At 38.5% G+C, this 60,948-nt stretch overlaps 2 protein-coding genes across 3 annotated transcripts; one reads left to right on the plus strand and one right to left on the minus strand.

Moving 5' to 3' along the window:
- Window positions 1-23,828: 23,828 nt before the first annotated feature.
- Window positions 23,829-35,847, plus strand: TRAT1 (T cell receptor associated transmembrane adaptor 1). Of its 2 annotated transcripts, XM_086771865.1 has the most exons (7): window positions 23,829-23,960; window positions 26,858-26,962; window positions 28,826-28,936; window positions 30,574-30,610; window positions 32,254-32,315; window positions 33,547-33,605; window positions 34,822-35,847. In XM_086771865.1, exons 3-7 carry the CDS (start codon window positions 28,834-28,836, stop codon window positions 35,086-35,088), a joined length of 528 nt encoding a protein of 175 aa, XP_086627991.1. In that variant the 5' UTR covers window positions 23,829-23,960; window positions 26,858-26,962; window positions 28,826-28,833; the 3' UTR covers window positions 35,089-35,847. The 2 variants fall into 2 exon arrangements, with proteins under 2 accessions (XP_086627991.1, XP_086628000.1); XM_086771874.1 differs by lacking the exon at window positions 26,858-26,962.
- A 5,143-nt stretch (window positions 35,848-40,990) lies between these two features.
- On the minus strand, window positions 40,991-58,639 carry HJURP (Holliday junction recognition protein). The gene is made up of 13 exons (XM_086750858.1): window positions 58,520-58,639; window positions 57,353-57,419; window positions 55,998-56,062; window positions 54,787-54,814; window positions 53,953-54,008; window positions 52,432-52,471; window positions 48,848-48,909; window positions 47,787-47,885; window positions 46,940-47,021; window positions 44,471-46,062; window positions 43,855-43,918; window positions 43,066-43,147; window positions 40,991-41,030 (listed from the first exon to the last, which is right to left on the minus strand). Exons 1-13 carry the CDS (start codon window positions 58,637-58,639, stop codon window positions 40,991-40,993), a joined length of 2,397 nt encoding a protein of 798 aa, XP_086606984.1.
- Between the last annotated feature and the right edge of the window lie 2,309 nt (window positions 58,640-60,948).

Consider the following 60,948-nt stretch of genomic DNA (forward strand, 5'->3'; position numbering starts at 1 on the left):
TATGTTGAGCTAATTAGCACTTTCTAATGCAACACTATTTCACATTTGCATTCTAAGTGCTGGAGAGGGATCATCAGTTTAGAGGAACAGGTTTGGACATTAGTATATTCAAACTTTAGGAAATGTTTAAACATGAGGGGAAAAACCAGTACCATTTATAGGCTAGGTAGCTGTGCTGCTGAAGAAGACAAAAGTTAACTAAAAGATACTTCAGCTTTTCCCTGCTCCTTGCAGGGGGGTTGGACTAGATGACCTTTAAAGGTCCCTTCCAACCCAAAACATTCTATGATTCTATGACTAACACTTTCCCAAAAGAATGTAACCTGAAAACAGCTTAATAGATATTGTCTACTACTTCCATGAGCCCAAAACCTTTATTTAGTAGGGGGACAGAACACACAAAGGACTTATCTATTATCAGTTCATTTTTAGCTCCACCTACTGTGTGTCTGACACTTTGCAACCACAGATAAACATGGTCCCTCCTCCAGAATGCTTCCTGCCCTCAGAGAAAGGACACGACTGGGCAGAAAAAGCAATAAATTGTAACAGTGACAAGACTTTACATAAATATTGTAGTAGTTGGGCATGTAAACAGCTGAGTCACTCTGGGAGCCTGACACTGAGAACTGGAAGGAAAAGAAATGCACATGCATATACACCTGCATATGTATGTATACATAAACATATATGAATATGAGTATATGCAAATGTTTATTAGTCCAGAATACTTTAACTGTAAAATAGCAACATGGATACACTGTGCAACATTTAGAATATACAAACATTTTGTCCTTTATTCCTATTTTCATGTTTTTGCAGTAATGACTGGCAAACAATGTAATACTGATGGTCACTTATGTACAGCATCTAGTTTTTAAAACAGCACTTCTCTTTCTGGCATCCCAGGAACTTTAACATCCTTGGCTAAACTTTCAGATATAATAACTTACTTAGAAGAAAATTGAACTCCAACTCTTTTAAGATGTACCTTTACCATTGCAAGTACAAAATAATGCATTCAATACCTTAATGTTTCCTTTCTGTTCTTTCCAGCTTCAGCGAAAATCTCCATCTGCTAGATCACATTCACAGCCATCAAGAGATTCCTTGATATATATGGACATGAATATTAGAAGACTAAGTGCAAGAGTAAAAATGAATGACCTTGAACTAAAAAAAAAAATTATGTTCTCCTCCTATTCTTCCTGTACCTTGCCAGGAAAGTTACAGATGCAGCACATCAAAAAACTTACTGATTTAGCACTGCACGCAAGTAGCATAAGCCTCACTTGTTTTTTCTCGAAAGCCCTAGAATTTAACTGTGTATAGCAACTTGCAGGCCAGGCTCAGAGCCAAGAGGATACTGTTTCCTGGAATTAAGGTGATCTTCAAGTCTTATGGATGTAAAGGGAATAGTTATTTTATTGCAAATGTTGACCTCCTTAGAAGTATTTTGTAGATTTCAGGATAGTTTGTGTTCTTTGGCCTTAACAAAAAAGAAAAAGTTGCCTTTCCTTTTAAGTGCTCTAATACTAATTATCTTAACAAGCCATCAACAGTTCTTTTTTTTTTTTCAACCAAAATAATTAAATCCCAAGCTGAACTCCTCAAGCAGTAAGGGCGTACATATTGTTTGCATGCTGCACTCACCACTCAGCTGATCCAACGGGCACTTCTCACAACAGCATATTTTTTTAGACCTACCATTCAGGTTAAGTACTAGCTAGATGTTTGCTTTCAGTATGCCTTCATTCATTAACACTTCTGATTAGATGTTATGTTCTTTTCCATTTGGCTTCAATCAATATGTAGTACCTCTATGAAGGTATTACTGTACTGCTCTTAGAGATAGCTAAGAAACCAAGAAAAGTACTCAGCGATTATGGACCAACCTCATAGCTCCTTGCAGGACAATCCATTAATATGCAGTAGTCACTGAACACTGCAAATCACTGCTTTTTCTTTCCCCTCCTGTTAAAATAATGTGTTGTTATTCACTAGCACCAGAAATAACTACCAGCTCCTACAGTTCCTGTTAGTTTCATATCAGCCAGTATTTGTAAAAGTAGTCAGGAATTCACATACTTACCTGAACTCGATGGAGCTACTTTGCATATTCCATGATACAAACTGCACTCCATGCTACCGTCTTCCGCACAAGTTTCCTCTTGGATGTCACAGAGCAATGCCTATTTCTCAGTCACTTGACCAGGAATCATAACAGCCTAGACACACTGCACAGTATCTAGCATGAAAACAGCTAATAGATCAAGAGACAGACAATTCTTACATGTCTGTTTAATTTCTATCCCTACAATAAAATGGGAGTTACGTCTCCCTCGTATGTGTAAGAATTTGAAGTTAACAGGTACAACAATCTTGTGTTGCTAGCATGAGCAACCTACAGAAAAGTAGCTCTGTATGGAACTGCACTTTACTGCACTCTGTCATGGTGGAACACTGGCACAGGTTGCCCAGAGACGTGGTTGACACCCCATCCCTGGAAACATTTAAGGCCAGATTGGAGGGGGCTTTGAGCAACCTGATCTGGTTGGAGGGGGGTTGGACTAGATGACCTTTAAAGGTTCCTTCAACCCAAACTATTCTATCATTCTATGATTTAGGATAGGAAGAACTTCAGAAAACTCAAGGTTACACAAGAATTTGAGCAAATAAAAGGAAAAGGTTTGTGTTGATTTTCAGTCCAAGGAAGCTTCCTGAAGACATTAATAACTTTTAGTCCAAGGTAATGAAAACTTTGAAATAGAGTTGATTTGCAACAAAGCTTAAAATGTAGACAAGACTATTAAACCAGAATCTTTTCATAAAACATTTTGAAGCCAGAAGATCATCAACATAAAACTCTTTCTTACAGTCAGCACAGTGCCATTCTCCAATTTGCAGTGGTTTTTCTTGAAGTGAGAAAAAGAAACCCCAAACCCAAAATCACATACATAGCTGGCTGGCTTGTAAGCTACTTTGTTTGTAAACTAGTTTTGTAAGCTAGTTCTCTGTTGAAGTAGCTTACAAAAGATATTCAAAACAAATACAGATACGCAAATACTGAGAAGTCATCCAGGTTTTCAATTCTTCTTTGGACAGCCTTGCACGAGGAGGAATAAAAGAAGACATAGGAAGAAACAGGTTGTGTTACCTACTTAAATTTCCAGGTACAAGGCAGGTATTTCTTGAAAAGCAGAAAGGGAGTATATTAGGTAAACCAGACTTTTCCTTCAGCCAGAGAATTTCCAAACTTTGTCACTGCTTTGGTAATGGTTTTGTACAATACCAAGAATTTACCTAGTACTGTCATTTTAACACTAGATTTTAGTATTTGTGCCATTTGTGTGCATCTCCCCTGCCCTCTAACTTCCTTTCCCATCTGTGTTTAGGCTTCAGACAAATGCTAGAAGTAAACCCAAGCATTCTCTAAATGCAAATCTGTTTCAAGATCACTTGATGGTAAAAGCAAGTTTCCTCTTTGTGCTCCCTCTTACAGTTGCACGATAACAAAGCAAGTGCTAGAGCCAAAAAGAGCAGAGCTAGAAATGTAGCTACAAGAATATGCAGAACTGTTTTAAGAATTGTTAAGCCCTAGGTTGCCAGCACTGACCAAATCATGAGAGCTCGTAATGGCTGAGTTCAATTGAAATAATACCTGCCCAAATATGTGGTATTTCAAAGGATCACATCCCACCTTTTCTAGGTTCAAACCAGCTCACTGAAGGGGACATTCATTTGCCCTGCTATGCCCTGCTCAAGCCATCCAGGTGAAGCGCATCCTGTCAGTAGTCCTGGAACCTGCTCTGTTCACCACAAGCCAGTTTACTTCTGCATTACAAATTGTAATTCAAAATGAAAGTGTGGGTGAAGGAGGAAGCAGAAGTCACATATTGTTTTCGCAATCCCCAGTAGTGAAGGACTTTTGAATTGAGTCCCTTTTTTTAGCCTAGAATTGCCATGGTAACCTTTCTCTGTATGGATGCTGCTGGTATCTCCTCCAGCAGTTAGTTTATGCACCCACCAAGCAACTCCCTGAATCTTTTGTGCAGCTCCTAGTTGATGAGTTCAAGTTTGCTTTACTTGGAGCTCTTACAGTTGTTTTCTTCCTGACCCTCAAAAGGGAACTGATTTCTCACCCTCTTTCCTGACCTGAATGACTCTTAGGAATTAAAGGGAGAAAGACTAAGGTGGAAGATACTGGCTCAGAGGTATTAATGTGGGGCCTGTCTCCATAGGAACCATGTTGCCGAGACCCTTAGGAGGAAATTAATTTTCCAGGCCATCACATCTCCAGCCACACACTGCTTTTGCTATCAAAAGGATGGCTCAGCTACTGCTACAAGGAGTCTGCACAGTATGGTTAGCTAGCCTTTAATTTCTGCAGGAAACATAAATATAGGCTTTAGTCTCACTTATTTCTAACAGAGCTGAAATAGGGGATAGGAGTAGAGGATTGAATTAAGATTTGAAGAGGCTGCGGTGAATTGTATCAGCTTGAACTGCAAAGGTTTATATGGGCTTATCAGCCAGTCAGGCAACCGAGATGAAGAAACTAAATTATTCACTATGCAGCAGCACTCTAACAAGGGTTGCATGTCATGAAAGGTCAATGACCTTTTCTCACACCTGTGTCATTTATCTTCTTAACTGTTATCTAAGATCTCTAAATTGCCTAGCTATGTTCCGCAGAATCTGGCCTCATAAATCCCTTTGCGATTTCTGAGACATTGTTCTTTCCCACTGAGTCCCAGAGCTGTCTTCTGGAAGCTGACCGCTAGGCACATTACTTAATGCCTCAATAAAAGCATCTTCCACTAGGATGCTCTTGGGCTTGTTGAGAATAGCACCATGCACAGGCAGACAGCTTTTTGAAGAGTGAGAAGGCAGCAGACACCAGTTCACTGAAGTCTTCAGCGAGTCACTTAACATCTCAATAGGTGCTAAGCAGCTACAGTACATGCCAGATGCTTGCTACAGGTAAGAGACAGAAATGTTCCAGCCTCTGGAGAGCTTGCCCAAACCTGCCTAACGCAAGATTTCCTTTTTCTCCCTCCACTCACCTTCCTTTTCCCCTGTAGACCCACTCCAAGTAATAAATACTTGTTTTGACAATAAACTCAGAAGAGCATTTGATTTTCTTTCTTCCGAAGTCCTTTTGCTAAAAACGGATTATGCAGTTGTTGCAGTAGCAGCCAGAGGGTACCATTGAAATGAGAGTTTCCATTGTCCTAAACACTGTTAAAGGCGCATTAGGCTGACTAGTTTAGGTACAATACACTTTGTCCTTTGAAGAAGTTCAAGGTTTCAAACAGCATTAACCCCAAAGGGGATGAGAAGTCAACCATTTAAAATGAGACTCTGAAAAGTAAGTAGTATTTCTTCACAATTGTTAAAGGAAGAAATATGTGGTGAAATGGTGCTGAAACAGGGGAGCTTTCAAGAAATACTTGCTCAAGCTTTTCCAAAATGAAACATCAAAGTGATTTTACATGAAAATTTTAGGTCTTACTTGAAGTGACCTTTTGGTGGAAAACTCTTAGAGTAAATGTTGTTACCAGCTCAATTGTGAGCTTTCTAGGCAAATTACTCAAATCGAAAAAGGTGCATCTTGCCTTTCATAGAGTTATTAGGTAAACATAAAATCGGCAAACATAAAATTTGGCATCACAAAAGAACAGTATTATCATGGGTATACACATCTATAAAGACCATTAATGCTAAACATGAGATGAAAATGGCTCTGCTCCGGCTCTGCCAGCCAGGGAATGAGCTGTCGCTGCCTCTGTGCTCCATTGAAGGTTGTGGAGCACCTGTGAGAGCGAGAACCATCTTCATGGCACCAATGACTCATCCCAGGCAGAGCACAGTTGTGTCACAGATCAAGGCTGTATCCTCACAGAGGTACAGAAAGAGCTGGTAGTTTCTGAATGCCTAGTTTACAGGCTAACTAAGTTCCCAGTGTTCACACAACATATGCACAGGTGCCGGGGACCGGCCTTCCTCATGCTGCTAGTCATCAGCTGCTGACTGCAGATGTAGAGATTTCATCTCTGCTTTGCCTGCCAGGGCCCCCACCGTTCCCCCTCCCACCTTGGTGCCTGCAGAGGCAGAGCAGAGATCTGACTAAAGAATCAGTCTTCCACAAGCTGCATGTGTGGCAGCAACGAAGAATTCTTTGAGACAGGGCTCATTTTATCTAGATGGCTTTTTTTGGTCTCAGATACAAATTAAAATATCCATAAAAGTATTAGAATTAGTACTAAACACACAAAAAACATCAAAACCAAGACGACACATGAAGTCTCACTATCCTACTTGTTCCCCAAACCTCCCAGGACTAGAATCTGAATACAAGAAAAATATTTCCTAGAGAAAACTCAAGTTTCAAAACAAAATTTCAAGTCTCGTGGACTCATTGGCATGGAGCAAAAGACAAACAGAACACTTTTGTATTTCTGAATAGCTTTACTTGTTAGTGTTATATAAGTTATAACTTTCCTTGTAGTTCAAGCCCAGACCTCCATATTCTACTAGAAGAAAAGTGTCATTAAGTAGTCTATTTCACACTGCTGTGCCTAAAGCATAATCTCTGCTGCAAGACCTGTCTGAGCTTCACACCTGAAGAAAGTGATAAAAAGTTCACACACAAAGCGAAAGGCCCCAAACAAATGTGGTTTTTTTTACCTACTCACATTTTTTTAGGAGAATGAAACAGTTTTAAAAATTAAACTATATCATTATTTCCTGCTAATCAGTATGCAACGATACAATAGCTGCATGGCAAACTCTTCTATCCAATCTAGACACTAGTTTCTAAAACTAAACATATTTTATTGTGAAACATTGACGTTTTCTACCTACGGAATCTCTCACCAATTCTCCACTTGACTGTCCTTAGTGGACAAAACAGTTACAACAACCAAATTATTTAGTATAGAAAAAAAGAAGCAATAAGGGTTTCTTTCAATTCACTTGCTAAGCACACAGGGAGTTGCAATGAAGTCTTACGATGAAATGAGAAAATGGCCTAAATATAGCACAGCGCAAACAAATGATGCCTTTGTCTGGCAGGCTTGGACAGATATCAGTCAGATAACTATGACAAACTTAGAAACTTGACACATTTGTATTTATACACTTCCCTACTCTGGAATGAAAAACAAAGGATATGATGATAGCAAAAAAAAAACAAGTCTAAAGAGAGAATTATGTAAGCATAAGGGCTGTTTCATAATAAGCTATGAAGTATGTTTTTTAACATCCTTCTCTTCATACTGAAATAAAAAGAGGCAGTGCTTTCATCAGCTTGATAGATTTTCATACTAGCCGAAGGTATTTAGGCCCTGCTCCCTCCCTGATGCATGACTGCTCTGCATGTTAAAGGAGAGGAGTCTCCATTTCCCCTATGCCCTGATCCCAAAGATCTCGCTGTCTTTCTGCAGCTGCCACCTCTGTACTCTGCTGTTTTGTACTACACATGGCTACCAGGCCAAAGAGGGTTTTGGAGAGGACAATGGAGATTATTTGCACTCAGAAAATTGCGATCAAAACATCTGGGCATTATACAAACATTTAGAACCTGGTGTGCCACAAACAAGAGTTCCCACTCCCTAGTATAACGTAGGAGAGCTCTGTTCAGTGGCTTGTGCGCACTTTTCCAGTCTTGCTTTAGGGACGACCGTTTCCAAACAGACATTAGCTGGTCTGCACTTGGTCAAAAAGTACCAATTGCTATCTGTGACAATGAAGGAAATAATTAGCTATGAAACATCTTAAGGTTCTATTCAGAGTGTCGTATTTAAATATGTAAGGCATCAGAAGTATCAGTTAGTATAAGCTTATGAAGCATATAAGTCGCACACGTTTCATTTTGCTCATGTTTGTTTATGAGTTGGAGCAAAGTAAGGCAGCAGTAGTTCCATTCAAGTCTTACATTCCCTTGACATCAGGGAGAATATGTTCAGAATAGTTGAATGATTTACAATAGCTTTACTTGTCCCTTTTCCTCCTAGGAAAGGAGATGCTTGAAATTACTATGGTTCTAGATCTGATTTTTTTTTTTCTCCAGTTCAGAGATAATAGATATAAGCTGGGAAACAAACAAACAAACAAACTCTAGTCCCTCTCTCTAAGCATCTGCACTAAACTGGACCCAGTTTATTGTTCTGTTTCTGTAAAACAAGGTTTGTAAGACGAAAATCAGCTGATTTAATAAGAGGGATAACATCCCAAGCTGGTAGCATTTCACTATCCAGAAGCTCACTTTTGGGTTTTTGCCCTAGCCAGAATAACCAGTCTAAGATTCTCTTTCCCTTGTTTATGTTCTGACTTTATTAAATCTGTTCATATCCATTAGAGGTGACAGAAACTTAGAGATAGAGAACACTGAGAATCTTTAAATTCATAGCTGTTAGCAGTTGCTGGATCTATAGTTTCGGAATTGACTAGTTGATAGCTGGCATGGACTGGCCCAAGAAATGACTCTCATCCTAGATTCCAGCACATAAGCTGTGTACTTGACAGATGTGCTGCTACAGTAGGAAAAGATGCTGCAAGCTTTGTAAAGTGGAGGCTGGGAGGGAAGAGAGAGCAAAGACAGAGTAAAAAATAGTTAGGTGGTCCCACAAACCTACCTATAACACAAAGCCTCATGAACTTGAGCTTCAATTAGAAGTTGAATAGCATCATGTATAAACTTATCTTTCCATTAGTGACCTCTGGAATATCTCAGCACTAAGTGGTGCTGCTGTACAACGAAAGAGGCAGCCTTGTGCCTCTGTAAAATACGAAGCAAAGCCATGCTCTTTCTTCACATGTCATCAGGCATTAACAGGGGAGAGAGATTACAACATATGATACCCAGGTATCCGTGGAGGTCTCATCATTCTTGTTAGAGCTCACTTAAGGCAAACTTAAATTAACTAATTTAGGGATTCTGAATGATTCAACTTCATGCCCATTCTGGTACTGAACACGAGGCCCTGATAATGGAGAACCAGTTAGCAATGAGGACACAAGACTGAAAATACAGATGGTCCTCCATAGCAAAGGGGGTCAGGTCAGGCTGACCAAGATCCAGAGAGGCAATGAGTACTCGAGAAACTCTTTCTTTGAGACGATGCCAAATTCCTACAGTGAACACAATGCGGTCTGCCGAGGAGCTGACAGCAAGAGGACCCTCATGACCCACTCCCACGCACAACAAACTGTCAGTATGAAGTCCCTGAAGTTTGTGGAGTGTTTCCAGCATCGAGCACATAAAGCTGTTGGGTGAGGTTGTCACAAATCACTCAGCTTTCAGCCAGGAGGCTGAGGGAAGCTGGCACTGGAAAAAGACCATGACAGTCTGTGGAAGCTTGATATGCTTTTCTAAGCTGATACTGAAAGAAACTGCAATGACAATAAGGATTAGGTAGGCAGCTGATACATTCAGCAGGCATATCTATGCCCATCTAGGGTGCTAACTAGGTCCCTCCTTTGCTGGGATTGTTGAGGGACAGAACAGACATGTACGGATAAAACACACCATCTTCTCTATCAGCACCATCAGCCAGGGGAGTCAGTAGTTGAAACATCTTGCTACTGACAACCAAAATCCAGATTAAAGTCTGCATTCAGAAAGCCTACAATATCTTGAGTCAGGAGAACAAAAAAAAAGAAAAAGGCTTTGGAAACAAATGTTTCATTTTCTTCTGCATCAGTAGATGGTGCTCTTTATATTCTATCACAGGTTACTTCTGAGAAAGAGCGCTTTCATGCCCGGAGGTGAAATCTCTAAGTGCCTTTTCCACATGCCCCTCTTCATCTCCTTAAATTGCCAGACCTTCTTCCCTCTAAAGTGGCTGGACAATAATCATATTAGCTCTCAATGGGTTCAACCAGGAACTTTAGATTAATCTGTCATGGTAAATAACCAAAGGAGTCAGAGAACATGTACGATTTCTATGCCTTTCTGGAAGGCTACCACTCAGTAAACACTAATGTGATCCTTCCTTTGTAAGTGCCGCTGAAGGGGTCTCACCATGCTTCTGTCTGTGGCTGTCCTGGCAGGAATGTGCTGAGCAGAAGAGTGACACCATGTCCGACAAAGCCCAAACACAGTGCTTGTGCATAGTGTTTAAAGCCCATGTATAAATTTGACATATCAAAGACAGATCAAAACCACCCGGCACACTTCTGTAACACCACTTACTCCTATTCGGCTACCAGAATCTGAAACACCCCAAACCATCACATTCAGATAAAATTTTCAAGTGCAGAATGAGAGAGGACACATCTAGGGAAACCCACACGAAGAGCAGCCCCTTTTGTGATGCCCAGAACAGGGGCAAACATGCTCCAGTCAGTAGCAAAACCGCCTGTCCTCACCTCCACAGGCAGGCACAAATGCCCTTGCCCTCTGGAAACGGAGCATCTGGGCATTTGTTCCAGTGTACTCACTGTAACTCAGGCAGGCGATGGAATATCACGCAGTCTTTAAATAGCCTCAGAGGCATGACAAAACAGAATCAATTTCTGGGATAACAGGAGGAAAATAGGTCCAAATACACACACACATAAATCAAGGAAGTTGGCACACTTACACAAAAGTGCTGTAAATGACGTGGTGCTATGCAGGACTCTCTGCCCTTTCCTAGTTGCTTTTTAAGTCTGTAGCCTTCCACAATTGGCATTCATTTTTTTTCATGGCTTCCTACTGAGTCTGGCACTAGAAGTTACTCTAAAGACAATGTGTTGTAAGAAGTGACCTGGATTTATTAAAATGGAATTAATCTAAACCGCAAAATGCATCCAGCCCATGACAATAATGCTAAGACTACAAACCACAAATAGCAGCACCAACACCACTGGGGTAGCAATACACTGCAGTGCTTGTCAATCAGCTTTCCCACCAGAGTGAAAACAAACAGAAAACAACACCCAGAATTCCCCTTAATTCCACAGCAAACCTGGTCAGGGCGTTGTTCTTTAGAGGCTTGAGCCTGAGTCTTTACATCTCTGGCAGTGAAGGTAACCCACAATGAACTGTGTGGAGAGAACTAATACTTCCTCAAGAATTAGCTCCTCCACAGCTGCTCCCTTTTAAACCCAGAAAAGCTCCTCTGTTTTTTTGTCAGTTGTTAGTCTTTTGCCTTTGTATACAGAACCTGCTATGTGCCCTCCGCAAAAGATGGAGTATTTCTCCAGAGCAGGTGAGGGTGAGAAGCCAGTAGCTGGAACATGAGTCTTTTTCTCAAGTAGCAAGATTCAACACTTCTGCAGGTTTTTGCACACAAATGGATAAGGTTTATATATCCATTACTCATTTCCAACCTCCTGACCCTACTCCGGCACAGTCCTATATACGGACTCAGTTTTGCTTTTGCAGCAGGCCTCCCAAAGACTTCAAGAAGGAGGCATTAGTGCCACCATAGCCTCTGGCTACTTTAAAGAAGCATGGGTTGTGTCATGGGAGACTTTGTTATCTGTCCTTTACTGAAATGGTTTGAGTTCTGCTCTGTGTCTTTCTCCCACATCTCTTTATTCCTTACCTCTTCCTCATCTTAAATCTTGCCTCTCTTCTCCCTGCAGTATTACCCGGCTGCCCTTTCCAGCAAGACTCATGCTCCCATTCAACCTTTGATGTAACAGGCTCATCGTTAAACTCAAGCATCCATAATGTGAGGAATTTCCTGAGAACAAAAGAATTCAGCTTCAAAATGTGCTGCTGAAAAGCATGCACAGAGACTTAGGAACTTGCTGCCTTGCTCTGCATTTTCACAATTTCTTTCCAAGCTAGAATATTCACCCTGAGAAGGAGTTGAATATGGCATGAAGATAAGTACGGCTTTGGCACTCAGTGCACTCTGCTTTGTTGTTTGTCATTCTAATGAAGCAACACAGACCCCAGTACTTTTCTCCCAACAGAAGCCAGGTATCTGATAGCCAAGAAAATCCCTTTCTATACCTTAAACATCTGTCTTAGAAATGCCACCTTGCTGTGGTAAACTGAATTATGCATTTTGACCTGACGTTTACTGTGCATATATATTGGTTTGTCTTCACTCCATGCTCTGCTCTCTCAAGATAAGCCACCCTTTGAACAGAGAAGGGAGGAGGAAATGGAAACAAAGGAGGATTAGACAATTCACTGGCACTCGGAACAGACTCTAGCTCCTGCTGAGGGCATGAGACTATTCTGTGCTTAAAGGCAGAAAGATGAGAACAGAACAGAGTTGGCCTGAAAGGAGGAGCTTGAAAAGCTCTCCAGATTAACACAGGTGTCTGCTGGAAAGATCTGAAGTTCTGGCTGCTCAGCTTATCATCATAAGAAAGTCTCCACACAGAACAGATGGATGTATTGACCATTTTAAAATCCTCTAATTAAATTGCGGTTTGGGTTAAGATAGCAGAAAAGTCCTTATGCTTGCCAGAAATCACAGACGTTGGATGTAAAGCAGCACAGTTATTGATCCCACTCCAGGATAACAAACATCTTCATCTCTGAGCTACAGCAAGGCAGCTGCCAATTAACCAGCAGCCTTAGTGTGCTGGTGAGGGGAGGGAGGGATATGGCTGATCTGTACATAATAACCCTGCAGTACAGTAATATAAGATCTCTCTGACTGCTGAAGAAACTAGTTCGCTCTAAGAAGTGCTAATTCCATAGGTGATATCTCATTACTTGGCCACCATTTTCTAATTTTTAAAGATTTGCATGCCCTCCCCTTTGCCCCCTAATAGGAGACATCAGTGACATGCTGCTAAGGGCTCATGCATGCAGACAAACTCTGTTCTTTCTCCTCTTAGTGCTCTCGGGTCTTTCTTATGGGGTAAGATAACCTTGCCCAATTGTCTCCCATCACGTGCTTCAATGTCATTAGAGCTTTACCTTGTGAATTAGTGCAGAACAGACACTCCAGCCCTGCGCTGCAGCTGGGGAGGCAGGTCATTTCAGGAAAGACAGCGCTCAAAATGTAGCCTGTCTATAGCAAACTACTAACTGTACACCCCAGGGCAGGGGTGCTTCACCCACGTCAGGACTGGGATGGTCAAAGCAGCAGGTGTCACATTAGGAAAGCAGAGACATAAAAGGATTGTACTGTAAGTACTTCTAGCCATATATGAGTGAAATTCCTTATAATAGTGCTCTGCTCCCCTCCTTTGCTTCTCCAGACTTAAATTTTAGCCATCTAAATCATCAATATGACATCTTTTAAAAAACTGGCATCAAAGTGGGTAGTACAACAGTATTTCATAGTTACTTTGTGAGGCTCTCTACAACCACAGGGAAATATTGCTGAACTGCTACGTAAGTCATGTTATAAAACACAAGCCTGCTAGTTAAGTTAGAAACTCCCTCATTCCAGGAATTTTAGAAGTACTAGTATAGTGCCCTTCCTGAAAACCTGGACACATTTAGCTTTAAATGCATTAAATCTGCAGATTTCTCCTGTGTTAAATTAGACGTGAATTAGTGCTCTCAGCCAGCCATTGTAGGTCTGAACTTGCAAATACAGTAATGCTCGGGGGAAATTCAGAACCAAGACTCTGCATATGTACAGTAGGTCTGTTTGCACGAGAGAAAAAAAGTTATTCCAGGGTATGGAAGAAATTGTGTGTTACTACCTCTACTCAGGAGAAGCCAACCTGCATTTCTCATTTGATGGAGTCCTTCCATCATGGCTTTAAACAATTTCACAGAGCGGCTGCTGGGTACGAGGTGTATTCTGCATCAGAACTGACTGCAGTTCAATGTTGGGTGTATGATCATCCTGTGTATGATGCATGGCATTTATTGATTTCACTTTATAAAGTGCTTTGATACGTTTCAAGGATAGGCAGTCCTGTAGAAGTCTTTTATATCAAGCCTTAAAAAGTACTTAAGTACAGATTCGTTTCTGTATAACTTGTCTCTGGATTTCAGCATTGTCTAAGCTGAGCGGATGGGCACACTAAAATACAGAATTCCATTATATGATAGCAGGGAAAAAAAATAGTGTCAAGTCACAGCATTAGCTTATGAAACATGCACCCAATTATACATGTTTAACCAGTGAAAGAGAAACATTTGTGAGCTACAAATGGCTTCAGTTAGTGTTTTTTCTCTCAATTAAAAAAAAAAGCTATCAACAGTTTCTTTAAAATAACCTCCTTACCCTCTAGCTATGGAGAAAGAAACTCTGGGTTTTGCATGTCAGCACTGCACATTTGTTCAACAGTGTTAGTAATGCAATCTTTTAATCTATAGTGGAAGTTAATAACATTTAAAAGAAATGCAGTCTTATATATAAATGGAGAAAATTCCAGGTGTTCTTTGCACTCCAGAGTTTTGTTACCACTACTGAGTTGTAGCACAACTCCAGGAAAACTGGTGCAAGGCATATCAGAACCTGCCATCTCCGTATGATTAAATAATCCTCTGTGAACTGTCCCATGATGTAAATTAATGATGTGTATGTTTCAGACACAGAACGAAAGCAGTCAGTAGGAGAAAGCTGGAAACCAGCATGGTCAGCCTTTACCACATTTTTTTTTCTCCCCAAGTAGCTGTAATACCTGGGATGTGACTGTTCAGCTAAAATGAAGAATTGTTTCTGAGAATGACAGAAAATAATTTACACTCTTCTATTCATTTTAGCATGGTGCTATATCTCCTAAAATAAAGGTTTACTTTAAGTAAAGGGTAGAGTGAGGTATAAAACTAATGCTTTATCCAGGATGTTTGGCTCACATGCATTTTACCATGCATTTAGTAATATACTGAGAAGAAAATAAATCTCAGTGCACACAGATCAAATAGTAGCACCAACACCATTCCCTTGCTTGTTTCACTTCATTTTCAAGCTTCAAGGGTGTTGGTACTTTCCCCCCAGCCCCCCACTGAGGTGTGAGTACAGCATATAATCCACCTTCCTATACCTCTCTACCCTCTATACTACTCAATAATACACCACCTCTCTGTTACGGAGGTGGAGATAGGGTTGGAAAATGGCTTGCTGTACTTGCCTCCTCTGCTTGGGAAGGGAATGCTATAAAGTTTCTGAACTCCATTTAGAAAAACCTTTCTTTTCGGCAGCTGCCAAGCGTGGCCTAAGGAGTGTTCTATGAGCTACGTAGTTTCAGCACACTTTCTAAACCAGTTTCAAAGACAAAAATGCCGTCTATTTCTGCAGTGCTCACACAGAGGGGTAGTACTGCTGGCCGCTTTGGTGTCATTCAACTCCCATCCCAGTCACAATGTCTTTGTTCCTCCTGCTCACATCTGACACAGACAGCTGAACCTATATGCACGTGTACATCAATGGCGATGTAGAAGGATGTGCATTTTTTATTTGTCAGTTAAATCAGCATCTGAACAGAAATTTCTAAAAAGCAATAAAATCACACAATTGCCTATCACCTTTAAATACTATGTAGTTTTGTTCTTCAGGTTATAAAAGGAGAAAAGCAACTCATGCAAATATTTCCGCATCACTGGACAGTGCTACAAATAAAGTACTGACTAAGCAACATAGCAAGAATTTATTGGCACCAATAACAGCACATAGAGTAACTCTTTCGTAAACATCAACTGTGGAAGTGGGAGCTGCACATATATAAGAAAGAAGACAAAAAATACTCCTAAGCAGCATATTTTCATAAAAGAGAAAAACACCTTTCTTAAGAAGTCAGACTCAAAAAAAGAGTTATTAAGCACAGAGCATGACTAGAAGGACCGTTGTAGACTAGATGAGAAGCAAAGCAAAAATTGAAGTCACAGGCTTGTTCTGCTGGTTTATAAATTTGAAGTAGCAACAAGAGAGCTTGCTTAAAGCTGATCAGTTTTTCAGCAATGCCACACTTCTGAGAGAATATGGGCTTGTTAGGCAGGGAGCTTAGTGAAATGTATCATGACACTTCTGTCCAGAAAACTTCCTCCCATTGAAGATGCAACATTTGTATGCGACAGGGTAAGGCCGTTCACAACACCTAACAGGGTTCATGACCTCATTTTTCAGGTATCACATGGACACAGAAGTTCAGTCCGTGTCCTGCTCTCTCCACACAGAAACTTTAATCCAAGGCTCTCATGCCCAAAGAAAACACCTTAAACATGTGTGATACCTTGATACTTACTTTGGCCTCTGAGAAATGCCAAAACGTGCACATCAATGTAGAACAGTCACTTTATAGCCTTACAACATTTTGTGGGACAAAACAGCCATTTTCCACACACCTGTGCTCTTACTTTTTGCAAATGCTAACAAGTCACTAACAGTTTATAGTACAAGGAAACTAGCACACACTGCTGTGCCCAAAAGCGCTGCTGAACAGGAAGTAGTAAGAGAACAATGCTCTAACAGCCGTGAATGTGGCGGGACGAGCACTTTTATCTGCTTACCAGATATTTCTTTAAATAGAGATGCAATCACAACACTGTTAAGCTGAAAGGTTCAGTAGTTGAGTGATTCAGTTCGAATTCACTGCTCCAATGCATCACTGACCACTTTTCAAGGGTTAGCCTCACAATCATAATTTCAAATCTTCATCTTAACCTACATGCATGCTAATTAGATCTAAGTGGTCATTCAGCTGCACTACAGAGATATCTTGGCTTGCTGGTAAATATATGCAATCACAGATTAAGTTGAGGCAGGCTAATGCATTTTTTTATTTCCTCGTCTCTGTTTCTGACTGCAGGCATGTACATGAACACATCTCTTGACTTCCAGTGCTGTGGTCCTCCTGCTTCCCTCTGGCAACTGTGTCACCTTTGGGGAATAGTATCCTTCTGGGATAAAATGCAGGAAGGATTTTAGAGGAGCAAACCACATAGTTAAAATGCTTTTTACCTGCACTGTCATGGCAAAGGGAGGTGGGAGCAGACAGATACACATCAGAGTCTGGCTTTTAACAATAACCCCCAACAAGAGAGTCTAGCCTAAGTCTCCCCAGCTTTTAAAGAGCTCAGAACTTCTGTGGTGTCCAGAAGAGGGATCGGCCAAAGTCCAGTTAAGACCCAACATGAACCATGCTGTGATAACACAGCCTTTGAGAAGTGGTGGAGAGGCTTAGAGTTCAAATGCAGAGACAGCAGCCTGAGTTATGGCAATTCATCTGCTGCGATGCCAGTCGCTCACTAGAGCACAGGTGTTGTTTTGCTCAAAGCAAGGGTTACTTTCGTTCAAAATTGTATTTGGGAATACTTCACTCAAAGTAGAGCAAGTTTAACTCATTGCAACAAAGAGGACAAGCTTCTGACATTCTTTTTGCCAAACACTTAAGCCAGAAAAAATGGATGAGAAAGTCCACTATGAAGGCTCAGCCAGTTAAACGACACACCACAGAACTGGAATCAGCTTAATTGCTTTAGCAGTGAGCACAGTTGAGGAGTCAGGTTTAGTAGCTCAGCCTCAGCGCTGCAGGAAGGGACTTAGACTGGCTGGGGAGATTCTCCACAAGGCTCCAGGCCACACACACAAGAGTTTGTGTTTTCTAGGCTAGCTTCAACTGAGCCACACAGACATGCTCGCGGTAGTCCCAAGCAACTTTTAAAAGCACAAGCTCAGTATATTAGGAACACTATCTTGCTTACAAATTCTTCTTGCACCTTGGTCAAAGGTGATAGGGTTTCAAGCTTGCTACCAAGCACAGAGTGGGGCTGGCTGGCTTCACTAGGGTGTCTCACACGAGAAATAGTTGCAGGATCAGGCCTTTGGTCGCCCAGGGGAAAATATTTGCCAACACTCTTTGTAAGTGTGTCAAGGAGGAATTACAAAAATCCTAAGGCAGGCAACTAAGCCCAGGTAAATGGATTATAGCAACTTTAATAGGAAATTAATTCTTCTTGTGGCTATTGAAAGAAATGTCACCAGAGATTACATCTCTCTCAGGATACAGCACTTGTCTGAACATAAAATAAAATCGACTGAATTCAGTGGAAAGGCTGCAGTCCTGCACGTTTTGGATGAAGTGGCGTCTGTTCTGTTTTCTCTTTGCTAGTCATGCAGAGACAGCTCAGCCATCTCACAGCATGCAGCACAAAAAAACCCCACCCAGAGCTGCACAAGTGTGCAGTGTTAGCTCTCAATGGAAATTTTGACAGTGCAGAATTACCAAGATAAGAAGTTTTCTCTTTACAGTCCTTTATAATAAGGTATTGCAGCATTCGGAAAAAAACCCTGTGGTTTCCCCTCAGGAAACCCATGATACTACTTGTAATAGAAGCCATAATTTCAGGGGCACTTACTGAGATAGCATTGTGCTTAACATTAGTTTAAGTAAAATGGTGAAATTCAGGACTTTCGCTACAATGCAGAAATGACACTGATTGTTTTTTTAATTTTATCATTAAGGACAAAATCCACCATAAGAGTCAGAAGAACTCTCTGCAGCATTTGAGGCTGGCTTGAAAGGCCTCACTCTTTCTGGCAGCTATTTTACGGCAACCTCTCTTCTGTAGCATTGTTGCTCATTTATGTTCACTACACAAGGAGCACCAGGTCTGCACCTGCAATCTAAGCAGAGCCACGTGCTGAGCTTAAAAGAACAGTTCTACTTCTCCGATATGTTCATGAGAGTAGAACCAGCACAGACGCCACTTCAGCATAAGCTCCTCTCAAAGCATTTCTGCTGTAGTTACTTTCCCCAGCAAATACTAGAAGTTTCATTATTAAAAATATATTCCCACTTCAGATAAAAATGCCATTTACATCTTGCAGGAATGCTTATACTTTTAAAGACTTTTACTACAAAGAGCCTCTCCTTTATTATTTGCAAGGGAGTTTCCATTACACACCTTAGTGTTGAAAATGACATAATTTTTCAAAGAAAGGTTTCAATTTGAGTAGTGATAGAGAAAGTAGGCATTTGAGGCCTGATTCTGTTGTCAGCTGTGCAATTTATTTCAACTTCAGGAAGCTAGAATAAACACGCATTCTGTGGTCTTAGTAAAGTGTAACTCACTGGCAACATGCATAGATTGCAAAAATGTACTGACCTAAATGACTTCTTAAGTAAAAAAGATACAGATTCATCAAGTCAAATGCATTGGAGCCTTGTGCCAGCTGCCTGTTAATTTTGCATTTTCTCCAACTACATGTGAAATACTTAATATTTAGCTTTAATATTAATTGTCTAAGAAACAGTTAAGGCAGTTGGCAGATGTCTTCTTTTAGTGGTATAGGAAAGACTTTCTTCTTTGAAAGCAAAGAGAAAGGATTCAAGAGAGCTTTTCAGTTTCTTAGGGTGGAGGAAAGGGAAGGTACAAACTCTGAAATGACTTTCAGTTCAATAAGGCTGAAACTTGTTTTACCTTGAGGTTTCCAATCATGCACAGCAAATTCGAGGCTTGGAGGAGACTGCTGGGAACTGCTGAGGTATTGTTACCTTTTTAAGAAACCACAGTAAAACATTCTATCCTGCCATGGTTCATCCAGAACCACAAAAGCATTTTCAGTATAAAAATTATTGTAATGGTGTTGCTTCTGGAAGCTTGCTGACCTTCTCTGTGGGGTCTCCGCAATATTATAATCTTTCCTTTGTCAGCACTGCCTTAGCTCCATGCCCCATGGCAACAGTCTGCTATCTCATCACAGAGATTAGATATAGATACCTAAAACATTTGGCTGCTGACACGTCTCTTCCGCCCCCCCCCCCCAAAAAAAAAAAAAGAGTGTAAATCTTCCAATTTCATATATACCACTGATGCATAAACATACAACTTAAAGGAACTTCATGGTAAATGTGAATTACCATCTCTTAGAACATGATGAGGATCTGAGAAACCTGATCTGGTTGGAGATGTCTCTGCTCCTTGCAGGGGGGTGGACTAGATGACCTTTGAAGGTCCCTTCCAACCCAAACCATTCTATGATTCTATGAGTACTTAACACAGGCACTTCCAGAACTATTCTGTTCTGTAGATAACATACTTTTTTTTTCCTTTTTTGCTCTACAATAATATCAAGCTTAGGAAGACTCAGCTAAGCACAAAGAGAGAAATTCAAGATACATTTGCTCCTTTTCTAAGTATGACTTCCATTCCAAAGGTAGAGTTGTCTTTCATGTCTACTTCAGGATGCTTCTGCTCGTCTTTCCCTAAAACAACAAATGAAATACTACTTTATAAGCTCTTTTTAAACATTGTTAAGTGATCTCTCAGTCAGCTTCACTCAATCATCCAAGTCTTCTGCCAAACAGTAGTATTGGTTTGACTCCATTTGAGCACAGACTTACTCCTTCATATACATCTGTGCACATCAATATTTAAGAGCTCTCCATTCATCTTCTCCGAGAATTTAAATAGCAGGAGCTGTCCTTAGCCAAGTAAGATATCCACTTGACACAGATTCTTATCTTGGAGACGTTAGTGGCATATGTTTACCAAAGACCACGTAAGTAGCTAAGCAGTCAGAGATACTTCCCCAGAATATGCACACAGCAGTTCATAGATTGGAGACTTTCAAAAGAAGAGGAAATGTCTTTGTACACAATAGAGGTGGATGGAGTAGTATTACCTTATGTCTCGTCTTTGTAAAATTAGGCACGATTTGTCCCTGTCTTTATTATCCCAAATAACAGTACTTTAAGCAGACTACTGACTCACTAAGTTTTTAACATAGCACTGATATAAAGGATAAGAAAAAAAAGTAAGAAGTCTTTTATATTCACAATGGATTTTACAGCCTGCAGTGAATAATTTCTTGCTATCTAACAGAGCTTTCAGTCTGTTGCAGGCTGCCCAAAATAGCACACCAAGCTCATGTCCAATCCAATAGACTTTGCTTCTGCAACCAGTCAAAGCTGATGCTGTAAAACAATGATTTACTCTTGAAATCCCCTGCTGCATTCTCAGTGTTCACCCTTCCATTATGCCCCTAATTACCTCCAAAGGAGTTTATTCCTTGCAAGCTTCTTGTTCAGACTGATAAGCATTTCAGTCTGAATCCTCTGCAGATCTCAGATTTACTCCTTGTGCTCTTAGCCGAGAAACTAAGCAACTGTCTCCATTTTTGCAGTGTGTATCTCCCACTCTCTCCAGCTTCTCTTGCAGTTTAGGATTTTTTTTTTTCTTAACAAGAGGCCTCCTCTTGAGAGGCATAATCTCATCAGATGGCCCAGGGACTCTTCCGTTCACTTGATCCTACAACATGGAACTGTTAATTCCAGTCATTACAACTGGTTGAGTTCTTTTCCCTCCCTAGGCTTGTGACAAACACTTTACTTTCAAACATATGAATCGTAGTCTCCACTTCACAAAAATGGATCTCTTCCCTTCTTAAAGCCACAGTTTAGACTACAGGTCATAGAATGCATCATTTACTGAAAGGAGGTCTAGTTCTACATCCTGGTTTAGAGTGAAAAGTGATGGACCCATGCTTTTTGGTTCAACAATGAGAAATTTTGATTCTACCCATATTTATGAGTGGGGTGTCTAAATTCAGTTTCTGGCAAATGCCAAAGCAATAGCCACTTCAAAATAGTATCATTTTTAATGCAATTTTTAATAATGATAATTACAACCTCAAAAACAGTATAAAGTGTAAGGACTCCCACAATTTTCAGTATTTTTATATTAATTTCTCCTCATTGACTCAATTCATTATGATAAAGCTCTGAGTAGTTAAGAGTCTATATCACCTTGGACTCAAATGGAAGGTTATATTATATTAATCAAAACTGACCTGTTCCTTCATATTCAAATAAGATACTAATCCAGCAAATTATTTCTTAAACATTGATCTACGGCAGTTCGTATAAAAATAATATTCCAAAATAATAACATCCCAAATAAACATATACTGCAAAGGACATTTTCTCACATAAGAGCCTTTCTCAAAGAGTAATGTTTTACATGGCTCCTTAGACTACACTGAGGGCTATTTCAATGTACATATTCCAAAAAAAACAGATGTAGTCATGTGATTCATTTTTCTCTTAAGCAACACTTCCTGCTTCTACATTATGCATAATTGGAAATAAAACCATTTGCTCTGCAAAGAAAAAACCCCAAACCTCAGAAGTTAACAGAAAGTTAACAGACGTTTCTTTGACAGTGCTCAGAGTGCAAGCTTCCTTGGAACAAGCTACTCCTATTCTGAGAATAAAATGGCTTTGCTACCTAAACACAGGTAGGTTTCATTAAATTTTAAAGATAAATACACACAGTAAGCTATATGCTGAGTTACCCTCTCTTTCCACAACTGTTCTGGATTGTGGGCCCAGATTCACAGACTTTAAAAAATGGAAGCAGCATATTATGATATCCAAACCTGACCTTCTGTCATAGTTTAGCCCCACTCGGGACCAGACTACGCAGTCTCTCTCTCACTCCCCCCACCCTCTGAGGGAATAGAGAGAGATAATATAAGGAAAAACTGCTCAAGGTTTGACATAAGGACAGGGAGAGATCCTTAAAGTTACCATTACAGGCAAAAGAGACTTGACTTGGGGAAAACTGTTTATTATTAAAGCCAAAGCAGGATAATGAGAAAGAGGACAAAGTAACTTCCTCCCACTCCTCTCTCTTCTCGGGCTTAACATTATCTCTACCTCCTTCCCCGCTGTGAGCCGAACAGGGGGGAAGAGGGAATGGGGGTTACAGTCAGTCCATTGCACTTTGTTTTATGCTGCTCCTTCATCCGCAGGGAAGAACTCCTCACATTCCTCTCCTGCTCCAGCGTAGGGTCCCTCTCATGGGCTGCAGTCCTTTGTGAACCCCTCCGGCATGGGTTGTTTTTCCACAGGGTGCAGTCCCTCAGGAACCGGCTGCCCCAACACAGGCCCTCCACAGGCCACAGCCTCATTCAGGCATCCGCCTGCTCCGACGTGGGGTCCTCCACAGGCTGCAGGTGGATCTCTGCTCCTCCATGGGCCTCCATGGGCTGCAGGGGGACAGCCTGCCTCACCATGGGCTGCATCACGGGCTGCAGGGGAATCTCTGCTGGGAGCAGCATTACTGCTCCCCCTCCTTCGTCACTGACCTTGGCGTCTGCAGCCATTCCTCTCCCAGAAATTCTTCACAACAGGCTGGCAGACGCCTCTCAGGATCTCTTCACATCTCATCTCCTCTCCACTTCTTGCAGCCGGGCTGGGCTGAGTTGGGCCCAGACAGCTGCCCAGTGGGAGGCCAGAGGGTGAGGGCCACAAGGCCCACAAGGCTCGCGTCTCCCCCTTTCTGCCCCCGCTCCACCTTCTTCAAGTCTTATCTTCTTTTTTTTTAATTCTTATTTTTTCCCTTCTTAAATATGTTATTGCAGAGGCGTTATCACGAAACATTCTGCTACCAATTGGCTCAGTGGGTTGGCCCTACGCCCGGCCACGTCCACTGGTCAAAGGGGAACAACTTCTAGAAGCTGCCAGTGTGGCTCCCCCTCACCAAACAAAACCAACACACCTTCCAGAGCTGGCAATGGTATAGTTTCTGCATCATGCTTCTGAATCCTGTTTCAGCTAAACTGTAGGCTCTCTCAGTGATGGACTTTCAGATTTGGTTTAGAAATCTCAAGAGATAGAGTCAAATAGCACACCTAGGTAAAACAGTTCTGTAATTTAGTTTAAGAGTTATCTAAATACTTTTGTTGAATTCAACGTAACATCACAAACAGGAAGACTTAGAGTATGGGTCTCATATTAATATTATGAAAGTAGGCTTGTATGACATAAAATGGAACTAATAGTCCTGCACATGCTTTTCTGTGGTAAGACAGATGGTTAATAAATGCAAGTGTGCACACAAATGTTTTATTCCTCTCTTGGAGGCAAACACTGAAGAAGACTGCCAGTGAGGTTGTAAAAGCCTGAACCACATTTCCTGTTTGCAAGAAAGCAGGTGAAAAAAAAAGACTGGAGACCTTTAAGATTGACGGCAACTCTAGAGATAGATTCATGCTGCCAGATCCAAAACAAAAGCGCATCCAAAGTCTGCCAACACAACTTGATTTCCTGTTGGATAAAGAGGTGGGGAGTATTCCCAGAAACAAGAAAAACAGGTAAGATTTATCTTTTCAGTATTATAAACTTGTAAATGAAGGAGTAGTAAAACCACACTATGGTAGATTACCAGTCTTCCAAGAAGGTTGCTCAGGGTTCTGAAGTCAAATTATTAATACTAATCATCATGATGATGATGAGTCATCGTCAACAGCTTAAACTCTCATTAATTAAGACTAAGCATTGGCATTGGTTTTGTGCTTAAAATATTTATGGTGCTGAGGGCCTCTTATTTTACAATGTGCTGCTTCCTTTCTGAAGTAGATATCTTATAAAGCAATTAGTTGTGCACTAATTAATTGCAGTTTAAGGAATCCTTTACGGAGAATTAATCCTGTCTTAAAAACTCACACAGGTGGAAGCATGTTTAATGCTAATTTAACATACATCTGTCTCTTAATAGGTTTATTTTTCTAAGGGTCATTAGTACAGAATATTATTTATCTCACCATTTTATTGGAGAGGGAAGAAAAAAAAAATTTATTTAATCTTTGACAAATTAGCAGACAGAAACAACAGGAAACAAACCATTTTGTGCTCCAGATCATCATCTTAAATCTGATAGTGACCAAAGTAATTAATTTGCTTCTATGAATGATGAGTTGATACCATAGATGGCATGTCCAGCTAGATAGGTATCTATATTCCCCACCTCGTGTTCCTTTTCAGTAGGAAAAACTGGTAGAAGCATAATACCTTCCTGTTATCCTTTGTGGTAGATTTTCTAAACAAAATACATTAGAACAAGAAGGAATGAAATTTAGTACTTCTGCTACCTATTGTTATGCTGTTAGGAGGATAAACACCTATTTCTAGCCCCAAATTGTTAGATCTGGCCCCTTTCCCCAAAGTTATGAACATGATTATGTCCACTTCTTTGAGTTACAATAACATAAAATTCCAGTAATTCATCCAGGAAAGATTAGAATGTTTGAGGGGTCTTGTTTGTTTGTTTGGGGTTTTTTTTTTTGTTTGCCTCTTCCCCCTACTCCTCTCCAATTACAGTATAATGAACCCTGCAAAGAGAAAATCTAAGAACAAGTGACCAAAAGTCTCTTTATTCCCGTGACTTGACTCTGTTTGTAGAGAAAGTTGTCAATAGATTTAAAAAGGAGAAAAAGCACAATTAACTATGTCTTAAGAAAATCTTTACTTTGCCCATTGTGCGAATATAGTACCTTTAGTTTATAGTAGTGTAAAATATACTAAGAGGAGATGAGTAACCCAATCCCTAAAGTCAGAATAACAAAAATTTCAACTAGATGGAGTAAATAACCTAAGGTGTATGTTCTACTTGGATGCAACGCCAGGTTTGACCCTGTTTCCAAATGGAAATGAATGAATAGCAGAATAGGAATGTATCATTAATACTAGAAAGATTCTGGTATTAGGTATTCAAAATACTGTCATTTTATAATAATTAAATATAGTAGCTCCCCTGCTCATGCATCCCTGCTTCTTCTAACAATGAAATGAAAATTGTCTTTCTCATGAAACCTTTGGCTATATGATGAACTGTTTTCTTTCACAGAGAAGCACATTACTTTAAGAACAGCTTCAATAAGATTTCTTATGAACAAACTACTATTCCTCTTAGGTTTTCCCACCACAGATAGACTATTGCAGAAAACTCTGATGGAATTTGAGCTTATCCTATTAGAACCATAGTGTACTATTCGCAGGGGTGTAATTCTCTCCTTAAGATTTTTTTTTTTCAAAGATATGACAAAATTTTTTTAAATATTCAATTTGATAGCAATTGAGTGAGAATGTCCCTGAACACAGTACTATGGGTTCTTTGGAATAAATATGTAATATGTAAAGAATAATAATCTGGTTTTGCTACATTTGAGAGTAGATGACTTGAATAAGAATTAAAATTACAGAATAGAAGACACTCTTTCAGAACAGACTATAATTAGTCTAATAGACTTCTCTTTCTGTTTATTTCTCACTCTCCATCCACAGTCATCTGATCTTTTTTTTTGTCTTTAGCATAACCAGTTAACTGTCACAGGTTGCATCTGCTATTATACATGTAGGGACAGCAATGTAGTTATCTGAGGAGAAAAATTGTTCTTCATACAAGTATTCGGCTTTCCTTCTACTGCTGTTATTTTCAAAGTAGTAAATATTTAAATATTGCCATTATAAATGTGAAAAGCTAGCTTATTGTCAGCAACTGTAAGGGTAGTAGAAGAGCACCTGGGAAAGAGCTGGGAATTGTGTATCTGTAAAGCTGAGCTATAAAATAAAAATCTCTTGTATTTTGTCCTTGGAAAATAAGATTAACTTGAAACTGACATTAAAAAAGCATAGAACACTCAGAGCGGCATCTGTGTGTCACTGATCAAGGCCTTTACTATGGTTTTGTGGGGTAAACGAAAACCGCTGTTGTTTCTGAAATATAAATAATGTTGTCTGACAAATGAATAGCTCATGTTGCAAAGACAAAAAGAATTTAAAAAATAAAATACTGAGGTCATATGTATGTATACATTCTACTGAAATACAAGCAGATGTTTGACCCAGAGTTATGAAAAATAAATTTAAAAATAAATTAAGTAGTGTTCAGCTAGCAATAAATTTAAATTTTATTTTATTAATCTCCCTGCATCCATGCAGTTTTCTAGATTATCTTTGAGAAAGAACTATAGATTGTGAGGTTTAAAATGTTGGTACTTTTTATTAGAAATCCAAGTTTTATGCCTTTTGTTTTGCTGGAATATTTTAGAAGTCCTAGAATAAAGGAATAAAGTGGGATTGCTCAAATACTGTAGAAGTTAAATTTGTAACTGAAAAGGGAAACAGGTGGGTTACAGGGGTTTACAAGGAAGGGTGACTCTCATCATTTAGGCACTACAAAGTTCTTGCCTTTGACATAGACTTCCTGTAGTTTTGGACAGGTTGCATAGGACGCAAATGCTGAGGCACTAATTGTAGAGTAACCAGGTTCCAAATACTGATGGTTCTTGATATGGCCTGATAACATCTTCTCAAGGTAGGATCTCCCTTTCTTTTAATTCCTTCAATGAAAATATGGAATAAATATAGCCGCTTCATGGGGGTGGTGTATCTCCTCATGAATGTCCTTATCTCATTGCAAAAAAAAGTGCCTCTCAACATGAAAAGAAGTATTGCAGTGATGGAGAAACCTCAAACACCTTTGGGAGAAATGAATTAGGAGAAAATAAAGGAATGGAAATTGGATGTTTAGGTTAAAAGGAAGGATGGCCACTGAAAGTACCATGTGCAAAAATCAGTTACAAGTCTGTCAGAAAGTTATAGCATATTTGCTCTGTTTTGCTCCTTTTAAAAGAGAGTTCTGATCGGGAAGGAAACCTGCATGGGAGAAGCCCGTGTGATTTGTGATGTTTTACTGCCAAGGATTATCTTATCTTGTTTCATCATCATAAAAGCATCTGTGCCTTGGAATAAAACAAAACTAAAAGACCTTTTGCACCAGCAGCATAACTAGGGAACAAAACCTGTAAGGGACAGTTCCTAAGGTGAGCTGGAGACATTCAGCCAAGGAACAAAACTCTGTCTTCTCAGCGGGAGCAAATGCATTGCCCCAGAACCCTGGCTGGCAGCACAGGAATGTGTATTCCTGTACTCCTTTACCTCAGCTTTCCTTTAAGAAGCAAACAAAATGTCAGCCTCCTGAAGGAATCCAGCTATATCAAAACCAAATAAATGTATTAAGGACCTGCTCGAATCTCACTCTGGTAGTATCATCCAGTCTCTCCTGTTGACTCCTCTGCTCCAGCTAGACTTTTTTTTTTTTTGTGTGCGGTATTAGTGAAGTTCATTAGTTTTTTTGGGACCAGGCTTTATTTCAGACACTCCAAATCTAGAAAAAACATGAAACATGCCTCCAAGGAAAGTGAAAAATCTAGCTTTAAGCTCCTTTCATTCATGTATTTGGTTCAGCATTTCCTCCGTCAAGGGTTTTGCAAGACATTTGCAGCAACGCTGAGCATTTTGGCCACTAGACTGTCACATATAGGCTGTTTTCTTCAGCATAGATTGTGATGGCAAATTTGTATGACCTGGGTTAATTGAAGAATTAGTTAAATGACAAAATACATTTGGTGCAGGGGAGTTTCTTCCTGTGTTTCTAAAAGGACTCCAAATAGAGGCAAGTTCACTGCAAAAGGAGGCTTTGTTCAACTACGTTCACCCACCTTGTTACCAAGTGATTCTTCAGGAGCTGTTTGGGTTTTTCTCTGCAGTAGTTTTGGGGGATCACCAGTTCCCAGCTACTGCTCATCCTTTGCCACTACACCCTCTGCTTTCTCAGGAAGGAGAGCAAGGATATGAGTATAAGTAAGTGGTTTTAATGGGAGATGCAAGAAAACACGTAACCAACCTTTGAAATTTGTTGCAGGAATTGTTTAAACCAGGTGATCTTAGCTATTATTCAGAGACATTTCCAGTGAAGTAAGTTGTTTTGACTGAATTCATCTTCAGAAGTACATTCATGAACTCAAGAATTTAGAAAAAAAAATACTGCAAATAGTAAGTTAAAGACAATTACAAAAATAATTTCAAAGCTATTCACTAAAATTACTTTTTTTTTCTTTAGCAACTTCTGATTTTTACTGCATCTTACAGGCAAGCCAATAGCCCACCCTTTGGCTAAATTCCCATGAAACAGTAGTTCTGCTAACAGTTTATTGATGTTGCTTTCCTATCATTTAGCATCTGATTTTGATATAAATTATTTAGCTTGTATAGCAATGGCTGTCACAGAGTAAACAAAAAAATAGCCACTTCAATTAGAGAAAGCAAAAATCAAACAACCACAAAGAATACAGTAAAACTCTTAGACAACACAAACTATAAAATTATTTTCTTTCAGTTACAGAAATGGACTGCCATTTTTCTGTCTGGGGAGTTTTGGCCTTTCTGAGTTTGGCTCTGGTTGTTTCGTTGATACTGAACTTTTCACATTATATGAAAAAGAAGCAAGGTAAATAATGTCTCTGTAAGGAATGGAGTTTGTGTTTAAAGTGTCTGTAGAGAAAGTCATCACTGCTGGGAGATTTCCAGCCAACAAATTGATTCTTTTGAATCTTAAAGTTATCTTTTGGCAAGAATGATTCCAGTAGAGAGGATACAATTTTAAAAATTTTAGGAGAGTCAGGTATGATTACAGAATGATTGCTGGCTGCCCAATCCACTGCTAAAAAGAGCTATCCAAATCCATTCTCTGAAGACAAACCAACAGAAAATATACAAGGTGAAGAATTTAGTTCTCGCTAAATTTTTATTTTTAAAGTATAATTTTAACACCTGTAATTTCCTTTTTTAAAGTGTACTTTTCATGTAACTGGTTATTATTTGTACTTTAATTTTAAAATTATTTTAAGTAGCTGCACTGATTCAAAATACATTTGAGAAAATTTTCTCCTCCCAAAATTTCTGAATGCTTACTTGAATATCAGATTTCATACATATTTTATGCTTAATCAGTTTATTTTGAAAAAAAAGTTCTAATTGCTTTTCATCAGGGTATCCTAATGTAGCTCTTAAACCAATGTGTCACTCACAATAAGGAACTGATTTGTTTATGTTAGAGGGTGACTACAGTCATACTCTGGTTTGGTTGAAATTAACTATGACTTTTTAAACAGAATTGATTATGCCAGTGTGACCTCTGTTATGCATACAATTCTATAGTTATTAAGTTGAACAATCCTCACCGCTCCCATTCAGGGAAAAACTACAGGGAAAATTGCACCTGTGCTATACGTGTATGGGTGGGCAGGCAAACACTGGTGGATTCAATCACATTAAAGACACATACACACCTAATGTACATAAACAGAAGGCCTGTGCTTATAAACTGGACTCACCAAGTATAAGAGAATTAGATTATTATAGGATATTAAAGGAGCTGCTGGAGTGTTGCTAGATGGGGGGATGCCTTTTATTGTGGGTTTTTTTTTGTCTTATAGTCCTACTAAGCAGGTATTTCTATGATGAAAAAATCATAGTCATTTTCAAAACTAAGCTTGTAGCAAGGTTTCAGTCAGATTGGCTGATGTTGCCTTGCTCATGGAATCGGAGCTTACTGTGATAAATTCTGAAGTCCTGGAGCAGAGGACAGAAAGATGGGCATTCCTGAGTTATTAATCAAGCCCTGGCAATAAATTTTTTGTAGCCGTTGCCTCTCTGCTTCAGTTTCTCCATCTGTGTGGATCACAGGGTATCTCTCTTTCAGAGATACAAGCAACAGAACTAGTAAAATAAATAAATGATTCACCTTGTAATATAAAGGCATGATGCACTTCCATAGGCAGAGAAAAAGATGAGGTAGAAGCAGAAGGAGGAGGAAATAAGGAATTAATCGTATGTGTTACAATATATTTTTGGCTGTAGACATTGCAGCCACAGCACAGAGTCATAACACAAACATTTCTTCTATTAGTCAAAAGTATTTGAGAAAAGCAGGGGGACAACTGAAGGTCCACGGAGCTGAGAGCTTTCAGTTTTACTCTCTACAGTGAAATCAAAAGCATGTCAGTTGAGACAATTATCTGAAGTCTTCTAAACCAGCACGTTTCATTTTCTCTTAACTTATTTTTTTTTTAACAAATTTTCCAGCTAAAATGTATAAAGACTATGAAGACAACAGTCCACGGTAAGTTGGATAAAAAAGTTTCTTTCTGGCAAGGATGAAATAAGCAATGAATAATGACAGATGGCTTTGCAGGGACAGCATAGAGGAAAATCCAATATGTCATGTAGCCTGCCTGGAAATGTTGGAGAGCAGGATGGTTGTGGGGAAAAAGTTTTCCAAAGAAAACAAGAAAAAAAAAAACATCTGGGAGAGATGTACTCCAGTCATTTTATCAACAATGAAATAATTGCGTGATAATATGATAATTTTATTTACTGAAGGAAGTGCAAGATATTGAGCTAAAATACTATTTATTATCACTCAAACTCGAAAAATTTATAATAATTTAACAGAACTCTAAGAAAACAATGATAAATTATAGTCTGATATGTAATACTTGTGGAGCAATAATTTATATTTATGTTTCATACCCTTCTTTTACATTATGTTTAAAAGCAATAAAACGAGTCTGTTTACAGCTGCTGGACACCTCATGATCTGTTACAAGTCTGTTTCTCTTATTCCGTATTAAAAAATCCCCAAACTTTAGAAAACAGAGATGGAAAGAGTCTCACCTCAACCCAAATATAAAAGGCCCTTGAAACAAAAACACAAAAGCCTTCCCCCAAACCAAACCTCAATTACAAATCTACTTGAAGCTAGGAAGTCCCTGTTGTCTGTTACTGCCTGTTCAGTTTTAAAGTACCACTGAAAAAGTGGCATTAGAGTGCATTACTGAATTCCCTTGACAAGACACAGTATAGGGATGCAATGGGAACAAGGTTACACAGTGCTTCCCACTAACAATTCTCATTATGAAAACGTGCTTAAAAACAATTTGAAGCAACACCATGTAATGAAACACAGAGTATCATTAAAAATCCAAAGCTGAATTTTGCTTTGGTCTTCTCTAGTTTTGTCGATGTAAGTATTTTAGTTGAATCAAGAGTGGACTTTTTAAGAGCAGCATAGAATTACAGAATGGTTTGGGTTGGAAGGGACCTTCAAAGGCCATCTAGTCCAACCCCCCTGCAAGAAGCAGGGACATCTCCAACCAGATCAGGTTGCCCTGAGCCCCCTCCAACCTGGCCTTGATGATGTGGCATCTACTGGGCAACCTGTTCCAGTGTTCCAACACTCTCATTGTAAAAAAATTTTTCCTTATGTCCAGTCAGAACCTGTCTCTTTATTTTAAAACCATTACCCCTCGACCTATCACAACAGGCCCTGCTAAAATTTCTCTCTGTCTTTCCTGTAATCCCCCTTTAGGTACTGCAAGACTGCTATATTGCCCCAAAATACCCATTTAGTGATTTAGTTTGTATTGCAAAGTGGTTTGAGAGGATATGAAATGGGTTCCTTTCAGTGATCATTAATATTTCTAGAACTACATCATACAGTTTCTTAGTAGTCTTGAGATTAGATTTATAGTAAGTTACAGAAAAGAAGAGTTCAGTTCTTGGCTAGATAACAAATCTCTTCAGAATACAGACACTGCCATTTCTGCCTGCCCCGACGTCCTCTCCCCGCCTGCCCCGGCCCCGTTATTTTTTGTTTTATTTTTTTTGATCACATACAATCTGCTATTGCTATATGTGTGCAAAATGTTTAGAGTAGAAAAGTGGGTTCTGTGAACTAAAAGTATTTTTCCACCCCCCTTCTAGCTATGATGACTATTACACAGAAGATGACCCAGTTTATGGCAATCTCAATCAAGATATTTTAGGTAAGCTTCTCTTTAAAAACATATCTCTGTTCAGAGGCTATAATAAATGTATAGTTAAAAGCTGACTGACCAAATGCTGTATGAATACCTCCTTGGGACAGAACTGCAAACCTCAAACTGCACTACCATTTGTAAGACCGGATCTCATATACTGAATTCAATTTTGTACAGTCCAAATGATCCTGTTAATCCCAATATCTCGAACCCAAGAGCTTTAGTACGTGTAAGGCTGTTGAAATAACAACTTGATCCAGGCATGTTTAAGCAATCCTAGGCACATACTACTCACTGCCTAAAATCAATGCCCCCACAGAAGCTGGCAGAAACAAACATGCCAGTTCTCTGCTGTGGCTGTCCTGCAGATCATCAGCAATGTTGAAAAATATGCTGAAACAAGCCCAGTGGCTGAATGCTGGGCAGATACTGCTTTTCTCTGCTTTACTGGGCTGGAGTTAATGATCCTTGGCAGAGAGATACTACATTAAGGGCAGTAACATCACACAACTCCAGCTAGAGCTAGGTATGCTGAGGGTGTGTCTCTCAAAGCCCTTATGGTGTAAAAGCAGTATTTAAGTGACATGAACACAATTTTTTTTTGCCAGCCTTATTTGAGGTTAAGGAAAACTGAACTAAAGTACTTGAACTGCTGGGAAAAAAAAAAATCAAAATCAAACCCAACTTTTTCATATAGAGTTTGCATAAATTAACTAAGCCAACATTCAAATGCATTGACATTACAAAAGCCTGAAAACTGTAAGGAAGTAATCTGTTTTACTGATGGCTAAAATGAGAAAATAACTTGCACCAAATTTACAGAAAACTGAAAGTAGAGTCAGGAATAGAATTGATTCACCAGCTGCTGCAACTCAGTCTGTTTCTCAGCCAAAGCAAAGATTGCCTATGCTGAAAAATACATCAGTATATGGCTACCTCCTAATTGCAAGATGTCCTAGCAGTCTAAAAGGATGCCCACTTAGTGAATAATGAGAAACTTTTCATCCATATGAATAGAAAATAATTTTCACTTTCACAGTATGTGTGTCTGAATTTCTTAGCTATTTGCCTCTCTGTAAATAGAGGAAGAGATCTGTGTGTAATTTCAAAACAAAAAAAAACTTCCACTGAAGTAAACCGGGGGGAGTTAGTTCTGTACCAGGGAGGATCTCTTGATCTGATCTTTTAAGAGTAGTGTGTCTTAACTAAAAAATTTTTCTACTTTGATAAATTATAGAGGAATGTTGTTACGAGCAGATGAAGTCCCAGCCTCAAAGGCCAGTTAACCAACTACAGGTATCTTTACTTTTAATTCTGGATTTCTGAATTAGGGTAATGTGGTCTGTCTCAGAGTTCTTGTGTTTATGCCATAATAATATGTGACGAAAATCTTCCCACTTCTCATCACAAAAAAATACCAGGCGTTACTGTCTCAGTTCATCCAGGAATTTAAGCACAGACTTGACCCTTTGTTCAATCTGGGTCATAAGTGAGGAAGCAGGACAATTATAGACAGCTCATTTCCATTCATCTGGCATGATAAAGCTCAGTCATAGGCATGCAGATCAGGCTGAATTAAGCCTGCATCTATTGCTATGGCTTATATAAAGAGTTAATATTATTTTGGACATCAATCAAGTGAAAACACAAATTGTATCACATAATAATCATGAGTTTTACTGTCTCTCTTGCTCAGCACAAAATCTACATGCCTTAACAAATGAAAGAAGCTTATTTCTCTATTGATTTGTATTTTGTTAAAATACTTGGATGCCTAAAAGCATGCAAGCTTCATCTGAAATTTGTCTGTAATTGAAGCATTCCTAGCATCAATTTCCTGAGTTGATTTCCATGTATTTCATAAGGAGTGATTTCCAGCCTTTCTCAGGATACTTCAGGAGGCAGAAATATTGGTTTTTTAAAAAAATCTAGACATTTATTTTCATTAGCTTCATGGAAACAGAATAATCTATGAAAATTTCAGTGTCAAAAGTGTTTGACAATTTGCCTTGGAAAACAGAGGGAGGCAGGGGAAAGACAAAGAATGTATTTTGTACTGGAAGTGAGATTACATAGACAGACAAGAGCCATCCATCTTTGGTTTTCTGCACAGAGAACGCTTGTGAAAATTGTTGTTGCTAATAACTGGATTCTAATGTAAAAAAAAAAAAGGGAAGAAAACCAGATCAAATAAAGTCTTGCATCCCAAAGAACTTGGACTGATTATATAACTTACTCTCATTCCCACAAAGAATCTTTTCAATATCTTGATGAATTTTTCCTTACTACCACTATCCTACGAACATGAGTCATTTACCATTAGGATATGTCAGTCTGTTTTCTGTGCTGCTAGAGCTTAATCATTTGCACTTTTAATGAGTTCATTTACAGCTAGTTTGGGTAAACTTTAGCTACTATTATGATTACAGTGTAGACACATTCAAAGTCTTAGACATAACTTTAAAGCAAACATAAATACTGAATATTAAATATACAGTGAATTTCCTTCTAGGTGGAATCTGCCAGTCAGATGTGTTACGCCTCACTTGATCACAGCGTCAAGGGAAAACGTAGAAAACCAAGAAGAAAGACAGACCCTTCACTAGAGGGGGATGAAGAAGAAAGATCATCTAAGCCCACCACGGTGGCTTCCAAAGTTAGCATTTACCTCAATAGCGAACAGCTGGCAGCTGAAAACACGGCAAATGTAGAAGCCATTCATGATGATCCCATCAGATTAATGGGCTTGATTCATACTACAAATGGAGAGAACATTTGAAGTGGCTTCACAAACCAAATATGTAATCATAAAATGAGATCCACTTGTTCATTCTGGAGGAACAGTGAACGATTAGAGATAGTATCCTGGCAAACTGACATACTAAACAATGGCATAAAATGGATAAGTTAAGTGTTGCAAACCATCTTCCAAGCACATTTACGGACTAAGCAAGAAATAAGATCCAGACTGCTATTTTGAAGGACCTGCTTTTCTGAAGATATTCTGAAAGGGAATTGTAGAAGCTGGTATCTCATAGTTCAAATGGTGTTGATTCCAGTAAAAATTAATCCTTTATTTAAAAGGATTAATAACCAACAACTTTCAAACAGTCCCAAAAAACCCACTCTTGCCCGTAGAGCTCTAACACAGTATAACTATTCTTCTGTGCAGGTTTGAACAACGCTTTTTGAAGGAAATCATGTTTCATACTTGCACACTTAATGGTTTAGTTGTTTTCCCAATTAAAAACTGATTTGCTGTTCAAAATTGTGTACTTCTGCACTGTGACTGGTCTATGGTAATGACACAATGTGTCTAAAGCTAATTGGAGAATAATTTAACAGCTTGTTTGAAGTAGTAATTGTGCATCTCACAAGATTTAAAAATATCCTTGTGTATATTCAGTTTCCTTCTGTGAGCAATACCAGAATGCATCTCAAATCTCAACTCCTCTACTAACATAATGTTGTATTCAGCTGTGTTCAAGAGTCCACAAAGATATTGGCAAATGATCTGTAACAATAAATCTCCTAGGGAAGATTTTTTACTTCTAATATTCTATGTGATGTTTAAATTCCTGTTGGGTTTTATATTGCCATTGTTATCAACTATTTTACAGAAGCAGAAAGAGCTTTTCTGTTTCCCCAAATAACTCACATACTGTGTGTACATTCATCTTAAGACTTCAAACTCATGAGATGGTAAGCTTTTCTAGAGTGGGGATTTATTTTTATATTCTGGGATTCATTAGGCAGTAGTAGCAGACAACAGTAAGGTATGTTGATGTAATATGCCTGTGTTGGACAGTTCTGCCTTCTCAAAAAAAAAGGATATTAGTGCCGTTAAAATCTATGCAGAGCACAGTATCAAGGATCTTGAAACTCTCAAGTACATACAGAGCCCTGCAAGTGTTTCAGGTCCTGAAGGAGATAGCCCTGGAAGCAGTTACAAAAACCAAAACAAACAAAAAGCCCATAGTACAAAGAGACAACACCTCCTCTAAAAGCAGAAGTGGATGGACATGTCTGGACATGGGACAAATTTATAAAGAAAAAAAAAAATCAATGTCAAAGAAACAGTTCTTTGACAGCCTGGTTCATGTTTAGTTTAGCTCATAGTTAATGAGCCTCTTTAACATGCCTTAACTTCTATGCTAGACCAGAAGGAATGGGCCAGCCTCTGCACCCAAAGCTGCCTAATGGCATTGCCTGTTTAGCTAGCACTCACAAAATCAAATCAATGTACGTTTGGGTTTTACACCACAGAAACAAGGCAGACTTGGAATTAAAGTGACTTGTTATTACATTCTTAGACCAACTACCATTGGATAAGCAAAAATAAATACTGTTGAAGAATCAATAAAAAGCCACTTTAACGGAGAACCATATTAAATGACGACCTTGACTAAGATCTTAAGGGGAGAAAAGGAGGAAGGCATATCCAAAGCCAAAGATCCAAAGCTAAAGACCAAGATATCAGCACATGAAGTACTAACTTAATTTGATTAGACTGGAAGGAATTATACTTTGTTCCACAGTAGGCACAAAATAAGTAACAAAATACATATCAAGGTACTCTTGCTTAGACTCGCATATCAAAATTGTTTGACTAGCAGTATTATGTAAAATATTTCAATTTAGTTGGCACCAGTCAGATGCAATACTCACTGCTCTGAGACGAATAAAAGAGAAAGCTTTTGTAGACAGTCTCTCTAGCAAATAAGCACAGGCAAAATAATCTATTACTTATTTTCCAACATCACATGAAACAAGGATGCTGTATTTTCATTTAATACAATTTGTGTATATTTTGTACAAAAATTGCTATTTCCCAGTTTTCTCACAGCATTTGCATTCTTGATTATGCCTTTCCTCTAAAAATTCCAAAGTCAATGAATTTCTATGAGTTACCTAAATTCAACGTATCATTTCAGCCTGATCATTAATTTAATGGAAATGAAGTACACAATTCACTCATTGAGTGTACATGTAACAATAAGTCCACTTCATGGGATATAGGTACATCTAGTTTCCTCTGTCTTCTCAGTCTTCATTGTTTAGTGCAGCTATTTATTTATGTCAATTTTCAGCAGCTGCTTTCCCTTGCAATGTAACTTGCTAAAAGAGCAGGGAACTACTGTAAATATTCTCCTTCAATGTATACTTATTTTCCATGTTTAATCACTGCTTCCATTAAATTATTCACTGCTGCTTTCACAGACTCCACTTCAGGATCATCTTTAATGGCCTATCAGCTGTTTCCAAGGCACTTCTAATGCTGCCACAATCCAGATTTAGCTTTATTCCTCCAGCTCTCTACCCTGTCTCCTTAAATAAGCAACTGAATGATCTATTTTTTAAAATTACTTTTTGGGATAGTTTTCAAATGACTACTTGAATTCTTAGATGAAAGAGCATTTGTAACATTGCTTCATCTTCAAGCCATTACAGAAAGACCTACAAAAACGATCATATATTAGTTAAATTATCATAAAATCATAGAATAGTTAGGGTTGGAAGGGACCTTTAAAGGTTATCTAGTTCAACCCCCCTGCAAGGAGCAGGGACATCCCCAACCAGATCAAGTTGTTCAGAGCCCCATCCAACCTGGCCTTGAATGTTTCCAAGGATCAGGCATCCACCACCTTTCTGGGCAACACTGTTCCAGTGTTCCACCACTCTCATTGTAAAATTTTTTTCCTTATGTCCAGTCTGAATCTACCTTCTTGTATTTTAATACCATTACTCCTCATCCTGTCACTACACGCCCTTGTCAAAAGTCTCTCTCCAGCTTTCCTGTAGGCCCGCATTTGGAACTGGAAGGCTGCTATAAGGTCTCCCCAGAGCCTTCTCTTCTCCAGGCTGAACAGCCCCAACTCTCTCAGCTTGTCCTCATAGGAGAGGTGCTCCAGCCCTCTGATCACCTTCGTGGCCCTCCTCTGGACTCCCTCCAACAGGTCCACATCCTTCTTATGTTGGAGGCTCCAGAGCTGGACGCGGTACTCCAGGTGGGGTCTCACAGAAGTGGAATAGAAGGGCAGAATCACCTCCCTCAATCTGCTGGCCATGCTTCTTTTGATGCAGCCCAGGACATGGTTGGCTTTCTGGGGCTGCAAGCACACATTGACAGTTCACGTCAAGCTTCTCATCCACCTGTTCCCCCAAGTCCTTCTCCTCAGGTCTGCTCTCAATCCATTCTCTGCCCAGCCTATTTTTGTGCTTGAGATGGCCCTGACCCACATGCACTTGGCCTGGTTGAACTTCACGAGGTTTGCACAGGCCCACCTCTCCAGCTTGTCAAGGTCCTTCTGGATGGCATCCCTTCCCTCCAGCATGTCGATTGTACCACATGGTTTGGTGTTGTTGGTGAACTTGCTGAGGGTGCACTCCATCCCACCGTCCATGTCACAGACAAAGATGTTAAACAGCACCAGTCCCAATACTGACCCCTAAGGAATACCGCTTGCCACCCCTCTCCACTTGGACATTGAGCTATTGACCACAACTCTGAGTGCAGCCATTCAGCCAATTCCTTATCCACCCGTTAAATCCATGTCTCTCCAGCTTAGAGACAAAGGTGTCATGCGGGACAGTGTCAAATGCTTTATATGAGTCCAGGTAGATGACAGCAGTTGGTCTTCCCTTATCCACTGATGCTGTAATCCCGTCATAGAAGGCCACCGAATTGGTCAGGCACAATTCGCCCTTAGTGAAGGCATGTTGGCTGTCACCAACCACCTCCTTGCTCTCCATGTGCCTTAGCATGGTTTCCAGGAGAATCTGCTCCATGACCTTGCCAGGCACAGAGGTGAGGCTGGCTGGCCTGTAGTTCCCCAGGTCTTCCTTTTTTCCGTTTTTAAAAATAGGTGTTATATTTCCCCTTTGCCAGTCAGTAGCAACCTCACTGGACTGCCACGGTTTCTCAAATATGAAGGACAGTGGCTTGGGAACTTCATCTACCAGTTCCCTCAGAATCTGCAGATATATCTCATCGTGTCCCATGGACTTGTGCACCTTCAGGTTCACAAAACAGTTTAAACAGTATCATTAGGAAAAACACCACAGACTTTTGATCTTATCATACTTTAAGAGTCTGCTGACTCAAGTGGATGGTGGAGGATCAAAATCTGAAAAGAATTGTGTAACTTTCTCCCAATTTTTGCCGCTGCTAGCACCAAAATGATGTCACTGGGAGGGGTTTATCTTTGAATAGCTCAAGATTTTTCAAGAACTACCTCTTAAAATTCTTTGGAAGTAATTTTCATGGAGACAATGAACTATTGCTATGTTGTTTAAATAAACTTACCTTCCTACCTGGGTAAGCCTGCATTCAAGGTTGCTGTGTAGAAGTCATATCTGAAGTTAGAACATGTCCAAAACCCAATTAAATTACTTTAGAACAGAAAACATTAATGGAATTACTTAATCTCTCAGCACTGGTATATCAAGAAATACTGGGAAATAAATCCGTCAATAAATGCAAGGGGAAGGCAGTTCATAAAGCATATTCGCTGCAGTTCATGCATGTCTGGAACAGGAAGAAAAATGAACCACAGAAGCAGTTCTAAAAGACTGTCTTTTGTGCTGCTGTTGAAGAAAACATAATATACAAATGATGCGTATGTATATTGCAGAAGTTCTTGTCTTATCACAGAGTAAACCTCACTGAAGCCGGCCTCTTGTTCCACTCAAGAGCAACACTTAAAATAACAAGATCTTGGTTTTAAGAACTAAAAAAACAAAAGACTCCCATGTGCCCAGAAATGAAGTAAAAAAAATTAAAAAAAATTTAAAATTTTTTTTTCTCTTCTGGAGTTCAGAAAGCTGACAAGAGGCAGTGCCAATAAAACAGAGTGTACTTGACTTGACACTTACCACTTGACACTTACCACTCTTTACCAAGAAAGAACACAGCATTGAAAACCTGTGGGACCCTGCTACATCATTCACATATATTTGCTGTAGGTATACAAACTCCTCCTGAGAATTCACATATCTGAAATAAAATGTTGACAGCAGGTGTTTGTTCAGAACAAGTTTTTATTTAGAACATATATTATCTTGGGTAGAATTTTGTTCTAACACAGAACTATCAAATCCAGTAAAAATGTGAAAATGTTATTCAACAGTCAACTTTGAATTTTCTAAGTAGCTCACCAATGTTAAAATTACATAGTAGGCATATTACAAGTCATAGCATATAATACTGCATTTGAATCATCCAACACAGTTTAGATTTTTTCCATTCATTTAGTACTGATACATCAAGTATGATGTACTGATATACAAAGTATGAATAGAGCTTTTTACTTATTATAATGTTAAGAATCAAAGCTTATAAATAGATGAAAAGATAATACAGAACACATTCTGTTATTATAAACACCACTAAATACATAACAGAAACGTAGCCATAGAAAGGAACCTGATGCCCTGCAACACCTGATGAAACCAAAGAAGTGCCCTGTCAGAAGGGATGAATGTGTTTCTGAAGATTTATATTACAGGAAAGCATAAATCAGGACTAGTTGTATATTACATACATATAATACATTCTTGGAAGAAGAAAGATCAAAACAAAACCAAACCAAACTTTATAAACCAATGTTTTGTCTGTAGCAGTCCATGAGTGCTTCTTGGTGAGTTTTGACCAGGAAGTCATCCAAGGGATCGCTAGGATTTTAGTCTTTCCCATCAGTGTAGCTTAGTTTTCTGGATACTCTGAAGAAAATAATTGTTTAGATGATAAAGTAAACTACAGAAAAATACTATGCTTGCTGAAACTCTGCTGAACAGAATGAAATTGAAACAAACCGCCAAAGCAAGATATCTGAATATCTTGACTGTGAAAAGCAGCAGCCCTCCTTGTCTGTATTCCTGTGTGCTTTCAGCTGGAGAGGAAAATTTTCATCCTAGGTCATTTTTATGTCTTAGTAATGCTACATTAACCTAAGTTATATAAATATCTATTAAACTTCGAGACGTGATCTTTGAATGTATTCACAAAGAGCTAAAAATTAAATACATAACTAAGAATACAATTATTTCCTTGCATATTACTTAAGAAATAGCATAGTTTTTTTAACACCTATTTTAAACTACTTTGTTTTTCATCTGACAAGTATAGCTGTAGGACAGCATTCACACAGAGCTGAAGAAAAGTTTATTAGTTATGAACATTTCCTTTTCTGAAATATTTCTCTCATAATAATCTAGATAAAACCAATCAAGTTCCAGACAGGAAGACAATATTCCTTTTACTTACACAACCACTCATTACAACAGACAGCACTTTACCACATGGCTTAGGCATAAAACATTCTGAGGGCTCTGAAGCCATTACAGAAGAGCTTCACTCCTGGGAACCATAGAAGCCTAAGAATATCACACCACAGGCATAAGGAACCTTGCCAACTGACAGTCCCTTTTGGCTACAAAGCAGCAAACATGCATTTGTGTAATTAAGGAACAAAAATAGATTTTATTCCAGATGGCTTGGCCAGAAAGCACTCCATGAAATCCTGATTTCCTGTTCTTTCTCGAACTTGTCTCCTTACACGTATCAAGAAATGGAAAACCTTTTCCTTCAGAACTGTTACCGATCTCATAGGGAGAGTCAGGAAAAGGCAGTGAGGAAAAAAGAGGGAATCCAAGAACTAAGCAGAATTTATTGAACTAAGTTTGTATACTCAACGTCACAGAAACATACTTGTATACTCATGTTTGCCTCCAATTGTTCATTATATAAGAAATAATCTGAGTACAATCTTTATCAATATTGTTATATATTTGTAATACAAGCCTCTCAGTTTTAATATAGTCTTTGCTTAAACTGAAACATTTTCTTTAAAGCATGCACCCTGTTTTCTGGATAAGTTCTCCGTACATGTAATTTACAAATGCAGTCAGGCTTCCTTTAAAGTTTTAGTGTGAACGTTGTCATAAAATATTGATCATCTCAAACACAGTGAAAGGAACGCAGCGTATCTTGTGGTGCCAAATCAGACTTTTGGTAAAAAAGCATATCAAAAGTGTTTTGGAAAGTGAAATGAGAGACTGCTTAGAGAACTTTTATGCTTTTTAATCCTGCTGCCTATTAAATTAGTTTGTAATTAAATATCCAAGACATCTGAAACTTGAGAATCCCTTAAAACTCACATATTTTTAAGAAAAGCAGATGTAGTAGGCCAGTATCCAGAGAGCTGGAAGGAGATTTCTCCTTCCAGAGATATGAATACACTGTCAGTAGTGATAACAGCAGGAGGAGAGGATCTCAGACATCTTCCAAACAGAGCCACTGCTTTTTTACAGAGACAAAATGCAGGTAACTATGCCCAACTGCACAGAAGCTAACTTTTGAAAGTCCATTTAAATGGCAATATACTGTACTCTCCACAGCCTAAGGATCTGAGAGGACTTGTTATCTCCCACACATAGCCAAAATCAAAACAATTCTACAGTTACATCTAAAATAATAAATGCCTCCATAATGAACACAAAAGGGCTAGAGTACCTATTCAGTTAGGCCACCTTACTAACTTGTCTTCACTGGCCATCAATGCGGAAGTCTGCCTAATTTTGGACACTTGCCTCCCAGTGTTCAAGTCTGCAGGTTTGATCAGCCTGGGCTCTCTCAAGCATCCATGCTGATTTTCATTCTAGAAGTATACATGTAAGCAACAACCTCCATACCTTTAATATAGATGTAGAGTAGCAAGAATTTTTTTTGAAATTTCTTTTCTCAAAAGGCACTCACCTTTGGTCATGCTTTCGTGCATTTCTGGGAGAATTCTTTGTTGCCCATGGCCAATCAGAATAGGGATCTGCAATCCCAGATTCTGGTAATGAAAAACAGTAGGATGAAGAGCGTAAGAACAATGCTGAGCAGCATGGACACTACAGTACGTTGTTAAAATATTAGGCCTATTAAGACATTGGTAATACTTCATTGGCATATTTCAACAAGCAAATTTCCTTATGAGAAATATTCTAATGCAAATACTTTTTATACACTGAATATATTTAAGTATAAGCTAGGTTTCTTCAAAATGCTTATAATTTCTCACTATTTAAAAAAGGTAGAAGAAGCTGTTGGTACCAGAAAAAAATGTAATACATAAAGTGTGAGTTAAAATTTAAGGAAGACAAAATAAGACAGATGGGATAAGTCCACCTCAAATAATCAAATTCTTTATAATGAATCAGTAATGAAAATGCAACATTTAAATACATGAAGTAAAAGCAACAGCAAACTTTAGATAAAATTAAAGAGGGAAGAGAGAAAACCAGCATATAATAAGGAAGACTTTAGTAGAAGTCCTAACTAACCTGAAGAAAAGCTTCTTAAATAGCTGTTAACATGCAATTCAGGAAATCCTTTTCTGTATAGATTCCTTACCTAAAGGAACACTTAAAACATACCCAATTATTACTGAGGAAGAAGAACTGTCACCTAGACAGTGGTCTGTTGAGATCTGCATATTTACCCTTTGAAGAACTGCTTGTGACTGCTAAAGTAGTAATTCATAAAGTGTCTGAAACTAACCTTGCATAGAAGCATCAGGAATAGAAAGAAAAATTTTATCTGAAGAAATATGAAATCCAGAGGCCTGAAAATAAAGCATCAAATTACATTGATGGAAAAACTAGTGTATTATTTCACAGCTTGCCTCAGTAGAAATGACTGGGAACCTGGAAATAAGGGCCTGATTTAATATTTAAATCAACAAGTCTAATGATTCCGAGGGTATCAAGTAAAGTTTAATTTGTTTGCCTCACCTTGTCCATCTACAAATGATTAAATCATCCTCATTTCATCTTAATTAACAAGGTCACTGTTTGAGATTATTTTAACTAGTGACAGTCTATTAAAATGTAACAAAATATTTTACTGAGCATTTTATAACTATTTTCAAGGTTATTAAATATAGCGAGCTGCTTCACATGATCCAGGAGACTGGATACAACTTATACTTGAGCAAGTAAAAATCCGCCAAACCCGTAAAACAACCCTACTGACCAAACAGCATCCAAAGTATGCTGACACTACTTTCCACAGCTTCCAGCTCTGATCCATTTTTAAGCCCTTTTCCAAATATCAGCAAAGGGTGCACAATCGTTTCTTTTTTTTTTTTTTTTTTTTAAACAAGATCTTTAAGTACCTGACACTGACAGCTGTGACTGCCAAAAGAGCCGGGGTTACTATCATTGTATGTGCTTAGAAAATCCATGTCGGCTGTCTGAAGATTAACATTTTTCCTGTAAGAAATCTGTTGACATTTTTTTGAAGGAAAACAACATTCTGGTATATTTTTCAGTCGCTTTACTGGTGAAAAAGGAAGATCATTTTGAAAATTTCCTAGTCTTTTAACTCCGGGAATTGCAGATAAAGTTCGAACGGGTGAGTTAACAAGAGCATTTACAGTTTCAGACATCTGTATTCCTTCATATTTCTTTAAATTTGAAGCTCTCTGAAACCCAGGAAGTTTTGGAAGAGTGTCACTACACAATTGCTCATAGATCCTGTCAAATTTTCTATCATACTGTGTACTGGACCTCAGAGAATCACTTAAATTATGATTCATTAATCCTCCTTTCTCTTCAAGGTTCTGTGAATTTGAAAGAGGTCTTGCCAATGTCAAAGGCTTTTGGGTTTCTTTGCAACACAGTTTGTAGTAGAGTTTTTCAAATGCATCTTCGTATTTCTGGGGAATCTTTGAAGGACTCTGCTTCATAGGTGATGAGGAAAATGAATGTTTGTGCTGGAAAGAAATTAGACATTCAGAAATTTTTTCAGGACTTACGAGCAAAGTATTTGGTGCTTTTACAAGAGAACAGCTTGTGACAGGTGTAAAAGTGTTCCTATTGCCATGGGAACTGCAAGTAGATGAGCATAACTCTGAGGTATCATCACAAAGAAAGTCCGTTTTTTGAGTTTTACTCTCTTTCGCCAGATCAAGAGCTGTTGACCCTGCACTGGCAGTAGATCCTATAAAATTATGTTCTAAGGAACATTTGCAAGCCACTTTTTCACTTGCTTTGTGTTCTGAATTCTTCAGAGAGACAGTAGTCTGTAACCCATCTTCAACTAAAAATGTCTCTCCCATTCTAATCATAACATTAGGAAAAACAGTTTGTTTGGAGACTTTTGGGTCTTTTCCAGATAACAAATGATGTTCTAAACTTGAGTCAGAGTAGCCCCTTTTTATTTTGTTTGTATCCATGCAAGAACAAGGTACCGGACCAGATAATTTAATAATGGAACACATATCATCATGAAGTTCTCTGTTCTCATTTCCGAAAGTTTGATTCTGAATGTCTTCACTTATACTGCTGCATATGCTGGGTAGCGCTTTCTTCAGTTTAAAAGGTCTGAACCCTCTTATTTTGTCCACAGTGACATTGAGCTTTGGTCTTCTAGAATGCCCCTTTCTGTGCTTTAAGTGTCCAAACATGTGTTTTAACGCTTTTATCCGAGACTTCTTTGTCATGAGTTTTTTAAATATTTCTACCATCGCTGGATACAAATCTCCTAGAGTTACATTGCTCCAGGAGCATTCCTCATCTGCAGACTGGTATTCTTCCAAGATATAATCATAGCAAGTTTTATTCAGCTCTGGAAAAGGTCTGTGCCTGGGTATGGTTACTGTATTTGGTGAAATGGGAACACCAGAAAATTGTAACTGTAGAGGTCTGGATGAAGAACATTCATTTGACAACTCTACTTTCTTTCTGCAAACAGCAGCTTGGTTGCCTATTAAAAAAAAAAAAAAAAAAATCACAAAAAAAAAAATCACAAAACAAAAGTAGAAAAAAAAAAAAAGATAAACCTTTTAGGGCACTTCTGGTAATGTATGACATGACTTAGAAACAATTGCATGCAATACAGATAGTCTTACTGTAATAGCATATTTCATAAAGCTTTTTACCAAGCTAAATGGATGATTAACATACAATCAATTAGGAAAAAATGAAAAGGTTTTTCCTAATCACATTGAATTAATAGACACTATAGAAGACAAATGAAATGTGTTGTAAAAACGCTATTTTAAAATACATTAATATATAGATATAAAATATTTTCACTGTAGAGGCAGAGTGCTTTGTTCTTTGTGATTTCTGATCAGGAGGAACAGCCTTATCCTACAGGTTTTGGTACTCTATTTCCATATCACTTGAAAGCTTTGTATGTGACTAGTACCAGTGCAGCTTTGCTTACTGTAAAGTAGAATGAAAAAAATGCTTTTTCTACTTGTTAGGCTTGAAATACTTACACCAAAATTCTATCTTAGCTTTGCATCAAGTCTGGAGAGCTTCTGAAGAATGAAAGTTTACGAGCAAAGTACCACTTTGAGTACCAGTTACCAGCACACCCATAGCTACTAATTACATTCCTTGAATTTAAAATAAGCAGAACCAAAAATTTATGCTTTCATTTCATTGAGCTTAATGTTGCTGAATTTTCCAACTATGCAATTTTTTCCTGGGGCTGTTTAAGAAAAGCTATTTTTATGTATACAAGTTATTTGTTTTCTATTTTTCAAATAGTGCCTCTGTGTTTTCAATAAATTAAATATTTATTTCTAATAAATTTTAATAAAAACACATTTTATCTAACATATTTGAGCAACACCCAAAAGATTTAGTGGTACCATTTGGTTCTCGAACTGGCGAAGCTAAATGAAGACATTCTGATGAACCTTGAGGTGCTATCTGAAAAACAAAGAAAAAACTAAACCACATACAGTCTGATATCCTGAACTTTTCGCATGTTAAAGGTAGCAGACTTATTTGTGACTCCTCGTACTCTCTCCTTTCTATACTAGGTCCTGTACAGAGTTATGGTCCTAAGGGGCTCAGTAAATGTCAGACAAAGAGGAAAAAGTCTAGTCTAAGACTTCAGTAAGAATTTTTAAGAGTTATCAGTTTAATCTTGGAAAGCTATTTATAATCTTCACAACTACTACATTTTGCATTCTATTTTAATCCCTTTCCCAAATATGAGAATTTATACATGGATATATGTACCTGGATATAATCTATACATCTCTGGCAACTCCAGCAGGAAACAGAAGCCATACCATGTAACATAACCCTTTGCTCCCAACCCCACTTACCCCCAAAACCAAAATAAAGATAAAGTTCCTTTTTTCCTCTACAAATCTCACATTTAGGCTTTTCAGAAAACTTACTGAAGTGAAGACCAACTCACAGATCAGAGTTCGAAGAATAAAGTATAAAATTAATAAATAAATAAATAAGAAAGAAAATAATAACTATCTGGATATTTCTTGCTCTGTTTCTTACAAGTCATTGCTGTCAGAGACCTGAAATACTGCGATATTTACATAGACAGCAAGCAGGAGACGAACAATGATGAACAGCAGAGAAGTTGTATTAGAATTCATTGTGCTGCACAGTTAGAGAGTTCTTATTTTATTCTAATTAGATAATAATAGAACAGGAGAAATATGTTACCGTAATCCACTTGGGAATTTCTCTAGCATAATCCTGTACTATCACATCCATTTGAACTTTTACTTTCCCTTGATTTTTCCTGTCATCTCCATACAGACTCTTGGAGTTAAAAAAAAAAAAAAGGAATTAATTAAACCACATAGAAGTTATTGACACTGACAAACCCAAACATATTACTTACATTTGTTTCAAACTGGTATTATTCGGATGAGGATATGCAACCAGCATAAAATGTATATGTTAAAAATAAGTTTATGTAAAAAAAAAAAAAAAAATCTCAAGAAAGAACTGTATGTGAAGACATATAAAAAGACATGAATAGCTAGTTTAAAGTCTACTCTGTAATGCACCTCTATGTAAAATCTAAAAGCATTTTGCGATCAATGGCAAACATTTTTCATTAGTGAAACTGTTCCTTTCTGAAGCAGTTTGTATTAGCTCTTGTCAGAGACATGACAATGCCTACCATCATTCTAAATAAGTAAGGAAAGTAAATTAAAACTTTGGTAACTGTATTTGAGCAAGCAGAACACAGGATTAGAATAGTTGCACACGAAGTGTGTGTATTGTACTTTTCTTCATCAATGTAACTACTCTGAGTAGTCCTGATACCCATAATCTAATTTGGGAAACAACAGCAGAGCATTCTAGTCCGCTTTTGTCATGGTAGCCATTATTTCAGATTTATTTATTTTATTTTTTCCTCAAATTACATTACCTGTTTATGCTAAACTCTCAGGTGAATGATCATGTTTTTCACTTTGTGATTCACCTGGTTGTTCTTTCTCAGGGTTGCCTTTTCTATGCAATACATTGTATGGTTTTCTCTGGTATACTAATAATACCAAGACAAAATATTACTTCATATTGGTCTTCATGACATTATTTATTGAACCTCTTATTTGCTATATTTACTAAAAACGTGCATTAAGACGCAGACTACATATAGTCTTCTGCTGCCAGTGCATCAATTCATCAGGCATATATAAGCTATGCAAATACTTCAACCATTTCTATTGAACACAAAATTATTTCCATTACATTAGACAATAAATTTTTACCTGGAAGTTAATGTCTTCAAATTTTCTTCTTAATGAAACTATATTGGCATCACTTTCTCCATCTACAATTTGAAGATAAATACTAAATAAAACCTAGTTGAACTCAAAACCAAAATGGAAATGTTTCTAAACACACACTGTATAACTTATCGACTAAACTGTTTTCATTTTAGAAAACAGCTTTCTACTCTAAAATATGTTATATGTATTAAATTTCCATTTCAAGTTCAATTGAAAAGCATGGTTTCTAGGTTCATAAATGACTTGAGAAGAACAAAGAATGAAGATAATTTCTTTGTAACCAGCTCTTCAAGATTTATGCTAACCATTTCGGAGACTAAAATATTTTCGAAGCACTGCTCTGCAAGATTCCCTACTCATTAATATATCATTCCCATTTATTTCCCACTACATTCCTAAATATCCCAACAAAGACAGTAAAGACCGTCTACCACACTTCGTTTTCTCAGTTTCTTATTGTCAAGACTGCCTTAGAACTGCCAAGGTGAGAAATAAGACAGATTTGAAAATATTAAAAAGCAAGTCCAACTCTTCCAACTTCATTTTTAGGTATTCTATAGGTATTTTTGTGAAGAAAATGCAAATTTTTTTTTTTTTGGCTAAATGTATCCAGACCTTCCAATTCATCATTAGCTAAAGCATCAGCCTTTCACTGTCATAAAACATGTGACATTGTAAGTCCTGATTTCTGAATTTCCCTGTCTGTTATATCTTTGTCCCACAACTGCATTCACCACAGGGAGGGAAAGAGGAGAGAATACCCCTGAAAATGAAAACAATGAGCGAAAAAAATTCTGGTTACAATACCTACCACATCACTGCCTCTTTTTACTGTTCTCAAATTACAAAATACAGAATGAAAATTTTTTCCAGCTAATTCCTATCTTCCTTTTTTGTTCCCTGTCACTGCAATCATCACCTAAAGCTCTGTGGACAGATGCTGCCATAAAGCTAGGATAACGATACATATGAAAGAAACACTGTCTTTGTGGGAGACAACACAATTTCACATCTCCCAGTGAAAGTGTTGAGCAATCAGAGAGTTTCCTTTGACAGTCTACCTGACCCTAGTAGAATTATTTTATTAGAACCGAAACCCATCCCTGTCAGATTATCAAAGTTTCTTCCTACATGACTAATGGAAGACAAAGTTGTGGTCACTTTATCCACACGAAATCAGTTACTAAGCATCAATAGTGGGGGAAGCAGTAAGAATATTGATGTTTTAATCTAGAAAAGTTTCAGCCTCCAATTTCTGTTCTAACAGTTTATACTCTTTCTGCCATAAAAGTCATCTTCGTCAGGCAGAATCGGGCATAAAACTGGCAGATTGCTCTGTGGTCACTGAGATGACCAGACTAGACTGCTACAAAAATAGGATGTTCTTGAGATAAAGGTAACAACTCCAGCGTCCCGGCAATGGTTGACTCCATCACACCAATTAGAAATAGCTTGTATCATAGAATGAATTGATCTGTGTACAAGTTGAATACTCTTCTAGGTGTGAAACCTCACAAAAGTGCAATTTTAGGATGTCTTCAAGGTACTGTAAATCATACTTCAAATCACTGCAACATTAATTATTAGTAGAAGACCATGACACAGGACAGAATGGAAAAAAGTGAAGTCTCTAGGGAACACTAATGTTGCTTTCAAGGGCCAAAAGGGAAATTCAGGAACACCTTTGTTCCTCAAGTGCAGAAGAGAGAGGAAAAATGAGAACTCCCACTTTTCCCTCTGGAAAATTTGACCTATAATACAGGAAGTTATTTCACTGGAGATGCACTCAATACAATATAATGACCTAAAAGATATCTCTTATTTAAAATATGAGTATATTAGGAAAGGGGGTTTACTGTAAATTTTAAGTTTTGACTTGATGTGATCTTCTAAACTTAAATACACCTAGATAAATATACAACTCAGATTGAATTTTCCCCTTTCTCTCCAAATGAATTTATTTTCCTGTGATACTATCCTAATAGACACAAGAAATTGTTCAGATAGCACTATACTTTACCATGCTGCTTCCTGTGAGACCAAAGAAGGCAGATCAAATAATTGTCCCTGTTGAGGGTAGACTAATACTTGCAGGTACAGGTGAGAGCTGTTTTACTTTATTTGTATCTGCTGTTGATATGCTTTGTGTGCTTTTAAAACAAAATTACTGTCACTGAGAAGTGTGAAGCATTCTGCATAAATACTACAGATCAAAAAAAACCTGCCAAAGCTAAAGTTTTAGCTAAAGCAGCTAGAGATACACTTTTTCCTTAACAGTTAGCATGCCCTATTGTCAGCCTCTTTTATATTTAAAAAAAAAAAAAAAACCCAAACCAAAAACCTCAAAAAACTAAAACACCTAGGTGAATTCAATTTTTAAGTGAGGAATCCAATCTCACATCTCTAGGAAGCTGATTTCTAGGTCTTACTATATTTGGAGATATCTGGGACTCATGGAGGCTGCTATAAATCCTCTCCAGTCTCTTCCTAAAATATTTACAAGAGAAGGAGGAGGAGGAGTGGATAATCATATTATTGTACTTTGCTACGAAGATACCGGAGTCTGAACTGCATCACTTGTTTATTCCATGAGTGCAAACACACAAAGCACACTTACAGAAGCTAAGCTACAGATGCCTCTGAAATTTGTTTCCTGCATTTCACTGTGCAGGTTGAGAAAAAAACCAAAGCCACATTTTCTAAACTTGCAGAAATAATTTTATTGTTCAAATAGATATTTGAAATTATCCTCTCAAATGATAGGACAGATTTCAGATTGCTATTTTCTATTTTCCCTTAACAGAGAAGTAATAATCTGCCTTGGAGACAGCTATGCATATGAAACACCTAATTTATACCAGAGTATTTAAACATCAGCTAACCATATTTTGCTTCAACTGCTCTTTTAATCATTAAACGTTGGTTACCACCTTGCCATAGTGTAATATATGCAAAATAGTAAGTTTTTATATGCACAAGAATCAAAAGAGCTTCAGTAATACAAGTTTTAAATATTTTAAAAACAGTAATTCAAAGATTGTTACCATTAATTAATACAATTAAATAATTATTTGGGAATAGAAGGTCAAAAACACTCAAAATTTTGCAGACGGGCCATAAGACTGATGCTGAAACTGTTACAAACACTACTGAACACATATTGTTGCAGCTGAATGAAATATCCGTGTTTGCCAGACAGCTAAAAATTAATGTATATATTCTAGTTATTAATAAAACTTCTATTGCCACTTATGCCAAAGTTCTGATTTCACTGTTCCTTTTTTTTTATTAAGAAAAGGCAATTGAACATATTCCATATTGACTTTCCTATGTTTTCAGGGATTCAGGAATGAGATTTTAAACAGGAATGTGGATAGTGGTTTCATTGTACTACCAGTAGTACTTTCAGTCTCTTGTTATTCCTATTGTCTACTTTCTGAAAGGGTTCAGAACGTGTATTAAAATTAATTTTACTGTATTAGAAAATTATGAAAAAATTATTTGGAATATTTTTCAAAAAGTTAAAAAAGGTAGCCAAAAGGAAAATTAAAAAAAAAACCCACCTATGTCAGACGTATCCATGTGAGAGTTCTCAGGAGACTCCTTAAAAGCACATGAAAGGAATTTTAAAACCTGGTAGCATAAGCTATATTAACTAGTCTGTAGAATTTTCTGCTCTCACTACTTGCTCAATTCTTTAAGAGTGTGGTGGTGGTGAAACAAATCCAGTCATATTCCACAAACTATGTCCAAATGACACCATCTTTACCAACAAATCTGTACACAAATTTGTCTTAATTCACATCTGATTATTCAATGGGGAAAACTACTTTCTTCTATATTCAGACAAATAATGCAAGGAGGAGCTATTATATAACAAGAGCAAAAACCAGTTGACAGATGAATTCTAATCACCAAATCTTTACCAGTAGGTAACTAGGGATTTTCTCTGTGTTCCAGTGTATAAGGAAAGTTTCTTAACTGCCCACTTCAATCAGTTCTTAATTGCCTACTTCAAACAATCTATATATAATATTTCAAATAGGTTTTTTGCTCTATTTTGTACAAGTCTTGACAGTTGCATAAAAAGCTAGTTTATATGGATAAAGAACCTTTCTAAATGTTTACAGCCTACATCTGACATCATCTTCTTCAGTATTTATTTTAAAAAAAAGTCTAAATCTATTCCGTTCACTTCTATCACAAAATTAGTACATTGTGGGTTAAAATGACATGAATAAAACAAGACAATCCTAACTACCATCTATGTAGAATAAATAATTAGGAGTGACCAGTGAGATGGCCCATATCACTCTTGAAATGATGAATATTTTCTCCATAAGATAAGGTGTCAAAAGAAATTATTCTAGACAACCGCAGATTTTACAAATAATAATTTTAAAAGTTAGACATACATATTGCCCAACTAAAAAGAACTTGATGGTTTAAAGCCTATGTCTAACTGCTCCATTTCTCTTTAAATAAACTTAAAAGAAGAGTAGAATATCACAACAGGAGGGAGGATATGCAATTATAGGAAATATACATAAAGCCTACCACATAAGTAACATGAATAGGAAAATAGTATTTTTTTTTTTTTTAATTGCATGAATCCACCATCACAAAATGCATGAGACCACCACACAGAGAAGCCCAGAACTTGAATTCATGACCTTCTCAAAGGACAGAATCTATCAGGGGAGGAAACAGTAAGAGGAAGTATAGTAGATGATCAACATTAACCAGAACATGAAGATTTTAATTTTACATGAATATGTACCTGGTACGTAAAGACACATCTTTCCTAAAATAATGCAAACACATGTGGGGAAATAAAGCAATTGTTTAATAAAGTAGCTGAAGTTTGAAGATACCTTAAGTCCTCAATTTTTTCAGAAGAGAGAGAGAATAAAGTGATTCAATTCAGCAATTAGTAAGTCTTAAAAAAAAAAAAAAATACAAAATCTAACTTTATAGCTATGCTACAAGACAACCTGTTCATGATTAATTTCTTAGCTTTTGAAGACATAAATACGTTTTCCCAAAGAGGCTTTATAAAAGTAGATGCAATATGGTGCCCATACCTGATGCATTGTTGAATGTCCATCTTCAAAATCACTACTCTGATGCTTTGACATATCTTAGCATGCATGGGAGAAAAAAAAATAATTCTATTTCAGTTTGATAGGTCATAGATCAATGTTGTACCTAAACTCATTAATTCTTCATTTGTATATACTCTTATTTATTTTGAAAAATATTTAACATAAGCATTTAACAAATGGAGAACATATATAAGACTAAACGAAGAACAGACAAGTGACAGAACAACATTCTAGTCAAATAGAGCACACTAATTCTGATCAGAGATGTACATCTACCATATCAAATATTTTCTTCCTAACCCATGAAGCACCACAGAAAAGAAAATTTGCTCCTTTACCAGGTGGTATCACCTTGTAGAAAAGGAAGACAACTGCAAACAACTTCTGCATTTTTCTTTGTATATGTTGAAGAGGATAAAAGACTGCTCCTGAAGCCTGAGGTTAAACCTGGAAACGTTCAAGGCCAGGTTGGAGGGGGCTCTGAACAACCTGATCTGGTTGGAGATGTCCCTGCTCCTTACCGGGGGATTGGACTAGATGACCTTTGAAGGTCCCTTCCAACTCTAATTACTCTACGATTCTGTTATTTTAATCAACCTGTGATGATAGCAACAACAATTCTATTTATTCGTTTTAAACTACATTTCAGAATCCCTATGAACATAAGTATTGTTGTTTTTTTGGGTGGCTCTCCTCCCCCAAAAAAGTGACTGTCCTAAAGAGTTTGGCATAAAACCAGGATGTCTTCTATTAAGTCAAGACTCTTTCAATAAGATAATTTATAGCACCCATTTTTTTTTTTAAACACTTTACCTGTATTCTTTCGACTTCTTCTATTACGCTGCAATTAGAAATAGGAAAAAAAAAAAAAAAAAAACAACCAACATGTCAGGAGAATCTTAGAATAGTAAAGTTATTTTAATCAATGCCTTTATTTACTTTGGTATGTCTCATGATTAGGCACTTCCTAAATAACGATTCAGTTTCCTTCTGGTTTTCCCTGGTCTGACCATAAAAGCCACAAGTATGTGGTAAAACTTACCTGATCATCCACTTCTTGCCATGCTGTTGCTGTTAATAATACAAGAACATAAGCTGTACCTACCTTGGCCCACATAAGAGGCTAAGACAGAGGATTCGTCTTACAGTCCTTAATGGATTTAGTCTGTAAAGTTGTGCAGCAATGCTGAGTAGATGATGCACAAGGTATTACCAGGGGTGGAAAAGGAAAGGGAAATACAACCCTTTTTCATCTCCATTAAAGTCAGTCTTGTTCCCCAAGACTGAATTTCACTCCTCATCCCCTCACTCTGGGAGTTCAGAACAGCTTCTGCGTTAACTACCAAGGCACACTACACAACTTAGTTTTGTAGACAGATACTGGGAATGTAGCAACAAGGTGACTTTTTTGACAGTTATGTGAGAAACACTGAGATTTTAAGGAAATTCACTGTTGAATTCTTACAGAGAAGTTTAGGAAACAGAAGAAGAAGTGACAGGTTGTTTAGTGTAAATACTCAGAATAATGCTCACACTAGTCATGGCTTTGGCCTAACACAGACACAGAGTGCTTGTACTGCAAAGATACGTTAATTACTCTAGCATTATTTTACGGGGTGGGGGATGAAACCAGTAAGCCCTTTGGAATTGAAAAGCTGATTGCTTGAACCAAGATAAATTGATGCATTCAATGCATGTTAACTTCAATTACAATATTCTGATGAGACTCAAACATATGTGTTCCCATCAGACAGTATTTTTAAAAAATATATATTTTTCCAAGTTTACCAGTGGTGCTAACCACTAGTAAACGGTCATCTATTTTATTCTGTCTCATCTGATAGTCTTAACCAATCTATCCTAAAAACCTATTTTAAAGCAGATGTTGACTTCATTGCTTAATACCTTTTGCAAATATTATATGGCACAGCAAGATTAGAATGTATTCCTGTATATATTATATACAAAAAAAAGAGAAATATTGCTATGTTTTGACTGCATAGTAGAACTGTATTATTAGATACCTTAAGTACTTCCTTCTTCCATTCTTTAAGCTTCTTGTTTGACACTGCCCCCCATTTTTTTGGTCCTAGAATTAACAAGAGATATCAATATAAACATAGCTTTTGTTATAACACTATCTATACCTAGTGCCATTCTAACAACATAAATACTCAGGAAGAACATATTACATAATAGCAAAACATTAAGAAATCTAAACAGCCTCCAATCCAATTGCTGAAACAAAAACTTACAGAAAAACAAACCAAGAGAATACTGTAATTTCAACTTAATTGAGAAGTCGGCAAAGAAAAAAAAAAAAAAAAAAAAGAAATCACATGCTGAGTGATTAGTTAAATCCATCAAGGCTTTACAGGACTGAGATGCATATTCATTCCTTACTGAATAGGGGTTACTAAACCAAAAGCATAACCAAGCCTTTACAAATCCAAGACTGTACAGTGCTGTATGCATGTGTCCTCCCTCTCTCTCAATAGACAACGTACATAAAATGCTATAAACTGCAAGCTTCCCAGTCTGTAAAAACCTTTAAAATTTAATCATATTTGGTGCAATGATTACATTGGACTTCACACTGTGGTAGTACTTCATGTGTATGTCCAGTATAAGTTTACTTTACAAGATATGATGTGGCAATTTATGTATCATAATCCTCACTTCAGTGACAACAAAAACTGGCAGAACATTTCATTTCCCAGTAAAGTCACCAAGATTCTAAGTCACAAGTCCTACTAAAACCCCAAGCAATGTATTCTAGAACAACAGGGTTGTTTTTACAATAAACCTTTCATAAGCATTATCAACTCTGTAACAAATCAACAATTATAATGAAACACTAGAAAAATACGACATAGCACAATGTAGTATAGATTTATGGTAACCACATAAACATTCAATGAAAAGTTAGAGACTATCTACATTTGACATATCTAATATTTGACATAACAGAAATTTGTCAGAGCAGCCTTCAGAATCCTAGGGGAAGATGAAACTACACAATCCATTCATGTGTCAATTTCCTGCTAATATCTCCATTCTCTTGTTTTCCCTCAGACTTTTCTATTTTGATTCTTCTTCTTACAAGTAATCCAAGTATGAACCATTGTTATCCTGATCTTTGCTAATAACTCTTTTTTTGTTGTCTAAGACAGAGCATGCAATGGACTAAAATGGTGCATATAAATAAACTCTCCAGGTATTACATGCACATATCAAAGTTTATCTACCAAATGCCATACCTAAATGAACAAAATTCATTATCTGTTGCAATTAAATGTTATATAACTGCTAACAGTTGCATGCTTTACTAAGTCTAAATATACAGCATGTAAATAGTGAAACTTCAAGGAGTTCTTACCATCAGGTGTATCATAAGTGAGAGTTTCTATGGAAATAAGTAAATCATCTTCAAAAGGATGGTTATACTAACAGAAAAAAAAAAAGACCATTAAAGATTAGAATAAATGGTTAAAGCAATATTTTAAAAATTCATTTAAAATATTGGTTTTATACAATTGTTTTGACCAAAACATGAAATTATCTGTATGTTCTTTTATTGGCTGTTTAGAGGTCAGCAATCTGGAAATATTAATTCCTAGAGGAAACAGATATATTTTAAGCATGTATATAAGCCATTCAATTTCCAAGTATAAGCCAGTCACTGACAAAATGGGACTTCAGAGAGTTTTCAAATGTGGTTAAGTTACTCTATTACAGAGTTTCTTCTAAACTTCCTCTGTCGGGACTGGAAGTAGCCACTTAGCATAGACCTACAGCAAATGACGTATAAAAATATCCAATCTAATGCTAGATGAGAAAAACATTCTGGAACCAGACTTAGCCTTATGCCAGCATCTAGACATTAGCACAAAACAATTCCCGGAATAAATACGTGCATCTCTGGGCAGAGGTGTACAGTTCCCACATTTTTAACACAAAATGAAGGGGGATTAAATTAAGGGGGATTCATGGAGGGAGTCTCCCACTTCTTTCTGTAGTTTCATTGAAAATATCTCATCTAATGCCAGCCAGTTTGGGTTAAGAGCACTATAAAGACAACTTGGACTAATAATTAAGTCACTTATTCAATACTGGCAATTCCAGATCTAGGTTTTCTGGATGTATTCAAGGAGCTGGCTCACAGCAACGCGCAGGAGGCGCGGATGGCCCAGCTGGAACCGCACGGCTGCACGAGGCCCTGCGTGACAGCTGCCTTGGGCAGCCAGGGAAAACAGGAGCCTGCGCCGCCGCAAGTCGTTAACGGACGAAGAGAACTCAACGTGCGTTTACCGCACACCACTGCACAGAAAGCAACGGAACCTGCCAGTACCGACATACCAGGACTTGCAGGTCCATGGCGGCCAGGCGCGGCCAAGCCACGCCACTCGCCATTTCGGCGAGAGCAACCATAAACGGACAGCCCCCCTGGGATGGGCAGGGGCAAGGCACGGCCTCGCGGGTGGCAGAGCTTCCCCGCCGCCCTCGCCTCAGGACGGCGACGAGATGACGCGAGCGCGGCCCTCACCCGCTCGAAAATGCTATTGATGGAGGCCACGAAGCGGGCGTTGCTCTGCCGCAGCCCCTCGTTCAGGTTCAGGTTCAGGTCCAGGTCCAGGTCCAGGTCCAGGTCCAGGTCCGACGCCATGGTGCAGCAGGGGGCTGCTCGCCTCCGCCGCGCCGGGGAACGGTGGGCGGACGCCCGCACACGCCGGCACGGGCCACTACGGCCGCCAGACGTTTCTACCCCGCCCCAGGCCAATTCAAACTGCGCGCCACGACACCGCCTGCACCCCGCTTCCCACCTCTGATTGGGTCTTGCTCTCACGTCAGTTCAGGCGCCGCAGCTCGAGTACGCAGTGGAGCGTCTTTATCATTCTGATTGGCTAATAGAGCTACCGAGCGCCCACCCCCTCCGCACAGTCAAGCCGTCTCAAAGTCCTCCCATTGGGTATGGGATTGGCAGCTGGTCGGAGGTTGGGCGCGGCGCAAAGTCGCTGTTCTACCTAGCAACAGTGGCCTACCCTGAGCTCCCATTGGCCACGGGCTCAGCTGTCGGCCTAACCCACCGAGCAATGTGCTTGTCGGGGCGGCGGCTGGTGTTGTGCAGCTTCCCGGTCGCCGGCTCGTCGCGCTGGTAGCAGCTGGGAGCTGTGTTGTGCCTCCGGGTGGCCGCTACTGCTTTCCAGCCGTGAGCCAGGCCGAGCGGGGCGCTCTGAGGAAGAGCCCCCTCGGCGGGAGCGCCGTTGGAGTGAGCATGGAGGCCCGGGGGCCCCGCGGGTGGGTGTCGGCAGCTGGGAAGCTCCGCATGGCCCGCGGGGTGCTGCCCTGCCACCAGCAAAAAGCCAATACTTAAAAACCAGTATGAGCCACGGCGTGTAAAATAGCATATCCCCATCCTGTTGGATTCGGCAGAACCGGCTGGAGGAATAAGGAGTGGTGAATTTGTTGCTAAATGGCTGCCATGAGTCGTGCCCTTTCCTGTCCTTCTCCAGCTGGTCCTGTGGGGTTGCAGGCCTGAGGCAGCTGAGGAGGGCGGCTGGAACAGGCACTGCCAAAAGCGTTACCTGCCCCGTGGCACTGGTATTTGTATTTCAGATATCCTCTCCAAGATTCTTAAAACAACCATTTTCTGTTAAAAAAAAACCATTTTAAAATATATGCTATCAGCACATCAAGCTGTCTGGAACCTCCCATTACAGAAACATTTTCTATTTTGCCAACATAAAGATGTTGATGCATTTTTTTTGTAATGGTGAAAGAAGGGATTAATAGTAAAGAATCAAGCTGATAGTAATCAATGATTTACTAACCTTGAGAGAAAGAACAGTAGAGTAATAAACTTAATAAAGATACTTCCAGGATGCTCTAGCAAGAGCTAAGATAAGTTAGATGGGAGCACCCTGAGGGGGTACAGACACACTGGCTGAGACCAAGGGGACTCAAGAGCTTTAAGGGACTTAAGGGGACTTAAGAAGTTTAGAACCAACTGATAAAAACCAAGGAAATTTGGAACAGCAAGAAACCACCCTGGCAACAAGAACAAAGCAGGACAAAGGTCTGAATCCACGCAACTGGACATAGTGATAAGGAGGAGGGAACGACCACCAGAGAGACTGTGACTCCTGAGCACAGACTCGAGATGGACGCAGAGACCAGGGAATAACCTGTCCTGGGAGGAAACTTATGATTATGATTTTTCAGAAACCTAATTAATACATAACCAACTCCATGGGAATTCTATGAATATGCATGTCTGTGATGCATAAATACTGTACCTGTTCCTTAACACGCTGCACACGTTTGGAGGAGCGATCCCCCGTGTGCCCGGTGCTGTAATAAGGAATACCTGCTTAATAGTTACATGGACTATTAAGTTTCTTTTATTTTAGCCTTTTCGGCTTCAATGGCTTCTTGTCTAAAGCTGAATTGTATTTATCTACTTACTGTTTATGAGTTCAGTTGTAATAAATCTTATTTTTTAAATAGAAGAACTAAAGAGAAATACATTGTTTAATCAATTTTTAAGCATTCTTACTGTTATGTGGTTGTGAAGTTTCCACAGCTGACAAGTTCTGCATGAAGGCCTTATCCTGTTTCTAGCCGGCTTTACTTACCCTTTTCTGGTTCTGTATTAAGGCCTTACCCTTTTTCAAAGTATGAGGTTTTTTTTGTCTATGTTCTGGTTTTGTTTGGTGAGGGGGGGCCTAAGGTGGTAGCTTCTGTAGGAAACTGCTAGAAGTCGCTCCCCTTTGTTCAGTGGACTCGGCTGGGCCTAGGGCGGACCCGCTGCTGGCCAAGGCCGAGCCCATTGGTAGCAGAATGTCCCATGATAATACCTCTGCGATAACGTATTTTAAAAAGGGAAAACAGGAAAAAAAAAAGAGAGAAGATGTGAAGCAGCTGAGCAGGGGCAGAGAGGGGGAGGCGCGAGCCTTGTGGGCCTTGCAGGCCTCA

This window comes from Chlamydotis macqueenii, chromosome 1 (genome assembly GCF_036417535.1).
Source record: "Chlamydotis macqueenii isolate bChlMac1 chromosome 1, bChlMac1.mat, whole genome shotgun sequence".
Classification (NCBI taxonomy): Eukaryota; Metazoa; Chordata; class Aves; order Otidiformes; family Otididae; genus Chlamydotis; species Chlamydotis macqueenii.

Coding starts and splice junctions, on each gene's coding strand:
- TRAT1 (XM_086771865.1), top strand. CDS start 28,834: ATGGACTGCCATTTTTCTGTCTGGGGAGTTTTGGCCTTTCTGAGTTTG. Junction 28,937..30,573: donor TTATATGAAAAAGAAGCAAG/GTAAATAATGTC, acceptor CAAATTTTCCAG/CTAAAATGTATAAAGACTAT. Junction 32,316..33,546: donor TCTCAATCAAGATATTTTAG/GTAAGCTTCTCT, acceptor GATAAATTATAG/AGGAATGTTGTTACGAGCAG.
- HJURP (XM_086750858.1), bottom strand. CDS start 58,639: ATGGCGTCGGACCTGGACCTGGACCTGGACCTGGACCTGGACCTGAAC. Junction 43,919..44,470: donor GTCACAGCTGTCAGTGTCAG/GTACTTAAAGAT, acceptor CTTTATTTTCAG/GCCTCTGGATTTCATATTTC. Junction 43,148..43,854: donor TCCTGATGCTTCTATGCAAG/GTTAGTTTCAGA, acceptor TTTCATTACCAG/AATCTGGGATTGCAGATCCC.